At 36.9% G+C, this 60,948-nt stretch overlaps 1 protein-coding gene, 1 non-coding gene and 1 pseudogene across 3 annotated transcripts; all 3 read left to right on the top strand.

The window, feature by feature from the left end:
- Positions 1–862: 862 nt before the first annotated feature.
- Positions 863–5,467, top strand: LOC113335531 (aldehyde dehydrogenase family 2 member B4, mitochondrial-like). 2 transcript variants are annotated; one of them, XM_026581564.1, is made up of 12 exons: positions 863–1,207; positions 1,983–2,117; positions 2,227–2,369; positions 2,487–2,640; positions 2,742–2,971; positions 3,059–3,148; positions 3,238–3,411; positions 3,514–3,651; positions 3,859–3,996; positions 4,102–4,163; positions 4,257–4,545; positions 5,028–5,467. In XM_026581564.1, the coding sequence occupies exons 1-11, from the start codon at positions 1,126–1,128 to the stop codon at positions 4,528–4,530; spliced, it is 1,620 nt and encodes a 539-aa protein (XP_026437349.1). In that variant the 5' UTR covers positions 863–1,125; the 3' UTR covers positions 4,531–4,545; positions 5,028–5,467. The 2 variants fall into 2 exon arrangements, with proteins under 2 accessions (XP_026437349.1, XP_026437347.1); XM_026581562.1 differs by lacking the exon at positions 5,028–5,467 and having other exon boundaries at positions 4,257–4,774.
- A 21,088-nt stretch (positions 5,468–26,555) lies between these two features.
- Positions 26,556–28,679, top strand: LOC113335567 (annotated as a pseudogene).
- Positions 28,680–45,097: 16,418 nt separating this feature from the next.
- On the top strand, positions 45,098–45,203 carry LOC113335830. The gene has a single exon (XR_003353518.1). It is a non-coding gene; the product is annotated as a small nucleolar RNA R71 (small nucleolar RNA).
- The last annotated feature ends 15,745 nt before the right edge of the window (positions 45,204–60,948 follow it).

The following is a 60,948-nucleotide window of genomic DNA, read 5'->3' as shown; positions in this document are numbered from 1 at the left end:
GATAAAATTTGTTTAATTCTATTATTAAGTCTTGAGTGATTGTTTGGAGTATGGGTTTTCTCAAGATTGAATTTTGGTTATGTTTTGTTTATGGGTCTATTTGATTTGATTTCTATGTTAGTATTTATTAAGGGGTTTTATGTTGAAAGTGCCTCAAGGAGTCCATAGTTGTCTGGTTTTGAGGAGATGAGCCAACTGTAGAGTCCTTAAAGCTGATTCTGATTATTGATTGAAGAGTGATCTTAGAAGCATGATAAGTGGATAGGGACACGTGTATACTGAAAATCGAATGCTAGTTGAATGCAGAATAGAGACCCTAGCACAAAATCATTTTGGATAGTCTCTAAGAGCTCTTTGGGGTTCTAGCAAACCCAATAACTCATCGGCTGTTAAAGCATTTCCAGTATGTGAATGGTTGAGTAAAATTTCTTCAAAATTTTTAGGGTCGAAATTTCTTTCATGGTCATAAGAGATGGTTTATGATTTGGGTTTCATTTCTAGTCTACCCCAACATGTTTGGGACTAAAGGCTTAGTTATTGTGGTTGTTGTATGCTTAGCTTTAGTCATGTTTTGTACCTCAATCCGGAAAAGGAGATTAGGAAATTTACCGGGACAAGTTTTTGTACTGAGACCCATTATGAGATGTCACCAGGAAGGCAGGGAGATTGGTTTTTCACAATTTTATTTGTGCACAGCACATGTTTGGGGCTAATAAATATTTATTAAAGAAATAAGTCAAATTTCGAAGCTTGAAGCACATGGGATAGAGTATTTCAATGATCCATCTACTGAATCGTTGCAATTGATGTTCGATCCATAAGAGAAGGAAGAAATCTTCGGGAAGTGGGTATGATATTATTGTTTAATTGATGCACTTATTGTGACTGGATTTCTCTGATTATTTTAGTTGTTTGCTCTTCTGTCTTACTGGATACATGTGGGCGTAGTTAAAAAACAGATCAGAAATGCAGTGCAACGTGCTAATCGTTTTAAGAAAGGATTCTTTTTTAAGCTATTTAAGGGCATTAACAGATAACTCCTGTAAAAACTAGAGACTAGAATCTGGAGAAAATTATAAAAACTTTCTTACCAGATCTTTTACTTATTTCTTTCTACTAACAATCATGGCAGCTCGAGCAATTTCGTCGCTTCTTTTCCGATCCCCCTCAAGGATTAGTACTTCGATTCCGTCGCCTTTGAAAGCAGGTTTGTCTACTAACTAATAATAACACTGTCCATTCTTCGATATCTTTGGTTAATTAGTTAATTTTAATTTTATTGTACACATAATTACATTGTTTTTAGCTAATTTAGTGCATCGCCTCTCATTCATTTAGTAGCTAGCTATATTGTTTCCAAGATACAAGAAAATAGAAATACAGTTGGGTGAAATCTGGTTTCTTGCAAATTTATGTACTCACTGTTAAACGCGTGTACTAGTACTGTTCTACATTGTCTTTTTCGACATGTTATCTTTGCACATAGATAGTGAGTGATCTAACCAGAGCAGGAATTCTTTCTGCTGGTGGAAGCATATTTCTTATATGGATGAGTATGGATCACGATTCTTGTTGCCTTTGTCTCATCGGTCATATTGTCTTTATCTGGTGTTAACTAGTAAATCTCATTTGACTGTGCATTCTGTTTGACATCACCTATTTACGAGTAGATGAATTTGAGTACGATGTCATGGTTCTTGTCTTTTTGACCTCCACTGATCTTCTTTCATCTGGTAGGATTCACAGTCATGATATCCAAAGAAACGCAATATATATCTTCATCCATTAACCCCTAAAAATAGTCTTGAAACTGTAACTTTTAGAATAAACAACAAGATATGTGAAACTTCCCGGAACTTGTACATCTTTTTTCACTAATATAGTATCAATATTTGATTCTTGCCTTATCCAAAAAGTAAGACCCTTACTTGAACTTTCTGTTTCTGATTAAGTTTTTAATTTGTTATAAATTAATTTTTTAGGGAAAAATGTCAGCTTGGGAAGAGTTGTAAGTCGATATAGTACTTCTGCTGCACTTGAAGAACCAATTACAGCACCAGTTAAAGTAAACTACACAAAACTCTTTATCAACGGGGAGTTTGTGAATTCTGCTTCAGGTTTGTATTGTTTTTTTTTTTTTTTAATTTCTCATTCCTTTTTTTTAATGCTCGTTTTTTTCGATTAACCAAGAATTAAGACATTACTTCAATCTTTGTCTGCCCACAGGAAAAACTTTTCCGACTCTCGACCCAAGGACAGGGAATGTTATCGCTCATGTTGCTGAAGGTGATGCTGAAGATATCAATCGGGCGGTTGCTGCTGCTCGCAAGGCTTTTGACGAGGGCCCATGGCCAAAAATGACAGCTTATGTAACTACTCTTGATTTTAATTTCTTAAATTCTACTTTTCTTTTGTGAGCCAGAAATTTGTTTGGTGGGATTGGAAGAGCATCGTTTTTTCATTCTTTACATTGTTTGCCATTACAGGAAAGGTCAAGGGTACTTTTGCGCTTTGCGGATTTGATTGATAAACATACTGATGAACTTGCAGCACTTGAGACGTGGGACAATGGAAAGACTTATGAACAGGCAGCTCAAATTGAACTACCAATGATCTCACGCATAATTAGATATTATGCCGGTGAGTTAAATTAGATTTTACTTACGTCAAATGTAGTCACTTTTTGGTTCGACTTCTTTGAATAAATGTTTTAAGATTTTGTTCTGCATGAAACGAACCAGGGTGGGCGGATAAGATTCATGGTCTCACAGTTCAGGCTGATGGTCCGTACCATGTGCAAACCTTACATGAGCCGATTGGAGTTGCTGGACAAATTATTCCATGGAATTTTCCACTTCTCATGTTTGCGTGGAAGGTTGGACCCGCTTTAGCTACTGGTAACAGTATTGTCTTAAAGACAGCAGAACAAACACCGTTGTCTGCTCTATATGCGGCGAAGTTGCTCCATGAAGTAGGTTCTCTTAATTCATTTGCGCAGTTTAGTCTTCATTTCTGAACGCATGCTTTGGGTTTCTTAGTTCTGTGTTGGTCATTGTAGGCCGGCCTTCCTGAGGGAGTTCTCAATGTAGTTTCTGGATATGGCCCAACGGCTGGTGCAGCACTTGCTAGTCATATGGATGTTGACAAGGTTTGTTTTGCTATATCTGAGGAAGAATATGTGTAGGCCCAAGTTTGTTCTCTCAAGTGTTAACATAGAAAAGGATGACTTTTTTGCAGCTTGCTTTCACAGGATCAACTGAAACTGGCAAGATTGTTTCTGAACTGGCTGGTAGAAGCAACCTTAAGCCAGTGACTCTGGAGCTTGGAGGGAAATCTCCATTCATTGTGTGTGAAGATGCCGACATTGACAAGGCTGTGGAAGCTGCCCACTTTGCTCTGTTCTTTAACCAGGTACGTGAAACTAATGGAATTTTTGCATGACATGATGGACAAGCTTAACTACATAGATATGGATTATCGAATTTCATGATCCTAAACGTGATTTGTCTACAGGGACAATGCTGCTGTGCTGGGTCTCGTACTTTTGCACATGAAAAAGTTTATGACGAATTCGTAGAGAAATCAAAGGCACGTGCTATGAAACGTGTTGTTGGTGATCCCTTCCAGAGTGGTGTCGAACAGGGTCCTCAGGTGAATATTTATCTCCACTTTGCATAACCGACAGTTTAATGTTGAAAAGATCAAGTCATGTGCTGCGTCTTTTAGTTCGTCATCATTTCTTCTAGAGTGTTTCTACACTGATCCAGAGAAAAACGGTCAGCTCGGTGAGTTAGGAATTTTCCTTTTTTCTCTGGGTTTGTTTACTGATATTGTCGCATTCCCCAATGAATATATCAGATTGATTTAGAGCAATTTGAGAAGGTTATGAATTACATAAAATCTGGTGTTGAAAGTGGTGCTACCGTTGAAACTGGCGGTGCTAGATTTGGCGACAAGGGTTACTATATTCAGCCTACTGTCTTCTCAAATGTCCAGGTATCGTCTATTATTATCAAATATCATTACATCTAACCTGTCGTCCTCTTTTACTACTATAATTGCATTTCAAAAGTGACAAAAATTGAATGTGTATAAAATTAGGATCACATGTTGATCGCCAAGGATGAGATCTTTGGACCCGTGCAGAGCATCTTGAAATTCAAGTAAGCTTGAACCCATCACTATGTATGTCTCATTGCTTATAAAACATTCTTTATTCTTCACTTACATGACGTTTTCATTTTTTATAACCACAGAGATCTTAGCGAGGTGATCAGAAGATCGAACGCAACAACTTACGGTTTGGCTGCAGGAGTTTTCACCCAGAACATAGACACAGCAAACACCCTGACGCGTGCACTGAGAGCAGGAACTGTGTGGATTAATTGCTTCGATGTTTTTGATGCAGCAATTCCTTTTGGGGGTTACAAGATGAGTGGGCATGGCAGAGAGAAGGGAGTTTACAGTCTTGATAACTATTTGCAAGTGAAAGCTGTGGTTACTTCTTTGAACAACCCAGCTTGGTTATAACCTTGATGAGCATTAGTATGTCTTGCTTCTCTTGTCTGTGTTGTTTTTCGCTATGAAGCAAATGAACTATCAGTTGATAAAGGCCGTATTTTTTTCCGTTCTCTGCCTATAGTATGGTGTTCTGGCTCTACAGTAGGTGAGTATGGTTGGTTTTATTAGATGGACTTTTTATGTTTCCCCCCAAACCATGAACGGTATAAAAATGCTAACTTGACCGAGGTGGATTCCGGCGGCACATTTGTAATTATGATCACAGTCTCTTCTTTTTTTTTTTATTTGGTAAATGACGTTATCACCGTTGATAGATCACAATCACAAAAACACGTTAAAGCACCCTTAGATGTATTTGATCTATTCGGAAAAATCAATTCAAAGATGTATTTCAACAAAAATATTTGCTTTAGGAAGAATATGAAGCTTTGATCTATTTCCATCCAGAATATTTCTCTCCTTCTTCTTCCATTGATTTAACCTGATTAGTGAATGGTTTTGGACAGATAAACAATAAGGTGAACCAGGGATGTAGTTCAGTGAAGAAGTTCGAATTAGATTATTTTGACACTCATGGTAGTAAAGATGCAGAAATTTAAGATGCTGGAGTTTAAGAGATGGACGGCTCAAGATGAAACTTATGGTTTAGTTATATAAGCTGGGTTTTGTGTTTTCCCTTTTAATAATTCAATTTCAAAAATTGGGTTTGAAATCGAAATTCGAAATTGGAATTGGAGATGCTGGCTGAGAAAGGTGGTGCTGATTGCGGTAGTGGTGGTGGTAAATTGATTAAACAGAGTAGGTTAGGATAGAATAGAATTTTGATTGTGTTTTTTGTATGATGATTTGGTGGCGGTGGTTAAGGTGGTGTTGCCGGTGGTAGGAAATGTTCTTTTTAAAGAAATTGAAACAGGTCTCGATAACTTTTATGTTTTTTCCACGTAATTGAAGTGGTAGACGGAGATATTGATTTCAGGGTTATTTTCGTCTAAGAAAAAAAGCTACGGAATCTCAATCTTTTTTGTCAATTTTTTTTGTCAAATTGAACAATTTCGTTACTCTACATTTGACAAAAAAATTGACCATAAAAAAGACTCCGACCCAATTAATCGTCATCATCATGACGATGCAGTCAATGTTGCATCCAACCAAATTTCAATAGCTTAATTACGAACGATTTTTTGGGACCATGGTTTTATTTTGGGGGACCATGGTTTTTTAGGGTTTTTAGAAATTCGTCCTAACCGAACAGCGCACTAGAACTCTCATTCGAACCCTATTTTGATGATTTCTATTCAATTAAACGAATCAAAATCAAATTAAAAGTATGGGTTTGTTGGTGATGTATTTTCAAATGTTGTTGTAGATGGTGGTGAAAACTGGGTTTTTTTCGAACTTGTGAAGGTAACTCTTTTTTTTTTTAAGATTTAAACAAATAAATAAATGAAGGAAATTAATAGTAATGTCAAGATTTTAGAAAGATTAAGGCTCAGGATTCACTATTACTTCAAGTTGTTTGGTTATAAATAATATTTCAGAAATTATTATTAAGCTCTTTTTCTTATTAAATCACTTTTTAATTTAAAAGGTGTCCAAATGTTAAGTTGTAATCCTTAAGCATGATTTATCAAAGAATATATTCTAAGCATAAAACATCAAACTGATTCACAAATAATTAAGAAAACCATTTTATCCTTTTTTTATATTTTTATCCAAGTGAAATAAATAAAATAAATAATTAACGAAATTATAAATAAAAATATTATCAATCAAACATGAGTGAATAGATCCTCTATTGCCTCAATCACCAAGAATTTAGCCGCTCATCATGTTGGAAAACCTCTCAAAATATTTCATTGATGCTCACAAGTGTTTACAATGAAGAGAAAGAAAAGTAAATGTTATAAAACAGGATTCTGCGACCCACAGAAGGCGTCCAGAGACAACGACACAGAAGAAATAATACTGCTGTATAGCGAAGTGCTATAGAACAACGACAGTATTCTGCGACTGCTGAACGTGGGTTGATGTTCTTCTTGTTCTTCAGCAGCACCAGCAGAACAACTTCTTCTTCCAGCGCCTGGTTCTTCGATTTTACGCCTCTATTCTCTTCCAAACTCTCCCTAAACTTGCCTAGCCCTTTCTGCTCGACACTAGGGACCTATTTATACACAACAGGTCACTCCAATCCTTGTCATAACTCCAAGAATATCCGGCCATAAAAAGAATATTTTCCGAAATATTTTTTCTTTATTTCTCTGATTTGTTACGGATTGTTTCCTGGTTTATCTCTTTCACGCATCATATCTGAGCTGTATGAGAAGTTTCCAGCCAATAGAGTTAACCCATGCACGTCTCTTCCATCCAACAATTCCAAAAATAGAATATCTTCCCTATTTGAGAATATCTTCCCTGTTTTGATTCCCACCGATTATCTAACCAAATTTGACCGAATTCAACACCCATACCAGCTCTGTCTAGGCCCTAGGAACAAATCCATTTAATTTGGGCCGTTGAATCTCACTGGAACACCTTCAAATCCTCAACCCTAGTCACGGCAGTTCAAGAATAATTTTTCCCGCCAAAATTTGAATTTCAAAAGGTTGAAGATGATATGCCCCCTATCCTGGACTGGGGTGCGAATAGCAGATGCTTGGGGGTGACCTGGGGGTTCCCCTTAGTAATTAGGTTACCCCTTATCCAAAAGCGAGAGTACGAATAACACTTGTCCTCCGGGTGCCAAAATCAACTTTTCGAGTCGAATTTTCCAAAAATGTTTATTTCCTAAAAATACATAAAAACACAATATTAGTACAAAAATAGAGTTCCAACAATACAGACATTGAGGACAAATTAGACACAAAACTGTGTCTATCAAATACCCCCAAACCTATTATTTGCTAGTCCTCGAGCAAATCTAATAAAATGACTACACTTAGCACGTGCAGCAAGCCGTTAAACCACTAGGTGGCCCTAGTGGCGGAGTGTTGTCTCCGGAGGGTTTACCAGAGGTGTACCCACAAAACCTTTACTCCAGACCCTAGCTATCTACAACGAACCTTGGAAGGCACTAAGGAATCTCCTTGGTTGGTATACTTATTAATTATAGGAGGAAGTACCCTGAAGCGAAATTCCAATTGCTTTACACGAGTTTGCACTCAAGCATACTAAAATTCATATAAGTGACAGAGCTCTACTAAGATAGTTTCACGATGGACATCATACTCGGAGTCAGACTAATCACATGAAAAGATTAAGAAGATGGAAAAAGAAAAATGTAGATGGTTGAAAAGCGAACGGTGTTTCCCATATCTGTCTGAAGGCCTCTGCCAAGATGAACCTAACCTAAATGACTGAGATACCGGTCTGACTAATATTAACACACTGGCATATACAAGGGAACCAGTGGTTAATAATCCTAACTCTAGGTCAACACAACTGGCATATACAAGGGTACCAGTGGTCGAATTTATTAAACACACATTTATTTAAGAACTAACAACATGATTGGACCTTGTGGACCGAAGAGCATGTTTCTTGTCAGCAGATTACATGGTGATACCCGTGGATCCTGCATTCCACGCTTGTTTAGGCGACGGAGACAGGGAGAACACACACATATTGCTATCCAAGTGTTAGTATTTATTCCGATTGGTCTACTGGTTTGGTCTAATTTTTTTTTTTTTTTGAAAAGCTAACTCAGTCACTCTATTTCACCCTAGAAAAGGTAACAACTTGAATCGTGTGCCCCACCAAATCACTTGAAATAAAAGAAAACTACAAATAGAAAGTGAAAAGGACTCGACGAGATATGGCGAAACTATCATGTTATTTCTAACACCTGAGATCTGTGCTTTTATGAATAGACTCTATAGATGTTTCCATCTAGTCAGATTGGTTCCTCAACTCCTAAAACAAAAATGTTTCCATCCACTTAGATTAGTTAGTGCCATCCTAAATACGCATAAATTTCTAGGCTGTGGAGTTTATTTATTGCAACTAAAAGCTAACAAAAAGTTTCTTCCCCACCCCCAAACTTAAATCTAACATTGTCCTCTATGTTCTAAAGATAAAATTAAAATCATGAACAAGGAGATACTGTTACCACTTGAAGAAAAAGAGTTAAGGAAAGATATTACCATGTTGCATGAGATTGGGTTACCTCCCGAGAAGTGCTAAGTTTAAAGTCTTCAGCCAGACATTAAATACCTCAAAAAGGATCTTCACCTTCCAAAGTCATATACCAATAGCCGAAAAAGTTGTGGGTCCATAATACCAAATAGAGCTAACACCAATATGAGACAACTGCACTGGTTCAGAAAAATGAACAGAATGAGCACATCCTCATCTAAGGTTTCTTGCAAGACAACCGGATCTATCCAGAGCCTCCAGTTGGGCTTCATAAGAGTGTCTTGAAAGATAGATTCATCCGAAAAACGGGTTTCTAATATATGGATTTCCTCCTGAACAGTATCAGGCGGATCAGGTTGTGGAGTCTTAATAGACTCAAGCGATACCTCAGATGCACTAGGATTGAGTCCCAAGTTAGCGACTTCTACTGGGGATAATTGACAATCTCTACCCCCGACTTAGAGTTTTGGGTGTCTCTACATAAACTAGTCACAATATTCCTAATTTCTAGACCATCTGGTTCCTGAAAAAGGTCAATTGCTTTCTATGAGTTATAATCAGGTGGTTCATCCTCTAAATTATTTTGAGGTATACTAGCTATAGGACTTATATGTTTCATATCCTCTATGGTCATCCCTAGAGTTTCCTTATTGTGTTGCTGGCCTAATCTCATAATCACTATCCAAATCGGAAGTTATAGGCAAAATCTCAGATGGGCCTACAAATGCATAATTGGGGTCCAACTTAGGAGGATCTTTAGGCTCTTCTAAATAAGGGCTTAAGGTAGATTCGGTAGCTAGTAATGGTTCAAATCTAGATTTCCATCTATCTATATGTAACATAGGAATAGAATCCAACAGAGCATTTACTTGTTCAATGTTGCTATCATCGTCGAAATCCATGCTAAAACGGGCTAGCCAACTCTCTAATGGATCTTCTAACAAAGTGTTTGGTAATGACTCCTCGACTAATGTTCCTATCATTTTCACCTCCTCTATATTCGAGTCATCTAGTTCAGAGGGTAGCTTACTAATATTAAAAATGTTCAGCTCAATAGTCATATTACCAAAAGACAAATTCATAATACCATTTCGACAGTTAATGACCGCATTGGATGTAGCTAAAAACGGGCGACCTAAAATCACTGGTATTTGGTTCTCTGGGTCAGGGACAGGTTGGGTATCTAGGATAACAAAATCCACTGGATAAATAAACTTGTCAACCTCTATGAGAACATCCTCGTTCACACCACGAGGAATTTTTACGGACCTATCAGCTAACTGAAGTGTCATCTGGGTAGGTTTCATCTCACCAAGTACTAGCTTAAGGTACACATGATATGAAAGTAAATTCACACTGGCTTCTAAGTCAAGCAAAGATTTCTCAACATGGTACTTACCTATTGTACAAGCAATGGTAGGGGACCCTGGGTCTTTATACTTAGGAGTAGTGGTATTCTGAATAATAGAACTCACGTGACTAGCTATGAAGGCTTTCTTCTGGACACTGAGCTTACGCTTTCGCGTACAAAAGTCCTTAAGGAACTTGGCATAAGAGGGAATCTTCCTAATTGCATCTAATAATGGAAGGTTGATATTAACCTGCTTAAAAACCTCCAATATATCATTAAAGTTGGACTCCCTCTTAGTCGGAACTAGCAGCTGGGGGAACGGGGATTTGGGAACAAAGCCGGGCTCATCAGGACCCTCATTGGTCTCTTTGGAGACTCTATCAATCTTCTCATTTTCTGGCTCATAAGGGTGAACTACAACATGTTCACTATCAGGCATGTCGACCTTATTATCAACTTTCCTTCCACTCCTAAGGGTCGTAACAGAGTTAACATGACTGTACGATTTCTCTCCTCTAGGGTTAGGATCAGTATTACTAGGGAACCTTCCTTCCTCTCTCTCATTAATATACTTAGCTATTTGGCCGACTTGAAGTTCTAATTTAGAAAAAGACTGGGCACTATTCTTAAAATTCTGTTTGGTTTCCTCTTGAAAATTACCCTGGCTTTTTACTAATATTTCCTGGCTTTGTGATAGCATCTCCTGGATCTTCCTTAATATACTAAGGGTTTCCTCTATGCTAGTTATTTTATTCTCAGATGGGTTGTGGGTCTGACCTGAAGAGTTCTTAGTATAACCAAAACCTGGGGGAGGCTGAGAATTACTAGACTGGCCTTGATTCTGGCCCTTAGACCAAGAGAAATTAGGATGGTTTCTCCAACCAGGGTTGTAGGTCTCTGAGTAGGGGTCAAACTTCTGACGGTTTTCAAACCTAGCATTATTATAGACAGCATGAGATTGCTCTTCACTAACCTGACCTTCCCAAAATGATTTATCGGGCTCTATTACACAACTAGAGATTTGAGAGGCTCTATTAGGTTCAACAAGGGACTTATTTTTAGGCTGATTCAATTCCAAAGCTTCTAACCTTCTAGATAAAGCAGCAAACTTAGCATCTGAACCAAAACTTGTATCTACCACATTAGTGCTACTTCTATTGATCAAGAGTCTTTTAGGGGGTTCAACACAAGACTCCCACTGTTGGGATTTTTCAGCGATAGCTCCTAAGAAGGTAAAAGCATCATCAGCATTTTTACTAGTGAACTCACCAGCGCACATAGATTCGACCATGGCTTTGGTCGAATAATCCAAACCATTATAAATAATCTCTACAAGTTTCATCTTATCAAATCCATGGTGAGGACACTGGGATAGAAGATCATTGAATATCTCTAAAAATCTATAAAGAGACTCTCCCTCTTGTTGCATACTAGTACTAATGTTCTGCCTAACAGCTGCAGTTTTATGCTTAGGGTAAAACTTCATATAGAAGGCAGCGATAAGTTCCTGCCATGTTTCTATGGATTCAGATGGTAGGTTGTTCAGCCAGGTCTTGTCTTTATCTCTCAAGAAAAAGGGAAACATCTTAAGTTTCAAGACTTCATCAGTAAGGTCTCTTATTCTAATTGTCCCACAAATTTCCTCAAAGTCCCTAATATGGAAATAAGGATTCTCATCATCTTTTCCTAAGAATATAGGGATCATTTGGAGAATACTAGGTTTTATCTAGAAATTAGCCGTAGTGGCTGGCAATTTAATGCACGAAGCTCGGTTGGTCCTAGTTGGGAACATGTAATCTTTCAAAGTTGCCATTGCTGGCACAACAGAAGTACTAGGGGTTATGAGATTTTCACGAAGAGACAGATTCTCAAAACTGAAGTTTCCAAAAACAGGGCTCTCAAAAGAACAATCTTCGAGCTCCCTGCTTATATCAGAATAACTACTAGGTTTTTCGCTAATCAATCGACCTAGAGTATCTCTTTTCCAAGCCCTATTAACAAAATCGGGCATAAACTAAAAAAAATCAAAAAGAAATAAAAATCCTAACAGGAAGGTTCTAGCAATCACACAGCAGGCTGACTCGACTTTACCACATCAAACCTAGATATTTCTAGCAAACAACAAGCATGATGGCTCACTTAGATTGTTTCTAGACCAGCTTCTATCTCTCGAAGGGGAATTAGTTACAATTTAAGAAAACCCCTATGGATCAATCCGAGTCAAAGTAAGTTGAATCGAGGCGAGGGAAGCTTAGTGGAGCTTTGATACCCAAGGCCTCACCACAGTACAAGGCGGCGCAGTCACGCATTTAACTCACAGAAACTGTCATGAACTTCGAAGTATGTTAAAAGAATAACCAATATCCTTCGAAAAATTTCCCTAACAAGCTCGATAACCTATAGGTCTATTTCTAATCAGATTTTAAAGCTTGGGTTCGCGTTAGGTTTTGTTCTCCTAAAGCGGGCAAGAAGGGAGCGGTGATGAAATCCGAACCCTTATCTTGTTTAGGCCAGGCCTTGCCCTTTACTAGGAAAATAAAGACAGTTCGGTTCGTCCTCAAACAAGTAGCACCTTAAGGAGTACAGTAACTCGCTTGCAGGGGATTCACGAGTGTTTCGATTGGACTTACCTCCCGTACCAGACGGGGGATGAACCATTGTCGTCGACTCGGGCCACGACTCCTATACCGTGTACGAACCCGAGGGGCCGAGGTGATATTGTAATCACCGTCCTTCCCTGCACACAGTTTTTATTTAACTACCCTTCCGTAGGGTTTTAAAAAAAATAATAAAGTCCAAAGTCCAGTCCAAAGTTTAAATAAAGTAAAGTGCAAAAGAAAAAGAAAAAAAAATAACCTAAAAAAAATATAAAAAATCTCTCTCTTTTTTTTTTCTCTCTTTTCTATATATAAAACAAAAAAATTCTTCTTTCGCTCCTTCCGCTTTAAGCTTTTCCTTCCAAGGTCCTTAGTACTCCACTTCGAACCTGCAAATAAAAAACAAAAAGAAACGTAAAAAGGAAAAAAAAATAATAAACCTAAAAAAAAAATTCTACCTAAGCACAGGTCCGCGTCGTCGACGAAAAAAATTTGATGTATTTTCAAATGTTGTTGTAGATAGTGGTAAAAACTGGGTTCTTTTCGAACTTGTGAAGGTAACTCTTTTTTTTTAAGATTTAAACAAATAAATAAATGAAGGAAATTAATAGTAATGTCAAGATTTTAGAAAGATTAAGGCTCAGGATTCACTATTACTTCAAGTTGATTGGTTATAAATAATATTTCAGAAATTATTATTAAGTTCTTTTTCTTATTAAATCAGTTTTTAATTTAAAAGGTGTCCAAATATTAAGTTGTAATCCTTAAGCATGATTTATCAAAGAATATATTCTAAGCATAAAACATCAAACTGATTCACAAATAATTAAGAAAACCATTTTATCTTTTTTTATATTTTTATCCAAGTGAAATAAATAAAATAAATAATTAATGAAATTATATACCAATCAAACATGAGTGAATAGATCCTCCATTGCCTCAATCACCAAGAATTTAGCCGCTCATCATGTTGGAAACCTCTCAAAATATTTCATTGATGCTCACAAGTGTTTACAATGAAGAGAAAGATAAGTAAATGTTATAAAACAGGATTCTGCGACTCACAGAAGGCGTCAGAAACAACGACACAGAAGAAATAAGACTGCTGTATAGCGAAGTGCTATAGAACAACGACAGTATTCTGCGACTGCGGACCGTGGGTTGATGTTCTTCTTGTTCTTCAGCAGCACCAGCAGAACAACTTCTTCTTCCAGCGCCTGGTTCTTCGATTTTACGCCTCTATTCTCTTCCAAACTCTCCCTAAACTTGCCTAGCCCTTTCTGCTCGACACTAGGGACTCCAATCCTTGTCATAACTCCAAGAATATCCGGCCATAAAAAGAATATTTTCCGAAATATTTTTTCTTTATTTCTCTGATTTGTTACGGATTGTTTCCTGGTTTATCTCTTTCACGCATCATCTCTGAGATGTAGGAGAAGTTTCCAGCCAATAGAGTTAACACATGCACGTCTCTTCCATCCAACAATTCCAAAAATAGAATATCTTCCCTATTTGAGAATATCTTCCCTGTTTTGATTCCCACCGATTATCCAACCAAATTTGACCGAATTCAACACCCATACCAGCTCTGTCTAGGCCCTAGGAACAAACCCATTTAATTTGGGCCGTTGAATCTCACTGGAACACCTTCAAATCCTCAACCCTAGTCACGGCAGTTCAAGAATAATTTTTCCCGCCAAAATTTGAATTTCAAAAGGTTGAAGATGATATGCCCCCTATCCTGGACTGGGGTGCGAATAGCAGATGCCTTGGGAGTGAATTGGGGGTGCCCCTTAGTAATTAGGTTACCCCTTATCCAAAAGTGAGAGTCCGAATAACACTTGTCCTCCGGGTGCCAAAATCAACTTTTTGAGCCGAATTTTCCAATAATGTTTATTTCCTAAAAATACATAAAAACACAATATTAGTACATAAATAAGGTTCCAACAATACATACATTGAGGACAAATTAGACATAAAAATGTGTCTATCAGTTGGAAAATACTTGCGAATCGGTCTCATGGCAGAATCAGTCTTCTTACTGCTTTTATTATATTGGATTATGGATTCACTTGGCTCTTCCACTTCTTTATGAATCTCAAAATCACTTGGCTGATTTGCTAGATCCCAAAAAATCGTTCTTAACTATTTAATGAACAAAACCCTAAGTAATAATGGATGTCGAGCCCATGGGCTCAAATTACCCTCAATCAAGTATTACAATGAGATCTTTATTGTAATTTTTTATCTTTTTTTTTAAAAAAAAAATTGGAACAAGAAATTTTATTGCATCAGATCATGGATACATGTTTTGCATCTTCATGTAACAAAGAAAGAATTTCAGGAGGAACAGAATTAAACCAAGTTTGAGTGATCGTATCAACTCTAGCTAACTTAGACAGAGATTCTGCTACTTTGTTTCTCTTTTTTGGCACATAATAACATTTCCCGGGAGAAATGAATCTTAAACACCGACGTAATATCCTTAACTAAATTTAAAAGTCTCCAATCAATGGAGTAATGATCTTTATTGACGGCATCTACCACTGCTTTGCAGTCCATCAAAAGCAGAACGCTCTCCAACTTCATGTCCCATTTCACATCTTCCCACAGCTCTGTGCATTCTTTGGCATTGTAATTTTTAACTCATTCTAGAGAGTAGAGAGTAAAGAGTGTGATTGTGAGGTTAATGAGGTTCAGGGTTTTCATTTTTTTGGCACTAAAATAAACCATGTTTTAGGGCGTACAGAAAAATTTTAGGGCATACATAATTGTTTTCTCATCTCGGTGACTTTATAAGGGGTGTCTAATAGGTAGTGCAGTTACCTATATACCCTTAGATGGTTTAAATTACTAATAATCTACCCTTATCTTTAATATAAAAACCTGAAACAAAAAAAACTAAATCAAAATTCATCCTAAAACATCTCTTCTTCTTCCTTCAGCCGAACCTCTCGTGATGTTGCAACAATTAATTGTCGGCTCGTGAAAATTTGACCGTCGGTTAAACTCAATTATATGATGGTTCGGACAAAGCAACAAACAACAATAGACATTTTTAAGTCCTCTTCTAATCCATCAATTGAAGAACAAATTGAAGAAGGTGTGGAAACTTGTAATATTTTCATTAGGGTGTATACGAAATGGTGTTTTTGGTTTAGTTTCGTTTGAGCTTAATCTCATTAGTTGTGTAATATTTTCACTGTGTAAGACATTGAATAGCATAATACATGAGCTGTAAAGGTGACCAAGAAATAGAATGATGACTACAAAGTGCTTCAAGAACTCATGGGTTACCAGTAGTTCAGGTTGCATCTGAAGCTGAGGTAGAGTGTATTGCACTATGAATCGTTGTTCTGGAACATGGTATATAGAAGATATTGACAAAACTAATCCTCTTAAGGTACTAGTTTGTTGATCTACGGATCCTTGCTAATTGGTTGTGATTACTGTACGAGGTGTTGAGGAAAAGACTGCCTTAAAGCTTATCTGTCAGCAAGGTCCTATGGAAAATATGTTGGAAAACATAAACAAGTCTCGACGTTTTGGATCTTCTCTACTCATAGTAACAGACATACTAAACACTACTTACTTGTCTATTGGAAAGGGTTGGTCCTTTGCAGTGAGAAATTGCTTCTGGGATTCTCGCCTTCTCTTAAATATCAACAGTCAGCAGTATCGTGAATGTGTGACCTCATGTTTCTAAACATAGTGGAGTCAAGAAAGCAGTTGTTATTCTATCCAGATCTTGATATTTGGACTTACGAGGAAAAACATTTCCGTATGGAGGTGGTTCATGTTGGTTATGTTAGTCAAACTTTTGAGGTTGCACCCTTGAGTTATCTCCTTGAAGAATTCATATGGTTGTGTTGCCGGTTATCAAAGTTTGATGAGAATATTCACGTCAGTCATAATGTGAAAAGGCAGTTTGGATATCTTACCTGGATATATACTGATTGAATAAGAGAGGTAGCTCTTGTCACATGTTCTCCAGTTTTTGCTTATGACAAGTTTGCTAGCCTGCAGTTATTACCAAAGGTGTTGTGTTAAGTGGGAAATTGAGATTGACAAAGATGCAGACCCTTACAATTGTGCTTGCTTTAACAGTTGGATCTTTAGAACATGTCCACACTCTAGTGCCACTTCTATGTTGTGAGAGGTTTTCCGACCAACAGTTACTCACGTAGGTGCTTACCATAACCAACCAGAGTGCGTCTAAGAGTTTTCACTAGAAAAGGCGGATCCTAATACACTGGATAATTAAGTGGAACTTTGTTACACAGAGTCATTATCAAGAAATGCACAGCTTGTGCAGTGATTATTTTGGAAAATAAAGGTTACAAGCACATCAGTGGGAGAGAATTGGTTGGAATACCGCTTGTTGCTGGAACAAATCCTACTGCTCAAGATCCATGGTATCAACGAACTGATCAGCATACCACAACTGTGGTCTCAGACACCATTATGCTCAAGTGGTGTGATGAGTTTGTGTGTGATGTCTTTGACACCTAGTTAGTTCGCAAGTTCAATCAAGTTTGGAGATGTTTTATGCTTGTTTGGACATTACTATCCATTAACTAAAAATGTACAATACTACCCTATCATGCAAGGAAAGTCACAGTGGTTTCAAAGACAGTACCAACTGGTTTTTTCAGTTGTACTACGTGCTATGGGAATTGCTCAATCGTTGCTTGTTGTTATGTGGCATCTTAGACTGGTTATTGAAGTTTCTTTCTCCATGTGACTTCCTCTATTTTGATGTCAGGTATTTCATCTACAGTCACGTTCAAGGTATGTTTCCTTTACGGTGCAGATTTAGACTTCATAGTATACTAGTTTAAAGCAACTATGTCGTTTAATTTTCAGTTTCTGAAAATTGTATATGTTTCATTACTCGACTAAGCATTGTCAAAGTTTTGCTTTGAGAGTGTTGAAAGAAATTTAATGAGAATAAGTGATGATTGTAGTAGTCTTGATGTAACTTTTATCGTTTCCATGTGTCGCCAAAGTGATACTTCGGGAGCTGATAAAATCTACATATTTTGTTATGAAAGAAATATGTAAAATTGTATTTCAGATGGTGTTCGTATGATGATACCCAAAGGTTAATCATATTTGCAACGTCTATAATGGAGCAAGGTGATCTATTTATACATAGTAAATGATAGGTCTTTTTGACCCCAAAGGTTTAAAGATTTCGTTGAGTACTATGTATAAGCTGATTAGTCTTGTTTTTTGTTTAGACTTGGTATATCATGGGTTTACAAAAATGGTATTGAATCTGTTCTAATATTTAATTTGTCTGGTTTCATATGTCGAAAGCTGTAACAGGGGTTATGCATGTTATATGCCTGAAGACATGATTGCTACTTTAACATAGTAGTTCATGTCTAAACATAGATAGTTGTTGCTGTTGTAAGCAATCATACTATCTGAACATAGAATAAAGAAGTATAGATAGCGATAGAATTCTACAGAACAGTGGGAATATGATAATTTTGTTTTTTATTATCATTTTCACTTTATTCTTTTTAGTTTATTGATAACAATACAAAAAGTTCTCTTCGTAGAAATAGCTCATAGTGAGCACAAAAAGTACTTCAGAGATAGCTCATGATTGAGTACAGAAAATCTCTTTGGAGATTGTAAAGAAGTCTCGTATTGAGTACAGAAAATCGACATATCCCATACTGAGCACAGAAAGTCTCTGCGGAGACGGCGCATATAGAGTAAAGAAAGTCTCTTCAGAGACATATCTCATAAGAAATTTGAGCTTTGCCGTAGTCTCTTAAGTGAGACATTAGCAGATCTCAGTTGAGATCAAGGAATTTTGTTGTAGTCTCTTAAGTGAGACATTAGCAGATCTAAAGTGAAATTATAAAGAGTTCACTGTAGTTTCTCAATTGAGACATAATTAGATATTTTGAGTTCAAACAAAATTTCTGTTTGCAGTAGTCTCTTAATCGAGATATTGGTGTAGATCTCGTTTGAGATCTTAAAAAAATTATGTTTGTTGTATAGTCTCTTAAGTGAGACATTGGAGAAAATCTTAGTTAGGTCGTAAAGAAATCTCTTAACATAGATGTCAATAATTATTTCGACGTAAAAGAAGTCTTTTGATAAGACCTAAAGAAATCACTCGAATAAGATACAATCTCAGTTGAGATTATCAAAGGTCTCATCAGTAAATCTTTTTTCAGATGATGAGAAAATCTCTAGAATGAGATATAATGATCTCGTTATGATTATAAAGAAGTCTCTTAATTAACTGAGACAATCTATCTCTTAAGAGATCATTTAGAATCCTCAATATCCGAGGTGCAAGGATCTTTGTTGTAAAAATCAGAAGAAAGCATAAAGTTACACTTAAGATTGTTTTACATCTAGTTTTCTGATTATAGAAATGGTGTATGCATCTTCTAAATGGTGTGTAGGCCTTTATAGTCGAACGCTAGCGTTCTTTTAACTTGAGCTTGTTGTTTTCAGTCAAGAATTTGTTGCTAACTAAAGTGGGAGATGTTACACTTTATGTTGGTATAGCAACAAAGCAGGCTTAGCTTAACCTAATCTATATTTTGTTCTAATCTAAGATGGATAAGTATATACCAGATTAGGAATTGATTAGAGTTAAATATAGGAATTAGATTAGCTTAATGTTAGCTGAGGTGTCATGTTAACTAAGCATGACTCACCTAGTGAGTTGTCATCCAACTAATGATGGACAGGTTGGATGAAACTCATCTTCTTAAGGAATGTCTAAGCCCTCTTCTAGCCTCTTTCATATATAATCAGAATTTCTGATTTACCATTGATTAAGTAAGAGGAAATAGAAGTTGAAGCTAAGTCATTGACCTATTCTAATTTTGTAATGCTTTTATTTCCTTCTACTGAACTTTTATGGTGTCTGTATCATGTTGTTAGTTGTCCTAACTGATGTTGATCAATTCAGACGTAACCATGTATTGATTATTCTTATTTATACAGCTATATATATGTTATAGCTAAGTCAGAACTGTCATGGTGATCCATTCTTGTTGAGCATGTGCTAATAGTTAGCTCTTTATAAGGTGATTTCTAGTTTATTGAGCATGCTAATAATAAGGTTAAGAATGTTCACAGCACAAGGGTTTATATGATCATGTTCAATTCTAATAGATTGATGATTATGAAGCTGAAATTCCAACATAAAGAACAAGAAATTCAACCGACTTGATCACCAACTCCTGAAATGAGGATAAGAAAGTATGTTCTGCAAACCCATCTCTCTTATTTGTCGTTTTTGATTGGTGGAATAGGTTTAATTCGCGAAAAGTTAGGGTCTTCAACGGTTACACTGTAGCAAGTTCGATTGATAATTGAGTCGAATTATCAGCCGAACCGTTCACGATATTTCAGCCTAAAAGTATTTATCAATATTTCGGCTTATAAGGTCATATCAATTTTCAGCCAAACATAGTTACATGTATTAGGCGCACTTGAAGTTCAGGTAATTCGATATTATGAATTTTGAGCAGAATATTTGTTGAGTAGTTCGTAAATCGTGCATGTGTAGAAGTTCGGCTGGTAATAATTTTTCAATCATAAGCCGAACAACTCTTTGTTTTTAGCAATCAAATGATAGTTATAGGGTTCGGCTCATATTTGATATTTCGGGATAGTCGAAACTTTTCATTTAACGCTACTACATTTGAATCCATATATCTTCTAGTTTTAGACTTGAGTTAAGGGATAAGCCTTTGATTTTCTATAATTTTAACCCAACTTTAAACTTTTGTAGCTGAACGTTTTTTGTTCAAAGTATTAATTAAGTTTATTCTTGTTTTAGGAACAACACATCTAAAAAGAGGAAGAAGCTGGAGGTAACGCCTTCTACTTCTAAAACTCTTGATCCTCAAGGAGGAGGCACCAAAAACTTGGGAGTAGGAGTTCGAGGAACTAACAGAGACGCCGCTTTAGGAATTCATGAACCACTACTAGATATACAAAGAGAAGAAGAAGGAAGAGTTGACGAAAAAATAAGGAAGAGATGATTATGGTGGTGATGAATACGAAGATGATGATAATGAGGAACCAGAATCTCAACGAAAAACCCAGAAAGAGAAGAAGCTTGCTGACATATTACAGGTTTATGCATTCCTCATGAGTATAATGAAATAAAATGTCGGGAGGATGGTTTCTCTATGGTTTTCCGAAAGATGGAGGATATGTGTTGATTGGTTGAACATAATCTAAAATATACATGTGTATTATTAGCATAGGGTTCCTCATCAATGTCTTTATCTTATGGATTTGGCTCATAAAAATCACCATTTTGAGCTTGAGGTGGAGTTTGAGAATGGGTTTGGGTAAAATCATTCTCATAATCCAAAAATTCAGTCATCTCCGGATCGTTGTTAGATGTGTATTTTCTGAGCTTTTCTAGATGAAGATTGTCCCTCCTAATTCATTTTGATAACTTCAATCAAAATTATCTCCAAAACTTGTTTTTTCTTTACTTCTCTTTCTCCTTTTCCAAAAACAAAGTTTTTTTTTCTTCTCTCATAAACAACTAATCATTAACCTTAATCACCAATGAGTATTATTAACAACTAATCATTAACCTTAATAACTAATGAGTATCATTAACGACTAATCATTAGTATTAATCACCAATAACATAAAAGTTGTTTTGCCGTTCTAAAAAAATATCTGAATAGGAGACTTTAGGGATTACTACCATCTAATGACCCTTTTTTGTCCCTATTTGATATGCTTTTCATGTATGCCCTAAAACACGGTTCTTAAAAGTTAAAAGCTTTCTTTTTTTCTAGTCTATAATCATATAGGCCTTCTTCTTTTCCCCAATATCAAAACTTTGAATTTTTTAGAATTTTAGCAAAGAATCAATCATACTATTGATCAAGATGTATCTTAAGTACTACATCATTGACAATATTGACAAAGTTCACACTGTTAACGTTCAAAAATAAACTCTTTAACTCAAAATTTCTCTTTTTCAAATTTCATTTTCTTTGTAATATTCATGTTCTATCACGTATATCTAGTTGAGTTGGTGATTTTGGAGTATGGGTTCAATTTTTCAATTTGGTTTTTATCATATGTAGATGTTAATTTATTTTTTATGGACCGCCTCTGGTCTTATCCAGATGGTTTTCCAATAGGATTTTATAAGCAGAACATCTGAATTACATGAAATAGATGTTTGGAACACTGTCGGTAAAAAATTGATTCCAAATATCTTCTTAAAGAAATGAATCGTGCATTTTTGCTTCTTATTCTTAAGGTAAACAATTTTTATATCCCACAAAACCTAGCTTAAGCAACTCTAATTATAAAATAATCTCTAAAACTATAGTAAATAGAATGAAACCTTTTCTATGCCAAGCTAATATCACCATTCCGGATTGCTTATGTGCCTAGCAGGAGCTGGTTCACTCTATAAAAAGAAAAAAACACAGGTATGGTATCCACATGATGTGTCTAAGGCTGAGTTTGATAAAGCTTTTCTTTTTTTTTGTCAAAAGTACTTTCAAAACCTATATATGTCAATAATTTTTAAAATTGGTGTTTGGTAAAAAAAAATTAAAGTGCTTTTTATCGAAAGCACTTCCCAAATTCCTTAATTTTTAAAAGCTAGTGAGGAGGAGGAACTTTTAAAAGCTACAAAAGCATAAGTTATGGTCCCACCTAAATTTAATGTTTGATTATATACAATCGATTTTTTACTATTTCTTTCCTATATTGCATTCTTTAAATATTTTCAAACTATTTTACATATCATTTCATTTAATTTGTGAACATCAAAAACAAAAACAAGTATTAAAAAACTATTTAACTTTAGTTTCATTTTTTGTTTGAAAATACATATATATATATATATATATATAATTGGTTAAGTAAAATAATTTTTTAACAATCATAATAACAGTGGTAATTAGTATCAACATTAAAATTATATAGTAAAAAGATTAATTATTTTTAAATCCTTGAATAAAACAACCATCAAAGATATGTCTGTCTTTGTCATTTGTTACGACAACAATGGTTGAATCTGAAATTTTTACCAAACACACTTTGATTGCTTTTTTAATCAGTTTCAACTTTAATTAATATTTTACCAAACGTCTAACTGCTTTTTTCTCACAACACAGCACATCAACGCACAACAGATTAGTGTTTTTACAAAAGCTGCAGCAATACCAAACTAACCCCTAAAACTCTCGATAGGACAAAGTGACCGTTTATCTTCAATGTATCAATCCAATTTTAGCAAAACCCATACCAACGGGATATTTTTTAATATAACAATCAAACCCCCAAAAGTTGAGTATAAAGATGAACTTAAAGTGCCACAATCTCCGCATGGCCGGGAAGTCAGAGGTGATGATTTTTTTCCTCCGTGAAAAGTCAAAGAGCCCCACCGCCACACATCAATAGTCAGATTCTTAACGCAAGCCACAAGCACACATCACACAAAACCCTAACACCCATGCACATATCACAAATCCCTAGCACTATATATTTCGACAGCTTTGCTAGATACACCGTGATTTATACACCGAGTGTGCACCGAAAAGGGATCGGACAGTCCTAGATTACTTCTCAACATTGGGATATGGAGTGGGATAGAAGCCGGTCCCACTCTCCTCTCACACGGTGTACAAATCGTTTCCGATATTTAAAATAGGGAAAGAAAATGTGTGATGTCTGTGTAGATCCACTGAATTATTAATTGTCAAGCTGAAAATTTACACCGGATGTTGCTAAATTCAGTGAATCGGGAGAAAGTGTGCAAGCATAATATTATCTCCTTGTGCCACCAAATGTTGTTTTGGTGAACATCAAAATGAAAGTTATTTATTTTAAACAAAAAGATTGTGTTCATCTCACCGTAAAACTGAGTCAAACCAATGTTTCTAGTTTGCTAGTAATATTTTTTTATATCTATTTTTAACGTGGGTTTGACTATGGGCTATTAACTTTTAAACAAGTATCTGATCCATGTCGCGGCCAAGATTAGCCGGATATATTCAAGTATTTGTTTACAATATCCAACCATGACTATGTTGGAAAACCACTAATAAAAATTGATTTTTAATGGTTTTAATAAACATAATAATAATTATTTTTTTTTTGTGAATGAAAAACTTATTAGTCCCACATTGTGGAGTTTCCACTTCTTAAATTGTTTTATTTCATTATATAAAGAAATTCACTACTTTTGTAAAATCTATGGAAAAGGGGTTGCGCTATATTTTAGAGGGACCCCTAAGAGAAAATATTTTATAGCGTTTTTTAAGAGTTCGCGATTTTCCTTAACGGTTTTTTCGGAGTTGCCAAGCTCAAGTTGAGCATCTACTACATATGCTAGTAATAGGTGTAGTAGGGTGTTTTATCCTAGAGATATCCGTCCTGTGAGGGCTATAGCATCACTCTTGAGTGTAGCCGGGCGCTAATGTCTTAAGGGTAACGTGTTGAACACGTGACTCACTTTGTTTTTCCAAAGTTTTTCCTTGTTGCTGTTGTGGAGATATGAGAAGCTCGTTCGTTTCGTCAATCGATCACTTCCATTATAAAGGAGCTAAGTATCAATAACTTTTACTTATTTGATTTTTTCTTTATTTTGATTATTGCAAGCAACAATCTTAAGACATTAGAGTTTGTAATAATCATGGATGTTAATTATGGAGTGAAAAACAAAAACGAATTTTTGGTCAGCTGTAGAGTTTCAAATTTATCTCTCAACCTAGAAGGAATTTCGATGAACCCTTTTGACACAACGTAGTAGACATCCTGATAGTTACCCACATAAAATTTCAGAATTTCTGGAGTTGTATAAGTATTTTTTTGATATTTTACAAAGCAGAGAAACGTTCCTGAAAAATTCTGACGGGCAGAAATTTGTTGTTAACTAAAGTAGTTTTTATGGGGTAACCATGAGTTTTTTTTGAAATGGTGATTCAAACGAAGTTTGTAGATCTATTTGTTATCTTCAAAACTCATATATTATTTCCAAACATACGTATATTGCTCAATTCATTATGTAATTTGAGAGTATTGCGATAGATAAAGCACGAGAGGGGGCTGAGTGCCTAAGATGCTTTTTAGAAGACATTCCTCTCTGGAATAGGCCTGTGCCAGCTATATCTATATACTGTGTTAGCCAATATATAATAGCTAAAGCTAAAAATAACTAATCTCAATTGGCGTTATTTCCATTGATTGGATAAAGTCCAAGGAGAATATCGCGCAACCTTTGACGAAAGGTTCATCCAAAGAGATTGTTAAAAACACATCGAAGGGGATGGGGCTTAAGCTCATAAATTAAACTTGCCATGAAGGATAATCAACCTTGCTGACTGGAGATCCCAAGATCAAGGTTTCGAATGAGATAACTAATTTGTGGCGGGTGGTAAACACTATCAGAGAATTTCATTCTTTGTCCCTTCCCTATGGTATAGACGTGATAGTGTGACTGCATGTGAAGGATGACTTTTAAGAAGTCTTAATGAGTTTTATAGTCTCAATTTAAGATTGAAGTGGGGTGTAGCAGTAACACTATTTATGGAAACTCACCTATCTGAATGAGGAAGTGGGACGCTTCGTATGAGAATATGATCTTTGATTCTCTAGAGCATTATGAGAAACAGGATATGTCCAGGGCCAAATTGGACAAAACGGCACGAGCTTGGCAGGACCCTTGGAGATATCATCCGTGGTTGTTATCGCGATTTACATCAAATGCTAGCAGTTCAAGACATAGTTCACTGTCTCTAGCAAGTAATTCCGGTAATATCTCACTAAGCAAAGGTTCAAGACCTCATGGACACCTCTGCCTAAAATGGTATTTCCTTCGCTTTTTATGTGATTTTCGTTTTGATGGTTTTGGTATTACTGGAACTTAGGACCTAAGGGTCACTAAGGGTTCACTAGTTCATGCTTTTTCACTTTGGTGAAAGGAACATTTAGTCTCACTTGTGAGGAGCTAAAGATGAAAGCTCTCTATACTATATGATTTTTGCGATGCATAGTATGACCCTGGGGTCAACACACTGTTGTGTTTGGGAGATGGCGTTGGAATGGCTAGTATGACTTTAACATGCACGATCTGTCTGTCTGTTCACTCAGTTCGGTTCGTGAGATTGGGTTGTTGATTTACCAAGATCTATCTGTGTTTTTGTGTTTTATTGAGTTTTCATTCATGTGGGGGATTGTTGGAAAACGATTAATAAAAATTGATTTTTAATGGTTTTAATAAAAATAATAATTTATTGTTTTCTTTTGTGAATGAAAAACTTATTAGTCCCACATTGTGGAGTTTCCACTTCTTAAATTGTTTTATTTCATTATATAAAGAAATTCACTACTTTTGTAAAATCTATGGGAAAAGGGTTGCGCTATATTTTAGAGGGACCCCTAAAGGAAAATATTTTATAGCGTTTCTTAAGAGTTCGCGATTTTCCTTAACGGTTTTTTCGGAGTTGCCAAGCTCAAGTTGAGCATCTACTACATATGCTAGTAGTAGGTGTAGTAGGGTGTTTTATCCTGGAGATGTCCGTCCTGTGAGGGCTATAACATCACTGTTAAGTGTAGCCGGACGCTAATGTCTTAAGGGCAACGTGTTGAACACGTGACTCACTCTGTTTTTTCAAAGTTTTGCCTTGCTGCTGTTGTGGAGATATGAGAAGCTCGTTCGTTTCGTCAATCGATCACTTCCATTATAAAGGAGCTAAGTATCAATAATTTTTGCTTCGTTGATTTTTTCTTTATTTTAATTATTGCACCCAACAGACTACATACGTAAGTAACAGTTACGCTTAAAAAAAAAATGGAACGGTTCAACATGCTTTGAATATTAAAACCCTTCAAATGCAGATCACACTCCACCTCTCTAGCTAGCCTGTTTATTTATATAGAGATGGTTAGAGCGAGACAGGCTAAATTGAATTCCTAAGATGTCAAGGTCCTTAGAGAAATCAATTAGTGTTTGTAGGTCTGTTTTTGTGTTAGCATGTCATCTGTTTCTACTAATTGGTATAACTAATTGTAGTCCTCCAGTAAATCCCATAAAATGTTCATCAAATGGTAATAACTGCACCATCACAAATTCGGTAGGTGATTTTCCAGACAGAGCGATATGTAAAGTATCAAAAGCTACTTACCCACAAACGGAACAAGAAGTCATTTCAGCGGTAGCCATGGCTTCCATGAAAAACTACAAGGTGAAAGCTGCAACGCGGTATTCTCACAGTCAACCCAAGATGGTTTGTCCGGACGAGAGTCAGAATGGAAGTTTACTCGTAAGCACTCTATACCTTAACCGTATATTGAATATCGACAATTCTGCAATGACCATGACAGTTGAATCCGGGGTATTACTTCGAGATTTGATCAATGAGGCTGCCAAAGTAGGGTTAGCACTTCCTTCTAGCCCTTATTGGTGGGTCTAACTATTGGCGGTATGATTTCTACTGGTGCCCATGGAAGTACCATGTGGGGTGGAAGTTACGTTTATGACTATGTTGTTGGACTTCCAATTATCACACCAGCTAGTCCCGATGAAGGTTATGCTAAAGTCAGGGTTCTTGACAACAATCACCCTGACCTTAAAGCAGCTAAGTTATCCCTTGGAGTTCTTGGTATTATTTCACAGGTAATAACTAATATAATTCAGACCTCAAACCCTTTAAATTTTGCACAATTATTTAGCCCGTTTTCATTATTTCCTGATAAAATTTTGTGCTAAACTTATGTAGGTTACACTAAAACTTCAGCCGCTTTTCAAACGATCCATTACAATTGTTGGGGAAAGTGACTCAAATTTAGCGACTCGGGCAACCACCTTCGGCAAAGAACATGAGTTTGGAGACATAACTTGGTTTCCATACTAGCGAACAGTACTCTATCGACTTGATGATAGAGTCTCATCAAATGCACCAGGCAATGGTCTCAATGATTTCATAGGTTTTCGTTCACTGTTGATACCAGCTTCAGAGTCAATCAGAGCTTCAGGTACAGCTTGAGTATTTTATGTGTTTGCACCCAGATAACTAATAGACTTAATTTGGGTGTCTATTTGTGTTGTTATACTGAATATATATATGCTCCCTCAGTTTCTGGAAACGAGATACTATAGCCTTTTCAATTTAGTCTATTTGTAGGCTAATATGAAAAAAAAAATTTATAGTACCTCTTTTCTAATAACGGAAGTAGTATAATACTTATAAACTTTTATGTTGTTTGTTACTCTAAAAGAGGATAGTCAAGAAGCAACAGGCAATGCGTACGGAAAATGCATCAGCGCGAGGGGAATGACATCGACATTAAGGAATAGTGGATTTGGGTTCACGAATGATGGGTATTTGTTTACAGGTTACCCAATAGTAGGATATCAAAATCGTTTACAAGCCTCGGGCAGCTGCCTAGATAGTTCTTTGCTGGGTTCTCCAATCACAGCATGTGTATGGGATCCAAGAATTAAGGGCACCTTTATATATAATACTGCTGTCAATCTACCGTTATCAAAAATTAAGAACTTCATCGAGGATGTGCAAAAACTTAGAGACCTGGTACCCCAAGCTTTTTGCGGTTTAGAGCTTGGAAATGGGATCCTTATGAGATACGTAAAAGGTTCAGATGCTTACCTAGGTACACAAGAAGACTCCCTCGATTTCGACTTGACCTATTATAGAAGTAGAAGTGCTTCAACGCCTAGGATTTTCGAGGATATAATCGAAGAAGTAGAACAAATGGCAGTTTTCAAGTACGGAGGAATACCACATTGGGGTAAAAATCGCAACGTAGGATTTATTGGTGTAATCGATAAGTTTAAACTTGCAAATGAGTTCTTGAAAGTGAAACAGAGCTATGATCCTTCAGGAGTGTTTTCCAGTAAATGGACTGATTAAATACTTGGTTTAGATCAAAGTGGAGTGACCATTGTTAAGGATGGTTGTGCCCTGGATGGACTCTGTATTTGCTCAGATGATATTCATTGTGCACCGGAGAAGGCGTATGTCTGTCGACCTGGTCGAATTTATGCAAATGCTAGGATATGTACTCATATAAGTCGCTTTTAATTTAAGTGACCCTGACCTTTGATTACCAAACATATGTAACGACAAAAATAACGAAGGAATTTCAATGAAGAAATTTCTGTTGATACCAATGAAGAAATTTCATTAATGATTTGAGGTAAAGACATTACGTTTATTGTCGCAGGTTCGAACAACCCAAATGCAATACCAACCTTGACAATGATAACTATGTTCCATAGCAAAATTTCAGCCAACTCATACCTGGCCAATACTTCAATTTCATGACTAAATTTCTATTCAGCCCATACTAAATAGAGATTCTGATCACAAATTTTTCAAGCCTTCAACCAAATACACACTCCACTTGATGCATAAGCAATAAGTCAACCAAAGGTACAAATGCACCAACAGAACTTAGCTTTAAACTAGGCCATAGACTTTTATTTATTACACACTTAGGGTTACACACTCTTCTTGTTCCGGATTACCCAATCCCTTCACAAGATCAGGCTTATATAGCCTTACAAAAGCTATCTACAAGTAACTGTCAGGCAGTTACAGATTTACTTTACATATGACAGTTAGCCAACTGTGCTAACTTTCCCAACTTTTTCCTAAAGCCAACCAAACAGTTCCTAGCCTTAAAAATGCATAAAATAAAACAACTTCCGTGTAACCAACTCAAAACCGTCAAAGCCATGTGCCCGGCACATGTCATCCATCCTTGTTGCACAATGATTCCGTCTGCCAGCCAAAGTCCCGCAATCATTGTTGAGCATCATTCTCCCAACGATGCAAGTGTGTTAATGCAAGTCTTGCTTGCATATGCTTGTACGCCACATGCATACAGTTTTTTTGCCAAATTCATTTGGCATCTCTTGATGCTAATGTCGCATCATTGGCGATGTCCAACCCTGTTTGGCACATGTCATTGTCTAGCTGCAACTAATACATGCGCCCCGCATATTTGATCTTGGCCAAGTTACTGATAACGCGCAATTTTTGTGCATTTTCACTTGGCCACTTGATAGCCATGTCATATTTATCCTCCACAACTCGACGAAGTTCATCATAACCATCACCACAACATCACCTGTAGCATCAATCTTCTCGACTCAAGGTCATCGTCATCTCCAACCACTGTTAAGCTCGAGTTCCATCACCAGCTTCACAGCTCCAACCCATTCATTCTCGAGTATTCAGACAACCAGACCTTCACTACCATTATCTCCCATGTATTCAACGTTCAACAACATCGTGCTATGTATTTTGGTCACAAAACAAACCCCAAGTCACCAACCAGTCGAGCTACATGTGTAACCTTATGAATCCAGTCCTAAACTGCTGCCAAATAAATCTTCCCAAACCCTTCGTACACAGTAATTTGATATGCTGGTCACGGCAGACTAAAACTGGAAGTTGAGGTCGTTCATGCCTCTTTTCGGATCACTTCTCGTGCAATTTGCTGGTAATGCAAATATGGAGCTTGTTGTTGATTTCGGATCACTCTATATCCTTCCCTGCAACATTCTTTGGCTGCCTCCAGTAATTCATAATGGATTTCAGCTGGTTTCTTCTTAATGCCCACACAACTACCATTAGTGATTTCCCATGCAATAATAATTCTGCCTTTTTTTTTGGCCAATTGGACGATTTCTTGTTATTTTCGGGAATAAGCTCCAAAATTTTTATAAAATATAAGAAAAAGCTAATAATACAATTTCACAAGAAAACTAACTAAGAAAGCATAATCAATCGATACTTAGAGAGGTGTTTTTAAACACCTATCATACTCGGCTTCAGTGCTAGACTTGGATACGGTAGGATGCTTCTTGGACGTCCAAGAGATGAGTGATGAACCGAGAAAAACTGTAGCGCCCCCTAAGCTAGCAGCTGACTAATCCAAGAGATTAGTTATAAAATGAGGCACTAACAATCTACAACATCTATTTAAACATTAAGAAAGAAAATTTAAACAAAGATTAACCTGAAACTAAGCCCTCTCTGAAATAAATACAAGAACTCCTCTCAAGTGTTACATATTTAATAGTGAGTTGATCTACAAATAGAATATAAACATAAAATAAACATAGCGGAAGCTAACCAACTAACGAAACCAACTCCTCAAAGCTTTCATCGCCACGTGCACAACTTGATCTGTCTCTGAAACTGAAAGTGGGAATGGGTGAGCACATCATCCCTAGAAGGGGTGTCCCGTAGAAATAACAACTAACTTTCAAGTAATCACTAGAATGATTTAAAGACAATGCAGGTTTTATTGAAAACCGTTAAAACATGGAAAACATATAAAGCATATTATAATAATAGTAATACTGAAATTATGAAGTTCTACCAACCAATAAACCGGCACACATTCACAACATAAATAGTAGTTGAGCGACGTCTTCCTTCGGAGTAGCAAGGCATGACTGTTGCGGATTCTTCAATGATCATTAAAGCACCCATGAGGTTTCCGTCCTCAAGTCATAAACTATATGTACCTTACCAGTACCTTATTCTACGCGCACTCTACATATCAAGTATTCAAAGGAAACAAATGGTAACAACATTATATCCGACCGAAGTGCTTAGACAGTGCAGAGCCATATACACCGCGTAAATCCAACAATCTTATATAAGATTCTCAACATCACTTTCTCTAAACACCAAAACATAATATAATAGATTTTGAAAGTAATTTAAAAGAACAGTATACATCCATGTATGAGACATGTGTTTCCCCCGTACAAAAATAGGGAAAATATAATGGCCAAATTAAAACCAGATCTATATAATACTCTGCCCGAAGAGGCTTATCTAGGTTTGCAATAAATAGATATAACATTTGGGAGCACACATCTCACACCAATCAAAAGGAAAACTTCTCCCTTTCATGCTAACAACAAATAAAGATTGTAACCACTTTCCAGTCAATGGAAAGAATCACATTTTGGAAAATAAATAAATACTCCCAAAACACAAATATTAGTTGTTTCTAAAGATCCAAACCCATCCCAAAATGTAAAAGAAAAATAGTTTGTAATACACACATATAATACATGCATACACATATCATATAGTAACAAGGACATGCATGCATGCATTTCATAAAAGATAGATTTTTAAAACAATAATGAATACAAGAGAGTTCGTTATCGATTCCCACCTCTTTTGATGACAAGTCTCGCATACCTCGAGATGTACAATCCACTGGTTCATCTTCTGAATCGTCATTGTTAGTAAAGAGTAACTGTTCACCACACAAGCACTTTAAAGGTTATCCAAAAGGCTCATACAAGGCTCAAATCATAATCTCATACAATTCTCTAATTATAGGTTAAGTGAACTATCTAATGGTTCTAAGCCCATTATGGTTTTATATCTTTTAATTATCTAACTCTAGCATAAACAAGGTTCAATAATTGATTTGGGTTGGTTCTATAGTTCATTCAATAAGTCTTATGAATATCTACAACTTTGTAGAAGGAGCTAAAAGCTAATTCCGACCATAAAAGGTCCAAACAATCAAAATGGGAAAACTACGCCTAAGCTCAAGTCCTCTAAACAAGCCCATTAACTTAAGGTCCAGGCCATCTGAGACAACTAACGGTCACTAACAGTCAAACTAACTGTCACAGGTCAAATTAACAGTCAACGTCTAAGTCCAGGGTCAAGGTCAAGTCAAACTAGTAAAACTAATCAAATTCTGGTCAACAGTCAACTGGTCAAGGTCCGCTGAGTTAAACAGGAATTCAGTGAGACAACTCAGTCAATAACACTGATTCAAATTATACAAATAAGGCCCTTGCACAGGCCAAACTTTAATTGCACAATCAAGATGCATCACAAATACATGCCAAGACTAAAAATGCATTTCTAACTCTCTTTACAAAGATACAAACTAAAACATCTCTTCTTACACTATAAGCCTTACCTCTCAAGTTGCCTAAACATAATCAACCTCAACTACTCAGACCATATCATCTAACACCATGCTATGATTACAACTTCATCTCAGCTAGAATGAACATCAACATCCCACCTCTGTTTCTCACATGCAACAAACCACACATCAAACTGCCACCATTGATTTCTCAATTCATCCATCCTATAACTGCAACTACATGCAATCCATACTTCAGAACCAACACAATCCTACTAACTAGTTCATCTGCATTCCCTTGTTATTTCAACAACACCACTACAACTTGTAACTCAGTCCAACCATCTGCAATTGCAAATCCATTTCAACTGTCCATGGAAGTTATTCATTCTTCTTGCCTCCAACTCATATATCCCCTATTTCATTCATCTAACCTCGACAATATCACAAACTAACTTTCACAACCACAACTAACCCCTTTCTTCTAATGGCAGAACTCAATCTCTTCTTTCAACCATGTCCACTCAGTACTAGCACTTGCAACACAGTTCACCACCAACAGCTACAGAACCACCACTACTGTTACCAATTGAGCAACAATTACAACTCAAGCTTAACTATTTCAGCATCAACACAATCATCACCTCCAATTATCACCTCCACCAGTTCAACACAACTATCCTGCCATGTCCTGCATCAGAAACCCATCTAGTATCAACACCATCTCCAAACTCAAGTGCTTTTCTAAACCACTAACAGAACTTCCATTTTTCAGATTCACCACCTCATCAACATCATACACTTCTTCATATAATCCTTGTTCCCAATTGTAATTCAATAACCTAATTCTTCTTCTAGAAACTCAAATTAACAGCAACCATATTCTTTACCCCCAAATCATCTAACCCTAACCAGAAACTCAATTATCTTAAAGAAACTAAAATTAAATTCTATATAATCATATAAACCTCAAATCAACAACAAACCCATCATAATAATTCAACCAATCAATGAAATCAAATAATAAACTCCTGAATTAATAAAACCCTAAGTTACTGATTTCGATTCAGCATCAGAATAGTGTCATCTCATCAAATCAAGAGCAACCCCTCTTCTCTTCATCCATTGATAACACTATATTCTCACCGGTTCTACACAAACCCTACTTCAGAAAACCCTAACTTGAATTTAACACCAACATCACCTTCTTCTTCTCCTGGAACTCCAACAATCTCAGTTCTAAGATCATCTTCATTGACTCATCATGCTATCTAACTCTCTATGGAAAACTCACACACAAAAGAACTCAGTTCTTCTGAACTAAGATCGACAGAGAGAAAGAAATGAAGAACAGAAGAAAAGAAGAGAAAAGAAGAGAGAAGAAGAAAAAGAGAAATGCATCTCTTCGACACTTGGGGTGGTGATAAGGCAACTGATATTATAAAGGAACCCATTGAATTGATAAGGGCAGCCAGGCAGTCTAGATGTAAAATGATTATTTTTCCCCTCGTACAACTCTGATGTTATCTTCTTCGTCGTCTGAATGACACGTTCGAGTAGTCCAATGCGCATAACTTTTCGAGACCTATCCAGTGATACTAGTTTAGTATCTAGATCGTTGTTAGGTTAAATTCTATTAATTAACGTTCATCTCTAATTAATCGAGTCCTTATCGGCTAAATGGTCTCTTGACCTGTCTAATAGCGTTGACGAGTTTGAGGCTCGTTACAAAAACACAGTATCCTGCAGTAGATATGCGTGTGTCAGGACATTCGACCCAATCCAAGTCTGAGTAACCTGATAAAGAGATAATATCTCCGGCAGTAAGAGTGATTCCAGACCAAGAGAGTGCTTGATATACCGTACTATCTTTTTTCACAACCAACATATGTGAAGTGGTTGGAGCATGCATAAATTGTGAGGCATAATTCACTCCAAAAGTAATTTATGGTCAAATAAGAGTGAGATATTGTAATGCTCCAACAAGACTTCTGTATTCTTGTGGATATGGTAAGAGCTCTCCATCATGAATAGATACCGTAGGACCATGTGCAAATGGAATAGAGCATGGCTTACAGTCCACCATATCAACTTTGTGGAGTAAGTTCAAGGCATACTTGGAATTAGTGAGAAGAAGAGTTTGTTCATTATCAACCTTGTGGATTCAATACCAACAAAGTAGCGCAGCTCTCCCAAGTTCTTCATTGCAAAAGTTGAGCCCAGTTTAGTAATGAAGGAGGATAGAAGGTGATCTGAACTGCCCACTAAAAGGATATCATCAACATAGAGTAACAGTAACAGCACATCAACTCCACATAAATACATAAAAAGCGAATGATCTAATCATGACATGGTGAATCCTTGTTGAAGTAGATAGGTACTGAACTTGTGAAACCATTCTCTGGGTGCTTTCTTGAGTCCATATAGAGATTTATTGAGCTTACATACATAATGAGGCCTGTCTTGATCAACATATCCTGGTGGTTGTTCCATGTAGACTGTCTCAGTCAAGTTACCATGTAATAAGGCATTGAAAACATCCAATTGCCTTATTTTCCAACCCTTTGTTAGAGAAACAGTGAGAATTTTTCTAATGGTTATAAACTTGACCACGGGAGTAAAGGTCTCTGTATAGTCAATACCATCAATCTGATGATACCCTTTAGCTACTAGTTTTGACTTACACCTTTCAACTGTCCCATCAGACCTTAGTTTGACTTTGGAAACCCATTTGCACCAAAGTACATTCATGGAAGGGTCATATGGTATCAATACCCATGTATTATTCAGAAGAAGAGCTACATATTCTTTGTCCACAGAGTCCACCCATTTAGGGTCCTTTTGAGCAGATTTGAAAGTATTAGGCTCAGCAAAGGAGAGAACTTTGGAAGTAAAAGCCATTGTCAGAGAATGATTTGCAGTAAAATAGGTGACATAGTCAGGCAAATATGTGGGTCTGTGGACACCAAGTTGGGACCTTGTAGTCATTGGATGAGTAACAGATTCCAAGGGTGTTGCATCAGATAGTTTAGAATGGAACTCATCTGGTATGGGTGTGGGTATATATAGGTCAAGAGTATCCTCAGATATAGAAGGTGTAGGTGTTGTCAGGAGAATCTGATCATGATACATCTCTTCAAGGGGAGATAGGGATGATTGTAATGCAGGTGTAGATGGAAAGTTGAAAGAGGTTGGGACTGAAAAAATCACAGAGTTATAAGAAGAAGAAAATGTGAATGATGTTGTTTCAGTGCAAGTACAAAATGGAAAGGTTGTTTCATCAAAAATCACATGCCTGGATATGTACACCTTCTTGCAGGCATTGTCATAACACACATGTAACTTTCATGTAGTTGGTTATACCCAATGAATGTGCACACATAAGACTTAGGGCTAAGTTTGTCTTTCTGATACTGAGCCAAAAAAGGAAAGCAGGTACATCCATACACTTTCAAAAAAAAGGCCTTACCTAATAAAACTTCAAAAGGTGTGTTGAAGTCAAGCAGTTTGGATGAAGTTCTATTTATCAGAAAAGTTGCAGTGAGAAAAGAATCAACCCAGAACTCCTTCGGTATGCTAGCAGAAAAGGAAATTGTGTTTCCAACCTCAGTGATATGCCTGATTTTTCTTTTAGCAGCCCCATTTTGTTGAGGAGTCTTTGGACAAGAGCAGCATACCACAATTCCAGAAGCATCAAGAAATTTTCTAAAATCTCCCTTGACAAGCTCATAAGCCGCATCACATTTAAAAGATTTGATTGTTGTAGAGAACATATTCTCATTCACAGTCTTAAAATGTTTAAAACAGATAAGGCTTTCATATCTGGTCTTCATAGGAAAAATCCAATGATACTTACTAAAATCATCAATAAACAGAATGAAGTTCCTGAAGCCCAAAGTGGATAATATTGTAGATGGTCCCCAAATGTCACAGTGAATGAGTTGTAGAGGTGTAGTGGATTTCCTTTAGAAGTGTAGAATGGCAGCCTCTTGCTCTTTCCAATTTGACAGGACTGACATAGAGCACTAGAATCATCCTCCATAATTTGTTTGAGAGAAGCTGAGTTAAGATTTTGAAGAATATTATTGGTTGGATGGCCTAGTCTCTTGTGCCAAGTAGTAGAAGTCCCTTGTAAGGTAACATGAGCTTGAGGGTAAACAACATGATTAGAGACCAAAGGATAAAGATTGCCATCTTTTGGACCTTCATATATCACATGTTGAGTGTGTAAATCCTTAATGGTGTAACCCACTCGAGAAAATTCCACAGAGCAGTAATTGTCACTGGTTAGCTTTCCCACTGAGACCAAGTTCTTCTTCAACTCAGGCACAAACAAGACATTTTTAAGAGCAATTTGTGAGTCAGATGTCTTTAGAATTGAGTGACCCGCCATCTGAATTGGTAAAAGTTTCCCATCACCCACTGGTACTTTTTCTGAACCGTTATAAGGCAAGGGGTTTTGAAGGACAATGTTTGTATTAGTCATATGACTGGTGGACGCAGAATCTGATAACCAATGTACACTGTGAGATGGTATTGATGACGAAACATGGACTTGAAGAGAAAAATGAGCTTGAGGATTGTTGCCCTTTGGTTTAGGGCCATTGGGTTTGGCATATCTGTAGGGACAAATATAATATGGGTGTCTTGTCTTTATACATATTTGACACAAACAATCTGTGTAATCAGGTTTCACATAAGGTGAAGATGAACCAGGATTATTCGGATAAGGTGGAGATGAACCAGGATTGTTCTGATGAAAAGTATGTTTGGTGAAAAATGCGGAAGACGTGATATTATCTAAAGCCATAGTGGTTTCAGTGTATTGGTTCTTCATCCATTGTTCATGTTTAATGAGACGTGATTCCAGTTCATTAAAAGAAAGACTAACATCACGATTTTGAACTGAGATAACGAAATTATCATATTCACGACCCAATCCACTTAAAATATACATAACAAAATCTGAGTCACTTACTGATGTGTTTTCAAAGTTGTTGTAGATAGTGATAAAAGGGTTGTTTTAAGACTTATGAAGGCAATGAATTTTAGACTTAATAAAAATAAAGCAATTTAATTTTCAAAGAGTGATGCCAAGATTTAAAATGGACTAAGGCTCCGGATTCACTATTACTTCAAGTTGATTGGTTACAAAAATATTTCATAATTATTATCTAGCTCTTTTTTCCATTAAATCACTTATTTATCTATAAGGTGTCCAAATATTAAATTGTAATCCTTAAGCATGATTTATCAAAGAATTAAATCTAAGCATAAAACATCAAACTGATTCACAACTAATTGAGAAAACCATTTTTATCTCTTTTTTATTGATCCAAGTGAACTAAATAAAATAAATAAATAAGAAATTATAAAAAGAATTTACCAATTAAACATGAGTGAATAGCTCCTCCGTCGCCTCAGTCACCAGGTATTTTAGCCGCTCATCATGTTGGAAAACCTCTCAAAATATTTCATTGGTGCTCAAAAGTGTTTTACAATGAACAGAAAGAGAAGTAAATAGTATAAAACAGGATTCTGCGACCTACAGAAGGCGTCCAGAATCAACGACACAGAGATAGTGTTGTTGGTACAATGACTCAGTCGCGGAAAGGAGTGGAAAAGTGTCGCAATAAAGCGACAGTTTTTAACGACTTTCCTGCCTCGTCCAATGTTCTTCGTGTTCTTCGGTTCCAGCAGCAGCAGAAACTTCTTCTTCACAGCGCCTAGTTCTTCGATTTTACGTCGCTATTCTCTTCCAAACTCTCCCTAAACTTGCTATCCTTTCCCAAACTGTTTTTCCTTGTATTGATAGTGAATTGGAGCCAAAAATCCGACCATTGATTGCATATATTCTCCATTTAATCCAAATATTCTCGACTGCCAATAATAACGAAAATTTCCATTTTTAATCCCATGCACGTGTTAACTTTGATCCTGCACGCTCCCAAATGTCTTCTCCACACCTCAACACTCTTCCAACGCTAGTAGGACTCTTCCATGCACACAAGAACTCCATTTTTGCTCGTGTTACAGTGCACGTGCTCTGTTTTGGGATCAAGGATCATCACGCGTTTTCCAGCCACTTCTGATCGAACCCACTGCCCATAATGTGTTCCTCATGCCATATCACATCTTCCTACCAAGTTTGAGCGATTGAATCTCCCTAAAACACCTTCATTTTGTTGATTGAAACTCTAACAGTTGAGAACTTCATTTCCCGCGAATTTTTTTTTTTTGAATTTAAAGAGATGAAGTGCCCCTAATCGTCTGTGGAGTGTAAATAGCAAATGCCCAACTGAGGTGCCCCTTAGTAATTGGGTTGCCCCTTAGCCAAAATGAGAGTCCGAATAACAAATGTCCTCCGGGGATGCCTCGCATAATTTTTCGAGCAGATCTTTCCAAAAATGTTTATTTCCTAAAAATACAAAAAAACACAATATTAGTACAAAAATAGAGTTCCAAGAATACGGACATTGAGGACAAATTAGACACAAAAATGTGTCTATCAAATACCCCCAAACTTATTATTTGCTAGTCCTCGAGCAAATCTAATCTAGAAAGTAAAATGACTACACTTAGCACGTGAAGCAAGCCGTTAAACCACTAGGTGGCCCTAGTGGGGGAGTGACTCCGGAGGGTTTACCAGAGGTGTACCCACAGAACCTTTACTCCGGACCCTAGCTATCTACAAAGAACCTTGGAAGGCACTAAAGAATCTCCTTGGTTGGCTTACAATCACTGACTACAGGAGGAAATACCCTGATGCGAAATTTCAATTGTTCTACACGAGTTTACACTCAAGCATACTAAAATTCATATAAAGTGAGAGAGCTCTACTCAGATAGTTGCACTATGGACATCATATTCGGAGTCAAACTAATCATATGGATAGAAAAAGGAGATGGAAATAGAAAAATGTAGATGGTTTTGATGTTAACCAAATGATCGATGTTTCACATATCTGTCTGAAGGTCACTGCCAGAATGAACCTATCCTAATAGACTGAGATACCGGTCTGACTAATATCAACACAACTGGCATATACAAGGGAACCAGTGGTCAATAACTTAAATCTAGATCAACAAACTGGCAAATACAAGGGAACCAGCAGTTGACTACACAGAACAATAACCATTTTTTTTAACTTAACGGCATGAATAGATCTTTTTGATCCAAGCGCATGCTTCTTGTCAGCAGATTACACGATAGTTCTCACGGGTCCTGCATTCTACGCTTGCTTAGGCGACGGAAACAGGGAGAACACACGCATATTGCTATCCAAGTGTTAATACTTATTCCGATTGGTCTAACTGGTCCGGTCTTTTTTTTTTTTTTAGTAACTTAGTCACTCTAATTCACCCTAGCAGTGGTAACAACTCGAATCGTGTGCCCCACCTAATCACTTAGAGAAACATATTTTAAAATGAAAAAATAAAATAAAAAAGAAATGAAAAGGACTCAACGAGATATGGTGCAACTATCATGTTATTTCTAACACCTGAGCTCTGTGCTTTTATGAATAGACTCTATAGATGTTTCCATCTAATCAGATTGGTTCCTCAACTCCTATAACCAAGATGCTTCCATCCACTTAGATTAATGAGTGCCATCCTGAATACGCATAAATTTCTAGGCTCTGGAGTTTATTTATTGCAACTAAAATCTAACAAAAAGTTTCTTCCCCACCCCCAAACTTAAATCTAACATTGTCCTCAATGTTTCTAATTAAAGAGCAGTACCAAAAGTAAAATAACACGAGGAGAAGTTGGAAAGATTGTACCTGGGTGAAGAAAATCAAAAACTAATATACAACATACAACTGCCTCGATAGTCAATCAAGGGTAAACAGGGTCCTCCAGAGGGACCTCCTCAACATCACCTGTAGGAAAGGGCTCTAAAAAGAGTTTCAATCTCTGGCCGTTAACCTTCGAAGAACTACTACCATCCGGTGTCTCGATCTCAACATCTCCATGAGGAAAAACAGTGCGAACAATAAAAGGACCCGTCCACCGAGAACGTAACTTCCCAGGGAAAAAATGCAAGCGGGTATCATACAGAAGAACTTTTTGACCTGGAGAAAATGACTTCCGTAAAATGTTTCTATCATGCACAAGTTTCATTTTGTTCTTATACTCCTTCGCACTATCGTAAGCATCTATACGAATCTCGTCCAACTCATTGAGCTGGAGTTTCCTATGGGCTCCTGCCTCGTCAAGTGAAAAATTTAGCTTCTTAATAGCCCAATAAGCTATATGTTCTAACTCAACAGGTACGTGACATGCCTTTCCATAAACAAGACGATAAGGCGACATTCCAATGGGGATCTTAAAAGCAGTACGGTAAGCCCATAAGGCATCAGTAAGCCTAGACGACCAGTCTTTCCGATTAGGATTAATTGTTTTCTCTAATATATGTTTTATCTCCCTATTGGAAACCTCAACCTGACCACTATTCTGAGGATGATATGGGGTAGCTACCTTATGTGTAATACCATATTTCTTCATCAAAAGCTTAAAAGGTCCATTACAAAAGTGCGACCCTCCATCACTAATTATAGCTCGCGGTGTACCAAAACGTGTAAGTATATTATTTTTCAAGAACTCAATCACAACCCTATGGTCATTGGTTTTACACGCAACCGCCTCAATCCACTTAGATACATAGTCTACGGCGACAAGGATGTATAGGTTACCAAAAGAATTAGGAAACGGACTCATAAAGTCAATACCCCACACATCAAAGACCTCAACAATTAAAATAGGGTTCAAGTGCATCATGTTCCTACGGGAAATGGTTCCTAATTCTGGCATCGTTCACAAGTAACGCAGTAACTGTGGGAGTCTTTAAATAACGAAGGACAATAGAATCCACACTGCAATATCTTAGCAGCAGTTTTCTTAGCACTAAAGTGACCCCCACAAGCATGATCATGACAAAAGGAAATAATACTGGACTGGTCACTCTCAGGTATACATCCCCTAATAATCGGGTCTGGACAATACTTAAACAAATAAGGATCATCCTAAAAGAAGTGCTTAACCTCAGCTAAAAATCTAGAACGATCTTGTTTACCCCAATGTTGGGGCATTCGACCAGTAACAAGATAGTTCACTATATTCGCATACCAAGGTAATTGGGTAACAAAGAACAATTGTTCATCAGGAAAGCTATCCCTTATAGGAAGGGAATCATCTGGGGAACTAACAACTAGCCTAGACAAGTGATATGCTACAACATTTTCGGCACCCTTTTTGTCTCTAATGTCTGGAAAAAACTCTTGCAACAACAGAATCCACCTAATCAATCTAGGTTTAGTATCCTTCTTAGACAAAAAATATTTTAAAGCAGCATGATCAGTATATATGATGATCTTAGAACCTAAGAGATAGGGTCTAAACTTGTCTAAGGCAAACACAATGGCTAATAGTTCCTTCTCGGTAGTGGTATAGTTCAACTGGGCATCATTCAGAGTTTTGCTAGCATAGTAAATCACATGAAGTAACTTATTTTCTCGCTGACCTAGCACAACACCAATAGCATAATCTGAAGCATCACACATGATCTCAAAGGGTAGGTTCCAGTTGGGTGCTTGGACTATGGGGGCGGTAGTGAGTAATGACTTAAGATTCTCAAAAGCCTCTAAACAAGCATCATCAAAGACAAACTTAACAACTTTTGCAAGCAAATTGCAAAGAGGTCTAGACATCAAGCTAAAATCCTTAATGAAACGACGATAAAAACCAGCATGCCCTAAGAATGACCTAATATCTCTTACGGTTTTGGGACCGGTAAAGTTTTAATAAGGTCAACTTTGGCTCTATCTACCTCTATACCCTTTGAAGATACAATATGCCCTAGAACAATTCCTAAACGAACCATAAAGTGACGTTTCTCCCAATTAAGCACTAAATTCTTTTCCTTACACCTAGTCAAAACTAATGACAAATTATGCAAGCACTCATCGAAAGACGAACCAAACACTGAAAAATCATCCATAAAGACCTCTAAGAACCGTTCTACCATGTCATAAAATATGGTCATCATGCAACGCTGAAAAGTCGCAGGGGCATTACATAGCCCGAAAGGTATGCGTCTATACGCAAAGGTACCAAAGGGACATGTAAAAGTGGTTTTCTCCTGGTCTTCTGGGGAAATAATGATCTGATTATATCCAGAGTAGCCATCTAAAAAGCAGTAGTGACTATGTCCAGCTAATCTCTCTAGCATATGGTCGATAAAGGGAAGGGGAAAGTGGTCCTTCCTAGTGACCTTGTTCAATTTCCTATAGTCAATACAAACACGCCAACCCGTGGTCACTCGAGTCAGGATTAACTCATTGTTATCATTCTGGATTACAATAATACCAGATTTCTTGGGAACAACCTGAACGGGGCTGACCCACTTACTGTCTGAAATAGGGTAGATAATGCCTGCATCTAATATCTTAAGAACCTCAGTTCGAACTACTTATTTCATATTGGGGTTTAGTCGACGTTGAATCTCCCTAGAAGGTTTGGTGTCTTCCTCTAAATAGATCTGATGCATACAAACAGTAGGACTTATACCCTTAATGTATGCTATGGTCCACCCTAAAGCTTCCTTGTTGTTTTGAAGGACGGTTACTAGCCTACTTTCCTGATCTTTATCCAAGTCAGAAGAAACAATCACAGGTAAAGTCTCATACAGGCCTAAAAATACATACTTCAGCGTATCTGGAAATGGTTTTAGGTCCAACTTAGGAGGCTCTTCTAAAGAAGGAACTAGGGTAGACTTAGAAACTGGTAGTGGTTCGAACTTAGGTTTCAATCCATTACTAGTATCTAACAAAGGGGTTGAATCTAACAAAGTATTCACCTCATTGATCACCTTATCATCATCAAAATCAATCCCAAAGTGATCTAGGCATTTCTCTAATGGATCTTCTAACAAAGTGTTTGGTAATGACTCCTCGACTAATGTTCCTATCATGTTCGCCTCTTTTATATTCGAGTCATCTAGTTCAGAGGATAGCTTACTAATATTAAAAATGTTCAGCTCAAAAGTCATATTACCAAAAGACAAATTCATAATACCATTTCGACAGTTAATGATCGCATTGGATGTAGCTAAAAACGGGCGACCTAAAATCACTGGTATTTGGTTCTCTGGGTCAGGGATAGGTTAGGTATCTAGGATAACAAAATCCACCGGATATATAAACTTGTCGACCTCTATGAGAACATCCTCGATCACACCACGAGGAATTTTAACGGACCTATCATTTGACTGAAGTGTCATCTGTGTAGGTTTCATCTCACCAAGTCCTAGCTTAAGGTACACATGGTATGGCAGTAAGTTCACACTGGCTCCTATTGTACAAGCAATGGTAGGGGACCCTGGGTCTTTATACTTAGGAGTAGTGGTATTCTGAATACTAGAACTCACATTACTAGCTATGAAGGCTTTCTTCTGGACACTGAGCTTACGCTTTGGCGTACACAAGTCCTTAAGGAACTTGGCATAAGAGGGAATCTTCCTAATTGCATCTAATAATGGAAGGTTGATATTAACCTGCTTAAAAACCTCCAATATATCATTAAAGTTGGACTCCCTCTTAGTCGGAACTAGCAGCTGGGGGAACGGGGATCTGGGAACAAAGCCGGGCTCATCAGGACCCTCATTGGTCTCTTTGGAGACTCTATCAATCTCCTCATTTTCTGGATCATAAGGGTGAACTACAGCATGTTCACTATCAGGCATGGCAACCTTATTTTCAACTTTCTTTCCACTCCTAAGGGTTGTAATAGAGTTCACATGATTGTACGATTTCTCTGCTTTAGGATTGGGTTGAGTTTGACTAGGAAACTTACCTTTTTCCCTCAAAGACTCATTTATATGACTAACCTGGGTTTTCAACTCGGAAATAGCCTGAGAGTTATCCTGACCTATTCTCTTATTTTCTTCTATACCTTGAGCAACAGATTGCTGAAACTGCATAGGGTTACGAGTTAACAAAGCAAGAGACTCTTCTAAACTCATAATCTTCTTATCCGAAGGGTTCTGAAACTGTGCCGGGGCTGAAGGATTCTTAGGATAGCCAAAACTTGGGGGAGCTTTAGAGTCACTAGACTGACCTTGATTCTGGCCCTTAGACCAAGAAAGGTTGGGATGGTTTCTCCATCCAGGGTTATAGGTTTCTGAATATGGGTCAAACTTCTGACGGTTATCGAATCTAGTGTTGTTATAAAGAGCATTGGCTTGCTCTTCAACAGTATGGTCTTCCCAAAAAGGCTCTATTCTACCACTAGAATGACCTAATTCCAACGCTTCTAACCTTTTGGATATGGATGTTATTTTAGCATCTGACTCATAGGATCCTTCTACCCTATTGACATTTCCTCTACTTAGAAGAATTGTTTTCTGGGGTTCCCTATGATTTTCCCATTGTTAGGTCTTATTGGCGATTTCATTTAAAAATGTCATCGCCTCATCAACAGTTTTATTCTCAAACCCACCTGTGCATAAGGACTCAACCATGGTCGTTGTTGAATAGTCTAAACCCTCGTAGAGGATCTGAACTAACCTAAACTTCTCTAAACCATGATGAGGACATTGAGAAATTAAGTCATTGAACCTTTCTAAATACCTATATAAAGATTCTCCCTCTTGTTGAGCAAAAGTACAAATTTGTTTCCTAGTATACGATGTTTTGTGCCTTGGGAAAAACTTATGTATAAAGGAAGATGTAAGTTGTTCATAGATTTCAATTGACTCAGAATCCAAACTATACAGCCAAGATTTGGCTTTATCTTTTAAGGAAAAGGGGAATAACCTAAGTTTCAGTGCATCATCACTAAGGTTTTTAATTTTCAGAGTACTACATACTTCTTCAAATTCCCTAACATGAAAATAGGGGTTCTCATTCTCTTTTCCTAAAAAGGTTGGGAGCATCTGTAAAGTCCCAGGTTTGAGTTCATAATTTTCCTCGGTTTCAGCTAACTTGATACAAGACGGACGAGAGGTCCTAGTTGGGTTCAATAAAGCTTTTAAAGTTGTCATTTCTGGCACTACCAAAGGACTAAGAGAACTTTCTTCACAAAGACGCAGATTCTCAAAACTGAAGTTTCCAAAAACGGGGCTCTCTAAAGAAGAGTCTTCGAGCTCCCCGCCTTCACAAGAAGAACTATTAGGTTTATCACTAATCAAACAACCTAGAGTGTTTCTTTTCCAAGCCCGTTCTACCTCGGGCATTGATAGACACATTTATGTGTCTATTTTCATCTCTTTTGTGTATTTTGTTAGTACCCATTTGTTCTTATTACGGTGTTTTTATGTTTGTTTAGGTGTTTTTGGAGAAAATACCCTTCTGTGGAAAGAGTTGCTCAAAAAGTGATGATTTACACCCCGGAGAAAAGTACTAAAGGCACCCCAGAAATGCACCGGAAACGTCCCAGAAATGTCCCGGAGGAACCCAGAAAAATTACTATTTCCACCCAAGAATTACTAATTCAGCCCAAATTGCTAAAGGGACACCCGTACAGGATTAGGGGGAGGCCAGTTTTCTTCCCAAATTCAAATTCCAAAATTGGCGGGAAACTTAATTATCGTCTGCATGATTTGGAGTTGAATTTTTGGACATGTTTTTGCGAGATTCAACACCTGAAATCAATTGGGATGGGCTAGAATTCACAGGACAGAGTTATTACAAGCATTTTGATCGAGCAAAATGGGCCAAGTAAGCCTTGGGAGGAAATCAAAGTTAAACAGGGGAAGATATTATCGAGTGCACTGTGAGCTAAATTTGGAAAATTTGTGGACAAACAGGGGAAGATATCTTCTCTTATAAAGTTTGTATGTGGCTTATGGAATTATTACAACTCATTTGCGCAGGCAGAAGAGGTGGAAAAGATCGTATCTTGGCTGACAGTGAAGAAAATAAAAAAAATATTTTCCCGAGTAAATGAGAATTATATGGAGTTATTGCGAGGGATTAAATGCTGCTGTTGGGTATAAATTAACTCCTTGGGTCGAGTAGAAGGGTTGTCGAGAGTCTGGGGGGCTGAGGAGAGCCAGAGAAGAAGAAATTCGAGTTTTCCCAAACTCGGTTTCTGCTGCTGCTGCTGCTGCTGATGAACACGAAGAACGGACTCGCAGCAGCAGTCGTTTATCAACAGTGAAAGAGACTCACAGGCGTGGGTCGTAGGTGTGGGTCTTAGGGATTCAGTAACAATAGCACCTCTTCTGTGTCGTTTATATTGGACGCCTTCTGTGGGTCGCAGAATCCTGTTTAATACTTTTTATTTATCTTTTCTCTTCATTGTAAAACACTTTTGAGCATCAATGAAATTCTTTGAGAGGTTTTCCAACATGATGAGCGACTAATTCCCTCGTAACCAAGGCAATGGAGGAAGCTATTCACGCAACATAAATGGTAACTATTTCATTTAATTATATAATTCACCTAATCGCTGCTTTTGCAGAGTTTTAAATTATTTGAATGATTGTCTTAATTATTTGTTATTCAGTTTGATAGGTTATGCTTGGTTTAATCTCTTGATAATCTATGCTTAAGGTTTACAAATAATGTTTGAGAATCTGTATCATTGATAGTGAATTAAAGATAAAAGAGGATTTAAGAATTGAATAGAGTTTTGAAATATTTATCATTCAATTTTGCATAATAGTGGAATCTAGTGTTTTGGTTACCTCTCGCCCAAACTGTTAATATTTTTGTATAATTATTTATTAAGTCTAAAAAATTATCCTTCACAAGTCCGAGAGTTTGAACCTCATTACTACAACCACGAAAAATCTTTAACCATTTTGGCGCCGCCGACGCGGAATTGTTTTTAGGTACAATTTTTTTAGATTTATTTTTCTTTGTTCTTTTTTACGTTCTTTGGGTATTTGTCTATCTGATACAGGTTTGGAGGCTTGGATCGAAAAGAAAAAAGAAGAAGAAGTTGTCAAAGATTTTTGGCGATTTCATAAAGACTAGGAGCAAAGCTTAAAGCAAAAAGAACGGAAAGAAGACGAAGGACTTTTTTTTTATTATTATTTTTTAGATATTTTTTTTTTATTATTTTTTTTTTAGAAACTGTATTAAGGTTTTTATTTTTGTAATCTTTTATTTTTGGACATTTTTTTTTCCGGACATTGAACGTTGGACATTATTTTTAAAACCTTACGGAAGGGTTATAAATTAAAAAAAAAATTAAATACAAACTGCTTGCAGGGAAGGACGACGATTACTATATCGTCCCGGCCCCTCGGGTTCGCACACGGCATAGGAGTCGTGGCCCGAGCCGACGACAACGGTTCATCGCCCATCTGGTATGGGAGGTAAGTCCATCGAAACACCCGCGAATCTCCTGTAAGCGAGTTACTGCATTCCTTAAGGTGATTCATTGATTGAGGACGAATTTGGTCTGTTTTTAAATTCCTAGTAAAGGGCAAGGCCTGGCCAATACAAGATAAGGGTTCAGATTTCATCACCGCTCCCTTATTACCCGCCTTAGGAAAACGAAACCCAACGCGAACCCAAGCTTAAAATTTGGAATAGAACGAGACCAATAGGGTAACGAGCTTAATAGGAAACTCGTTCGAAAAATATTGGTTGCTCTTTAAGCACACTCCAAAGTTCATGATGGTTTCTGTGAGTTGAATGCGTGACTGCACCGCCTTGTGATAGCGGTGAGGCCTTGGGTATCAAAGCTCCACTGAGCTTCCCTCGCCTCAGTTCAACTTATTTTGACTCGGATTGATTCCAGAGGGGTTTGCTCAAATTGCAACGAATTCCCTTTCGAAAGATAGAAGCTGGTCTAGAAACAATCTAAGTGGAGCCATCATGCTTTTTGTTTGCTAGAAATCTTTAGGTTTTCTTTGGTGGAGTCGAGTCGGCCTTGTTTGTGTTATGTAGAATTCCCTTGCAATTAAGAATGTCGAACTGGTATGATAGAAGCCAATACAATGAGTATCGACCTGAATTTGAATATGGACATCATCCTTTTTATGACTATGTTGGGAATAGTGGTTGGGAACGCCATCCTTTGGAAGGATATGGGTCATACCATGGTGAGCCCAATTACTATCCACACATGCATCAGTCTTACGAGCAAGAAGATTATAGTACTAGTTCTTCGTCTCTAGGGGATACAATCAAACTATTGAAAACTAGTCCCTATTATGATCCTTCTGAACCTGTTCTTCCTCTAGAATAGTCTCTCAAACAATTAACTGAGAATACAAATAGGTTTGTGTTAGAAATGAATAAACAAAATGCACCCATGAGTGAACCTTCTATACATGATACCATAAGGAAGTCATGTGAGTCGATTCAAAAGCTTTTATTCGAGGCCCAGAACAGAACTACTCAAGATAGTCTTAATTTCCAATATAGTGTTTCCAATTCTACCCTTGATATCAATAGTGAATATTTTCCTAATCTAGAGGACGAGGTTAGAATAAAAGACACTACTTTAGATGAGGTTCATGATGATTATGATGAAGATAATATTGATGAAGAATCATACATTTGTAGGCATCGGAACTAGTTACTCCATTTGAGCTTCATAATGATAATATTATTTCTGGTTCAGATCCCAATAATTTTAATGATTATTCACCTATTCAAAAGGATGTGGATCTGACTAGAGATACCACCGTTTTAGACGATGTAGTTCATGATCCTTTAGCCTACAGAGTATTGGACAATCCATTATTTGATGAACTTATTAATGGATCGGAGGAAGTAACTTTGATTAACACCTTAGTTAATGAGCCTTTATATGAAACTTTCTCTGATAATCCTTTATATGATTGTGATGATGGTTTAGAGGAAAGAGTTTACCCTGAGAATACTGTTTTAGAATCTAGCGATTTAGAAACACTAGTCTTAGAAGATGATAAACTCATAGAAATGAGTGAGGATGAACCCAACTTAGAAGAATCTATTGACCATTTCCAGGAATCTGATGACCTAGAAATTAGGGAAATTGTGACTAGTCTTCCTAGAGACACAGAAAACTCTAAGTTTGGGGGTGATTATCATTCTCCGTGTGCTTTAACTCTTAGAAAGTACCCTCCTGTAGGACTTGACATTTGTGCCTCAACCATCTTACAAGATTATCTTCGTACACGTTTTCCCGAACCTAATGATGTCCAGAAAGAAGCTCAGTTGTTAGAAACCCATCCTCTGGTTGATGTGGTTAACCCAGGCTATGATACCAAGATTGACTTTGTTTTCCCACCAAAAACTTTTCAACCAATTGTGAGAACTTTTGATTTTAAGATGTGTCGGTTATTAAGTTTTGAGACTAAACCTAATCACTTTAGGATATTAGGGTCGACACATTTTCTTAAGGAAGACCACCTCTTTCATTGTGGTCAGCTGTGTGAGTCAAATATGATTGACTTAGAGGATCCCCAGTTATTCAGGTTGTTGTTATGTGCTTATAAGTTCTTAGTTGAGTTTTTCCAGACTCTAATACCTGAACCGGATCTTAGCTTTGAGGAAATCCAACCGATGAAAACCTGTTATCTAGACCCAGTTATAGAACCTGAACCTGAGCCACAACTAGATGTAGTTGTCTTAAACAAGGGTATGTTCGGCATCTTTTTGGTCTGTTGCAGTTTCCTCTTCTTGTGGGTAATACTTTTTGATCCAGACGACCCACAGTTATTCCGACTACTTCTATATGATTCTATGAGGTGACTAATTCCTTCCGATGTCTGGCTGAAGACCTTAAACTTAGCACTTCTTGGGAGGTAACCCAATCTCATGCAACCCGGTAATATCCTTCCTTCACTCTTTTGCTTCATATAGCAACTGTCTCTCCTTGTTCATGCTTTTAATTCCATCTTTAGAACATTGAGGACAATGTTAATTTTAAGTTTGGGGGTATGGGAGAAACTTTTTAGTTGCAATAAATAAACTCCAGAGCCTAGAAATTTACGCCTATTAAGGATAGCACTAACCAATCTAAGTGGATGGAAACATTTTTGTTTTAGGAGTTGAGGAACCAATCTGACTAGATAAAAAACATCTATAGAGTCTATTCATAAAAGCACAGAGCTCAGGTGTTAGAAATAACATGATAGTTTCGCCATATCTTGTCGAGTCCTTTTCACTTTCTATTTTTAGTTTTATTTTGTTTCAAGTGATTTGGTGGGGCACACGATTCAAGTTGTTACCTTTGCTAGGGTGAAATAGAGTGACTGAGTTACCTTTTCCAAAAAAAAAAAGACCGGACCAGTTAGACCAATCGGAATAAGTATTAACACTTGGATAGCAATATGCATGTGTTCTCCCTGTTTCCGTCGCCTAAGCAAGCGTGGAATGCAGGACCCGTGGGAACTATCGTGTAATCTGTGACAAGGAGCATGCGCTTGGATCAAAAAGATCTATTCATGTCGTTAAGTTAAAAAAAAAGGGTTATTGTTCTGTGTAGTCAACTGCTGGTTCCCTTGTATTTGCCAGTTTGTTGATCTAGATTTAAGTTATTGACCGCTGGTTCCCTTGTATATGCCAGTGTGTTAATATTAGTCATACCGGTATCTCAGTCATTTAGGTTAGGTTCACCTTGGCAGAGGCCTTCAGACAGATATGGGAAACACCGTTCACTTTTTAACCATCTACATTTTTATTTTTCCATCTTCTTAATCTTTTCATGTGATTAGTCTGACTCCGAGTATGATGTCCATCGTGAAACTATCTTAGTAGAGCTCTGTCACTTATATGAATTTTAGTATGCTTGAGTGCAAACTCGTATACAACAATTGGAATTTCGCGTCAGGGTACTTCCTCCTGTAATTAATAAGTATGCCAACCAAGGAGGTTCTTTAGTGCTTTCCAAGATTTTTCGTAGATATCTAGGGTCTGGAGTATTGGTTTTTGTGGGTACACCTCTGATAAACCCACCCGAGATTAACTCGGTCACTTTTCAAGAATAAAATTTGCTCGAGGACTAGCAAATAATAAGTTTGGGGGTATTTCATACACATTTATGTGTCTATTTTCATCTCTTTTGTGTATTTTGTTAGTACCCATTTGTTCTTATTACGGTGTTTTTATGTTTGTTTAGGTGTTTTTGGAGAAAATACCCTTCTGTGGAAAGAGTTGCTCAAAAAGTGATGATTTACACCCCGGAGAAAAGTACTAAAGGCACCCCAGAAATGCACCGGAAACGTCCCAGAAATGTCCCGGAGGAACCCAGAAAAATTACTATTTCCACCCAAGAATTACTAATTCAGCCCAAATTGCTAAAGGGACACCCGTACAGGATTAGGGGGAGGCCAGTTTTCTTCCCAAATTCAAATTCCAAAATTGGCGGGAAACTTAATTATCGTCTGCATGATTTGGAGTTGAATTTTTGGACGTGTTTTTGCGAGATTCAACACCTGAAATCAATTGGGATGGGCTAGAATTCACAGGAAAGAGTTATTACAAGCATTTTGATCGAGCAAAATGGGCCAAGTAAGCCTTGGGAGGAAATCAAAGTTAAACAGGGGAAGATATTATCGAGTGCACTGTGAGCTAAATTTGGAAAGTTTGTGGACAAACAGGGGAAGATATCTTCTCTTATAAAGTTTGTATGTGGCTTATGGAAGTATTACAACTCATTTGCGCAGGCAGAAGAGGTGGAAAAGATCGTATCTTGGCTGACAGTGAAGAAAATAAAAAAAATATTTTCCCGAGTAAATGAGAATTATATGGAGTTATTGTGAGGGATTAAATGCTGATGTTGGGTATAAATTAACTCCTTGGGTCGAGTAGAAGGGCTGTCGAGAGTCTGGGGGGTTGAGGAGAGCCAGAGAAGAAGAAATTCGAGTTTTCCCAAACTCGGTTTCTGCTGCTGCTGCTGCTGCCGAAGAACACGAAGAACGGACTCGCAGCAGCAGTCGTTTATCAACAGTGAAAGAGACTCACAGGCGTGGGTCGTAGGTGTGGTCTTAGGGATTCAGTAACAATATCACCTCTTCTGTGTCGTTTAAATTGGACGCCTTCTGTGGGTCGCAGAATCCTGTTTAATACTTTTTATTTATCTTTTCTCTTCATTGTAAAACACTTTTGAGCATCAATGAAATTCTTTGAGAGGTTTTCCAACATGATGAGCGACTAATTCCCTCGTAACCAAGGCAATGGAGGAAGCTATTCACGCAACATAAATGGGTAACTATTTCATTTAATTATATAATTCACCTAATCGCTGCTTTTGCAGAGTTTTAAATTATTTGAATGATTGTCTTAATTATTTGTTATTCAGTTTGATAGGTTATGCTTGGTTTAATCTCTTGATAATCTATGCTTAAGGTTTACAAATAATGTTTGAGAATCTGTATGATTGATTGTGAATTAAATATAAAAGAGGACTTAAGAATTGAATAGAGTTTTGAAATATTTATCATTCAATTTTGCATAATAGTGGAATCTAGTGTTTTGGTTACCTCTCGCCCAAACTGTTAATATTTTTGTATAATTATTTATTAAGTCTAAAAAATTATCCTTCACAAGTCCGAGAGTTTGAACCTCATTACTACAACCACGAAAAATCTTTAACCAGGCATACACTAGAAAAACAAAACTAAAAAGAAAATCCCTAAAAGGGAAGTAAAGTTTTATGCAAACACAAACAAGGCTGACTTCACCACAGAAAACCTACTGAATTCTAGCAAACAAAAAGCATGATGGCTCCACTTAGATTGTTTCTAGACCAGCTTCTAATCCTTCGAAAGGGAATTCGTTACAATTTAAGCAAACCCCTCTGGAGTCAATCCGAGTCAAAGTAAGTTGAATTGAGGAGAGGGAAGCTCAGTGGAGCTTTGATACCCAAGTCCTCACCGCTATCACAAGGCGCCGCAGTCACGCATTCAACTCACAGAGACCATCATGAACTTCGAAGTATGCTAAAAGAGTAACCAATATTTTTCGAACGACTTTCCTACTAAACTCGTTACCCTATAGGTCTCGTTCTATTCCAAATTTTAAAGCTTAGGTTCGCGTTTGGTTTCGTTTTCCTAAGGCGGGCAAGAAGAGAACGGTGATGAAATCCGAACCCTTATCTTGTATGGCCAGTCCTTGCCCTTTACTAGGAATTTAAAGCATCCGTTTTCAGTTCCTCATCATATATGCAAACGAAGGAATACAGTAACTCGCTGACAGGGGATTCGCGAGTGTTTCGACAAACTTACCTCCCGTTCCACACGGGGGATGAACCGTTGTCGTCGACTCGGGCCACAACTCCTATGTTGTGTACGAACCCGAGGGGCCGAGGTGAAATCGTAATCACCGTCCTTCTCTGCAAACAGTTAAATATTTAATCTACCCTTCCTTAGGGTTTAAAAAAAAATAATGTCTAAATGTCCAAAGTCCAAAAGAAAGGTCCAAAAAAATAAAGTGAAAAAAGAAAAATACAAAATAAAAAGAATTCCTAATACAATCTAATAAAATAACATTCTCTTTTTTTTCTCTCTTTTTCTATAAAATAAAAAAAATTCTTCTTCTTTAGCTCCTTTCGCTTTGCCTTTTACTTCAAGTATTTAAATATTAGCCAAAAGCTTTGGCAAAAATTTATTTTGCTCCAAATTCCCAAAATCTGAAAGGAAAAGACAAAACCACAAAAACGTAAAGAAGAACAAAAATAAATAAAAAAAATAAATCTAAAAACTCTATCCTAAAGACAAGTCCGCGTCGGCGGCGCCAAAAATTGATGTGTTTTCAAAGTTGTTGTAGTGATAAAAGGGTTGTTTTAAGACTTATGAAGGCAATGAATTTTAGACTTAATAAAAATAAAGCAATTTAATTTTCAAAGAGTGATGCCAAGATTTAAAATGGACTAAGGCTCCGGATTCACTATTACTTCAAGTTGATTGGTTACAAAAATATTTCATAATTATTATCTAGCTCTTTTTTCCATTAAATCACTTATTAATCTATAAGGTGTCCAAATATTAAATTGTAATCCTTAAGCATGATTTATCAAAGAATTAAATCTAAGCATAAAACATCAAATTGATTCACAACTAATTAAGAAAATCATTTTTATCTCTTTTTTTATTGATCCAAGTGAATTAAATAAAATAAATAATTAAGAAATTATAAAAAGAATTTACCAATCAAACACGAGTGAATAGCTCCTCCGTCGCCTCAGTCACTAGGTATTTCAGCCGCTCATCATGTTGGAAAACCTCTCAAAATATTTCATTGATGCTCAAAAGTGTTTTACAATGAAGAGAAAGAGAAGTAAATAGTATAAAACAGGATTTTGGTACAATGACTCAGTCGCGGAAAGGAGTGGAAAAGTGTCGCAATAAAGCGATAGTTTTTAACGACTTTCCTGCCTCGTCCAATGTTCTTCGTGTTCTTCGGTTCCAGCAGCAGCAGAAACTTCTTCTTCACAGCGCCTAGTTCTTCGATTTTACGTCGCTATTCTCTTCCAAACTCTCCCTAAACTTGATATCCTTTCCCAAACTGTTTTTCCTTGTATTTATAGTGAATTGGAGCCAAAAATCCGACCATTGATTGCATATATTCTCCATTTAATCCAAATATTCTCGGCTGCCAATAATAACGAAACTTTCCATTTTTAATCCCATGCACGTGTTAACTTTGATCCTGCACGCTCCCAAATGTCTTCTCCACGCCTCAACACTCTTCCAACGCTAGTAGGACTCTTCCATGCACACAAGAACTCCATTTTTGCTCGTGTTACAGTGCTCGAACCCACTGCCCATAATGTGTTCCTCATGCCATATCACATCTTCCTACCAAGTTTGAGCGATTGAATTTCCCTAAAACACCTTCATTTTGTTGATTGAAACTCTAACAGTTGAGAACTTCATTTCCCGCCAATTTTTTTTTTTTTTGAATTTAAAGAGATGAAGTGCCCCTAATCGTCTGTGGAGTGTAAATAGCAAATGCCCAACTGAGGTGCCCCTTAGTAATTGGGTTGCCCCTTAACCAAAATGAGAGTCCGAATAACAAATGTCCTCCGGTGATGCACCGCATAATTTTTCGAGAAGATCTTTCCAAAAATGTTTATTTCCTAAAAATACAAAAAAACACAATATTAGTACAAAAATAGAGTTCCAAGGACATTGAGGACAAATTAGACACAAAAATGTGTCTATCACTTACCCTCTCTCAATAGCAGATAAAGAGTCTGAAATCTCCTTGATTCTTTGTAAATATTCACTAATAGAATCAGACCCCCTTTTCATGTTAAACAATTGATTCCGCAGCATAGACTTCCTCGCAGTGAATTGATTAGAAAAACTCTTAGCAAGATAATCTCAAACTTGTTTAGATGTTGTCTGACCAAGGATATCCTTTGAAATAGAGGAGCTAAAATTGCATTGAGGCAGCTAATCACAAATCTATCTCACTTTCTCCAGAAAGAAAAATCTGGATTCGACTGTGGAATATTATCAAAAAGGATTGTAGGAGAATGTATGGGAATGGAACCATCAACGAGACTGTTAGAGCCTAGCTAGGTTGAACCCACCAAGCGTTGGTATGTCAAGTTTGGTTGTCATATTTTAGTGAGCCAAAACTCATTTAAAGAGTCGATTTATTATGTACTATAGTCAACTTCGTGTAGGTAAGCTTTAAAGTATTAGGATATGAGACATTATAAGTATTACGTGAAGACTTGAAGAAGTGAAGAAGTAAGGAGCTACAACGACAACATCATCCTTCCACTTGAGGTTAGTGATATTAACTTGAACAGTTTCATTCCCTAACGTATTTTTCAATTCGTGCATATTGAAAACATAACTGCGAAGCATGAATGATTATACTCTAGTTAGACGTAGTATTAAGCAATACAATACGAAATATAATGCTTATCTTTTGAACTTCGTATATAAGACATCGACATAATCGTTTGAATGCTATTGTGATTATGTATGGGTATGAGGTGAAGATTTCATCCTAGGAAACAATGTTTTACATTCGTTTAAAGGAAGTAAATTCATGAACTTGTTTCGTGAATCGAAAGGGAAATCGCTAGGCTTATTGGTATTGTTATCCATTGCATATCTTTTGAACTACCAATATGTGTGATTAGTATAACCGCTCATGACTTGTTTATGTTCTTGGTAAAACTATTCACAAGCCTGACTTTTGTACTCGTATGACTTTTATTAGTGAAACCGATCTTAAGTAATCACCTGAGATGGTATGATCGATTTGTTGTAATTGGTATGACCAACTATAGGCAAAGGGAAACCGATCCTAGTAAGAGGTGTAACCAATCACAAAAGGGAATCGATCCTTTATGAGGTGCATCAAGTTTCTAGATATTGGGAACCGATCTTATGAACATGTGCAACACGTTTTTAGATATTGGAAACCGACCCTTTGGACAGGTGCAACAAATACAAGTTAGATACCATATATATGTGGGAACCGATCCTGGTACCTAGTTAACCGAATTTTGGAAAGATAGTGTGACTAATTCCAGTACCCACATGGAGGTAGAACTGAAACTTGTTTTGGTAGAACCGTGAAACCCATGTTTGGTGATTGAGTGTTCTTAGTCAATCACATAGTTCTTGAAGGTCAGATGAACCAATTCTAAACTTGTTTGGAAGTGTGGCAGATCGGTTTCAAGATTGTAAGTATGAAAGAGGACTTACAAAGTTAAGATGTCCACATACTTTGAACATGTGCAGTAACGCTTATCTTTTATTGTTCAAAGATATTCCTTAATAGCTAAAGGAAAAATCCCGGATCAAAAAATAAATTGAGAATCTTTTAATTAAGGTTTTTAATTTTATTTTTGGAAAATGAAAATTAATAATGTGCATTTACTAGTTGGAGATTTTCTAATAGATTTTCGGTCAATGTTTGGACAAAGCATTTCCAGGAATTATGGAAACCGAATTTGGAAATATATTGCATATCTTGAGAATATTTTCGGTTTTGGAAATTCCTTGGTGTCCAAGCTTCCTTGGTCTATAAATATCAAAGTTTGCATTTCGAGCAAACTAATCCTCAGAGCCATCAAAACTACCTAGTTGTGTTGTTACTGGTGGAGCCGCCTATTCGGAGAGGAAAATAACCTAATTACGCGAAATCTCTTACGGCCGCTCGGTTTAAAGACTTCTTTGGGATTGAGAAGCTTTATTAGTACCGTTGGTGGGAAACTAGATAATTGCGGTTTATTATTAGTTTTTGATTGATTTGGTTGACTAACGGTTGTTGAACTTTAATTGCACCTAGTTTGTGTATGCTTGAGAATCTTCTCTTCTGATATAAGATTCACTCAAACTAGATCGAAGTTTTGACGGGGATGTTTAGACTGTTTGTAGATCTAAAGACGTCTTGTGATAATCCATTGTTAACAGACTCCGTTTTGTGCGTGATTGATTACAAGATGTAGGATCATAATCTCGCAGCAATAATGCATCAGCGAAATTATCAACAACACAACACAACAACGTCGCAGAATAATTCCAGAAATGCCATAATAAATGACGTCAGCTAAAATCATGAGATAGATGTGATAGTCCTACGAAAATTAGAGAGTTTGCGAGATTAACATTCGTAAGGTTGCGAGAATATCGCAAGCCATGTACGAAAATAAAGGACAGATTAGCTGTCACCCACTATGTATTTCCCTATAAATAGTCGTTCAGTTGTAAAGGAAGAGAGTGATCTTTTTCTGAGTGAGAAGCAAGTAAAGAGGAGAGAGAAAATCTAGAGCAGTGGTTATTCTTGATTCCTTTATCTTTCTTTGTAAGATTGTTCAAAGATTCATCAATAAAATTAAGATTGTTGATCTAAAATGAGTTGAATGTTAATGAAATCTTGTGAGGGGTGCAGTGTAGGATTTCCTGCAACTACATAATGGCGCTAGAAACAGGGAGATGAAGATCGAAAGTTGAAGATTGTTGTTGAAATTGTTCAAATCAAGAAAGTGATTAAATAGATCATTGAATCAGTTAAAGGATAATTAGAGTCAATGAAGATGACAAAAGATTGGAATGTAATATGATAACAAAAACAATGATTAATGAATTCCATGAAAACATCAAAGTAAGAATACGTAAACGAAATTTTGAAGGAAGGAAGGTTATGGCAGTAGAAAAGACATCACCCTTGAAAGATTGGGAAAAGCAAAAAATCACATTCATGGCGGCAGAAATACCAAAAGAAAATTTGAATCACACATCTCCATTGGTTATTACAGTGCCTATTATGCGAAAAGAGAAGGGAACAACAACAAAATCCACGGAAGAATGGATATTGAACAGAACTTTAGTCGATACAGGAAATTCAGTGGATATAATATTCTATCATGCGTTCAGGGGAATGGGATTTAAAGATGAAGAAATGTCCAATTCAACATATCTTATTCATGGATTTGGAAAATCCACAACAAAACCTAAAGGAGAAATAGTAGTACGAATTCCACTAGGAGAGATCGAAACACACGTGACACTATGCGTGGTGGATATGGAATCGCCATATAATATGTTGTTAGGAAGACAATGGATACATGCGATAAAAGTTGTAGTATCAACGTTGCATCAATGTATTAAATTTCCCATACCAAATGGAATAGGTGAAATCAGAGAAGATGTTGATAATGCGAAATTATGTCATCAAATTGAAGTAAAGCATTATGAAGGACAAGTAAAAGAGAAACAATTCCGCAGAAAGTTGGCAAAGGAGGCAAAGAAAGAAGAAGAATTTAGAGTATACATGATAAGGACAAAAGAAGGCAGGGAATACCCAACGAAATTTCGGAAGATGGAGAAGGACATGTGAAAACAAAAAAAGAACCAACACCAATGGGAGAATCCAAGTCCAGATACACTGCCGCAGAACCAACAAAAGAAGTAAACGTTGGGACTATAAAAGAACCTCTAATATTGAGAATTGGAACCAAGATGGATGTAGAAGAAGAAGAAAGAACTGTTAACCTTTTACGAGAATATAAAGACGTTTTCGCAGGGAGCATGGATGAGATACCGGGAATAAATCAATCAATTGCATGTCACAAGTTGGAGATTAACAAGAATGTGAGACCATTTAAATAAAGAATAAGAAAAATCGCAACAGCTTACCATTCCCAAATAGAAGAAGAACTACAGAAAATGCTTGATGCAGGAATCATAAGAGAATCTAAATACCCAGAATGGATAGCGAATATGGTCATTGTCCCAAAGAAAAACAAAGGAATAAGGATTTGCATAGATTTCACTGATTTAAACAAAGCCTGTCCTAAAGATAGTTTTCCATTACCAGATATTCCTCAAATGGTGGAATCCACAGCGGGGAAATGATAGGGTATCGTCTTTAGATGGGTACAAAGGATATAACCAAATCCCTCTCGCTGAAGAAGATCAAGAACATACTGCTTTCTTCGCCCCTAGGGGTTTATATTGTTACGCGAAAATGCCATTTCGTTTGCGAAATGCAGGAGCGACATATCAAAGAATGGTAGAGAAGGTGTTCGCGAAATGGATACACAAAACATTAGAAGTATACGTGGATGACATGTTAGTAAAGAGTAAAGAATCCAAAGACCATGTACAGGACCTGGGGGAGATTTTTGAGCAAATGCGGCAGTATAACATTAAACTGAATCCTGAAAAGTGTACTATTGGAGTTGCATCGGGAAAATTTTTAGGCTACATTGTATCAAAGGAAGGAATACAGGTTGATCAAGAAAAAGTGCAAGAAGTTCGTGACATGCCAACACCCGGAACAATAAAAGATGTACAGAAGTTGAATGGACTTTTAGCTTCGCTGGGGAGATTCATTTCGCGATCATCATACAAATGTAAATATTTTTTCGATATACTCAAGAAGGGGGCGAAATTCAAATGGACTGATGAATGCGAAAAATCTTTTCAAGGGATCAAAGAACATCTTATGAATACAACTATTTTACAAAAGGCAGAATCAGGAGAAGAATTATTGATCTATCTTGCGACAACGTCGCATGCATTAAGTGTTGTGTTATTGCGAATAGACACAGGAGTGGAGAAACCCATCTATTACATTAGCAAAAATTTTAATACTTCCGAGAAGAATTACTCAAAGATTGAGAAGTTAATCTTAGGATTAGTTTATGCATCATTTAAGCACCGCATATATTTTCAAGCGCACAAGATAAAGGTTTTAACAAAAGTACCAATTGAATCAGTGATGAAGAATTCTAAAAGATCAGGAAGAGTGGAGATATGGAATGCACAAGTAGGCCACTTTGATATTAAATATGAAATTTTGTCTTCACCAAAATCACAAGTTGTTGTAGATTTCTTGGCAGAATTTCTTTTAGAAGAAGATTAAGCGGTAGAAGAAATGATGGATATAGAAGAAGAACACGGAGATCCAAAAGATTTATTAACAGAACCAAATAGATGGGAGATATTGGTAGATGGATCATCAAATGGAGAAGGCAATGGAGTTGGAATTGTTTTGATTTCTCCAGA

Source organism: Papaver somniferum, unplaced genomic scaffold, assembly GCF_003573695.1.
Source record: "Papaver somniferum cultivar HN1 unplaced genomic scaffold, ASM357369v1 unplaced-scaffold_15, whole genome shotgun sequence".
Taxonomy (NCBI): domain Eukaryota; kingdom Viridiplantae; phylum Streptophyta; class Magnoliopsida; order Ranunculales; family Papaveraceae; genus Papaver; species Papaver somniferum.
This window is presented reverse-complemented; position numbering and strand designations above follow the sequence as displayed.

What these genes read in the sequence shown, in the direction of transcription:
- LOC113335531 (XM_026581564.1), top strand. Translation starts at nt 1,126, where the DNA reads ATGGCAGCTCGAGCAATTTCGTCGCTTCTTTTCCGATCCCCCTCAAGG. An exon ending in GTCATATGGATGTTGACAAG is followed by an intron (nt 3,149 to 3,237) that starts GTTTGTTTTGCT and finishes ACTTTTTTGCAG; the next exon opens with CTTGCTTTCACAGGATCAAC. An exon ending in TTGCTCTGTTCTTTAACCAG is followed by an intron (nt 3,412 to 3,513) that starts GTACGTGAAACT and finishes ATTTGTCTACAG; the next exon opens with GGACAATGCTGCTGTGCTGG.